Genomic DNA, 69,277 nt, shown 5'->3' on the forward strand with positions numbered 1-69,277 from the left:
GGTGCCTGCTATGAATGGGCCAGGTTTTTCAGCTCAGCTCAGCATCAACATTATTAAACCACTCACGTGAAACACACTGGACCTTGGACTCCATTACAAAAAAGAGAGATGTCAGTTCAACAGCAGCAACTAAAATATTTGTGTGACTTTCCCTGCAAGATTTCAACCTACCTGGCCCCTTCCCACACCCCTGTTTCCAGGAGACCTAGCTTTCAGATCACAATTGGGCAGAAACTCAAAACCACCCAACTCTGAACATGCTACTTTTAAAAGATATTGTTCTGTAGATGATATCCCTTCACTCTTTCACAATACCCAGCCACAATTCAATCACGCATAATTTGATATATCTGAAAGTTTCAGTTGTGGCTCAGTTTGTAGGACTTTCTCCTCCGATTTAGAAAGTTGATTGTGCAAATCCTACTCCAGTGTCTTGAACACAAACTCTAGGCTTGTGCTTCCAGTACAAATGGATGGAGCACTGCATTATTGAAGGTGCTGTGTTCAAATAAAGACATAAGCATTTTTTCCTCTCAAGTGGCATTATTTGACAAAGATCTGGGGGCTTTTCTTCAGTAACTTGGTTAATATTTATCCCTCAATCAATATCATTAAAACATTTCCTAATTATCAGCATAATAATCTTTGTGGCATCTTATAGTGCACAAATTTATTACAGCAATTTTTACAGTAGTGAAGAGTAATTCATTGACCACAAAGTACTTTATGGCATCAAGAGGTGAGAAAGCTTCTATATAATTGCAATGATTTTATGGGTTTTCGTGCTTGACTAATATATATGATTTGATCAAAGCTTTAAATTTATAATTTTAAATTTATAACGTGCTTATAATTTCTTTATAAGCACATGACACAATGCACAGTAAATTGGGGGCATTGCCTTGAATATTACATAATTTGACTCTCTTTTCCCTCTCACAAACCAAGTATCACTGATCTAACCAATCTCAACTGGTGGGGTTAGCTCACTATAGTTCACCTAACTGCTTGGATTAGGGAGAGAAACAATGAACTATTCCTGCTTTCACTGGACATGCTGAAAATGGCCAAGTGTGTGGACATCACGATGCACCCTGCAGAGGAAAAGCTTGCCATAGTTTGCTTGCAGTTGTTCAAACTTAAATGGACATCTGTGTGAGTTATTGAGAACATATAGACTTGGTCTCCACCAAGGAGTCCACACATTCCAGGGAAACAAGTGGGGAAATTTGACAACGAAATACTTTATATATAGTCTTGCAAAGCACTTTTCTTATAAATAACAATTTTGGATTTCTATTTAAACAAGTCTACCTGTGCCTGGGAGCATGATGTTCAGTACTAGGCAGAAGACAGCCATTGACCGGCTCATGTAAGGAATAGCCCCAGTGATCTTGGTCGGCTTCATTTCAGGGTCATCTGCGTCATTCGCTGAATCCTCCTCCTCCTTCTGCAAGACTCCCCGGACCAATGACACTAAATTGCTTCTGGAATCAGTGAGAGACGCTCTCCTGAGATCAAGGTGAGCTACAGACAGCCCATCCCAGAGGTTCACTGGTCGACATCCCAGTTCAGGATTTTGTTTATCACGAGAGGCTGTCTCCGGAATGTGGGAGAGAACAAATGTTGGACACCTCGTGTTCATACTCATATTTTCTTCTATCATTTGTCTTGAAGTAACAGCAAGGATCTCTTCACTGTTGCCAAATCTGCTATATTTAACTTCAACTAGTCTCGGCTCCACATTTCATGTGTCTTCAGTAATTACTTCTCACTTCGAACTAAAACGAAAGCAAAATCAAATTTTCTGAAAACCTTTTATTAACGGTGTCCATCCCAGACAGAGGAGGCATATAGGAATCAAAAGGTGACACCTGCTAACACCAGCTCTTTTATGTTTTCCCCTTTCAGAATGGATGTCGTTTCACTGGAATGATGTTTTAAACTTCAACTCCTGGGTCATGCTGTTTCACAGTTGAGTGTGCCTTTAACCAACCAGATCAGTCACTGTACTAACAGGCCAGTGATCAGAAGGCTGTGATTTATACATATGACCCACAATAGGGAGCATATAGATGCAGGCCAATAATAGTGAGGGGAAGAAATTGTAGTACAGTAACGGGCCAAAATGTACTGTTCCCTCTCACCACAATGATGGATGGTCATGCCTAATACACAGTCTGAAGGCTAGTTGTTAAATAAAAAAAATTGAAAACGTGGAAATGTAGAAAAAGATAAGAAATCGAAGGGCAATGTGAAAGGGATGGCATTGGACCTAAAATTCCACCAGAGATCTTTGAAATGAATGAACACCTTCAGAAATTAAAATTACAAAATATGACCATTTAAAACACTGTGGTAAGTTATTACTGCGTGGATAATAACGTTAGGTGAGTAGAATTGTTCCCAATGCTATTTACCACTAGTTTCTAGCAGGTTAATTGGTTTTGTCAATAGTCCAATTTTTGGCATTAATTACTGCAAGATCACATTTTCCATGTTGAATTTAGCTCCACCCATAACCGATTGGTGCATAAAAGCTCAAACACCAACTTGAATTGCAGTCAAGAGGGGGAACTTGATTAAAATAAACATTTTTTTTAACTTTTCTGAATTCTGTTAAAGCAAATACTCAGTGAGGAACTCCCACATTTTCAAACTGAGAAATACTCAGAAATCTGCCCTATATATTCCGCGACACGGGAGCTTTAATGCAATATACAAGTGTGGAATATATATCAACCAAGATTTTTTTAGCTTTAAAAATATTCAAACACTTCTGACAATAAAGTAGTGTTGCCCTATATTAGAGATAGTAAGAATTGCCGATGCTGGAGTCAGAGATAAACACAGTGTGGAGCTGGAGGAACACAGCAGACCACGCAGCATCAGAGGAGCAGGAAAGTTGATGTTTCGGGTTGGGACCCTTCTTCAGAAATGGGTAGGGGGGAAGGGAGCTCCAAAATAAATCGAGAGGGGAGGGTTGGGGCTGGGGAAGTTCGGTGGGATGGTGATAGGTGAGTGCAGGTAGGCAGTGGTGGGGATTGGTCAGTGAGGTGGGAGCAGCGGATAGGTGGGAGAGAAGATGGACAGGTTGTGTCAGGTCAAGGAGGTGGGGATGAGGGAGGGTTGGTCATGGGATGTGGCTGGGGTGGGGAGATTTTGAAATTGGTAAAATCCACATTTAGGCCATTGGGTTGTAGGCTCCCGAGGAGGAATATGAGGTGCTACTTTACACAACCTTTACGCAAGAAAGGGGCTAGTTTAAATTGTGTAAACTGGCGGCATGGGCAAGTTGGGCTGAACGGCCTGTTTCCATGCTGTAAACCTCTATGGCTCTATGCTTTTTTGTAACCAAAATTCCAATGCCCTATTGGGTGTCTAATCTTGCATCATCTGTAAACTTCAGTTCTTCCAAAACTTTGCTGTCCCTATTGTATTCCTAACCAAATCTCATTCTGTCATTTCCAATGCATTTACTGACTTACATTAGTTCTCAATCCAGCAATACCATAAGATTAGAAATTCCTATCCTTGTGATTATATCCATGTACAAGCTCTGTATCCGCCTTCATCTTGAGAACTGTCTGAGAACTCTGTACTCTTCCACATCTGGCCTCTTGTGTATCCCTGATATTCTTCAACACTTGACAGATGGCTGTGCTTTCAGTTGTCCAGGCTCTAAGACCTGGAACTTCCTTCCTCTCTAGACCTCTCTGTTTCACATTCCTTCTAACATATTCCTTACAATCTGTCTCTTTCAATAAACGTTTTGGTCCCCTGTCCAAACATCTTTTTTTGTGGTGGGTTATAGCAAATTCTGTCTGCTAATTCTCTTATGGAGCACCTTAGGAGGTTTGACCATGTTGAAGGTACCTTATAAATGTATATTGTTGGAGGTGTAAAGAATTGCATTGATAGAGTGACTTCATGAACTCTGCATGACTCACATTGTTTTACAGCCAATGAAGTACAAAACCTAGCCACTATTATAGTACAGGATATGCAACATTTAATTCACAATTGCAAACTGACACAAACAGCAGTGTAACTTTTAGTGATGTTGACTGAGGAATAAGTATTAAAGAGGCCACCAGGGTTAATTCCCCTGTTCTTCTATGAAATTGTGCCATTGACCACTTACAGCCATCTGAGAAAGCAATGGAGTCTCAGACTTGACTTTTGTGTTCAAACCCCAGAACGGGACTTGAACCTGGAAACATGTGATTTGGAGGCAGAGCCAACACTGCCCCTTGCAAGCCTCCTCAACGGTGGGGCCTAGTTCACTCTCCAACTTCCAGGCGTAATTGGTACAAACTGTCAGGGTGTAGATTTAAGTTGAGGGGAAAGATTAAAAAACGGGCCTAAGTGCCAACTTTTTCAACAGAGCGTGGTTCGCATATGGAATGAACTGCCAGAGTAAGTGGTGAAAATTGGTACAATTACTACATTTAAAAGGCATCTGGATGGATATATGAATAGGAAGAGTTTAGAGGGATATGGGCCAAATGCTGGCAGATGGGATTAGATTAATTTAGGATATCTGGTCAGCATGGAGGACTTGGACCAAAGAGTCTGTTTCCATGCTGTACTTCTCCATGACCCTGTGACTCAGGTCTCGCCTACTGTTCTTGACAATCAGCCTTTATGGTAAACAGTGGCATTGGGCTTTTCATGCACCACAATTATTTGACCCACCCTGAACTTTTCTGGCAAACTTTTACCAATTATTTTTAGAATTAATTAGGAGGGTGATGAATTATAAAGCCACAGGCAAATACGATGATTTCATTCTATAGCCAGTCATGTCATTGCACTCTTTTTTGTGTACAGAATGGTACCATGGCAACCACACCTCTTATCAAACTCTGCAAACAATGAGGCCCCACATAGAGTAATACTGTGTGCATATTCCGCAGCCCAGTTTCTTGTTGTAGGAAATGAACTGCCGTTTTGTATCCATGACAACAAAGTTTCGTTCTCCACATCAAAAATGAATATTTCATGTATTTTGTGATATCGTCTGTGATATAGCAGCGTTATTAAATTCCATCAGTTTCAGAATTGTTTCATTGATCATAAATTGTTTTGGATTTCCTGACAATGTGACTGTTATTTATATCCTCTATTTTCTTTCTAGCATGCACAATCCTGGGCTAAAAGTGTTACCTGAAACTCTAAACCCTGACTACTTCAGATCTTTATCTAACTGATTACTACGTTTGCTCAAGGGCCCAATGGCCGGGCGACTGAGCCACACCAATAAAGGCACATGGGCCAGTTTCAATCTCTACTACATGTTGTTAGCTGTTCTCAGCTAGAATAGTGGTACCACTGGTCTCTGTTACTCTGAGCTAGATAGAGAGTGGGAATACAGCTTTGATTCCGATTCTTTGGGAAGTCAGATGAAGACAGGAGTTGGCTCTGATGCTCCCTATGATCAAACAGCTCATCAGTCCACACTAATCAATAATGACCATCTGAGTGATGTAGTACTGGAACTGCAGCTTCACAAAATTGGGCTCCTTATTAATAATTCTGTCAACGGAAACAAAAGTCATTTTAGAAACCCAATAATAACTTGCATTTGTATAGTGCCTCTAACTTGGCATAACACCCAAATCCTTCACAGGAATACTAATATGCATCATCAGCTGTTTTAATTCTGTTCTCATCACTTGAGAACATCAAGTCAACATCATTTGACACTGAGAAAATAGAATGGTTTTGGGATGTCATGATTTTATGTGGGTACAATGAACTAATATAAATTCTTTCTTTCAGTCTGAATGTTGAGAAAACATGGGATTGTATAAATTGCTATAATTAATCTGAGAGATATTAGGAAAGAATAAATAACAAAGAATAAAGAACAGTACAGCACAGCGAACAGACCCTTCAGCTTAACAAATCTGCACCAACACATCACACCTTTCTAAATTGAAAATCCTTTGGCATATCCCTCTATTCTCTCGAAGGTAGCCAAAAGAAGAAATAGGTCAAGGGTCTGGGAGGAAGGAATTCCAGAGTTTAGGACCTAGTTGGTGAAAGGCATAGCTACCAATGGAGCAGCGGTTAAAATCTGGGATGCACAAGATCCTAGAATTGGAGGACAGCAGATATCTCAAATGGTTGCAGGTTTGAAGGTGATTAGAGAGATAGAGGGTTGAAATCAAGAGGAATTTAAAAACAAGGATAAGAAATTGAGAGTTATTGCATGACTAGACCTTGAGCCAATGCTGATCAATGTCATGTGAGCACGTGGTACAGATCAGTGACGGCAGAAATCAAAGTCCCAGTTATATAATTTTAACATTAGATATGTCAGAAAAACAGTCTCTGGATAACCTGAGTGGTTCATGGTTCTGGTGATAATGGGAACTGCAGATGCTGGAGAATCCAAGATAACAAAGTGTGAAGCTGGATGAACACAGCAGGCCAAGCAGCATTTCAGGAGCACAAAAGCTGACGTTTCAGGCCTAGACCCTTCATCAGAGAGGGGGATGGGGAGAGGGAACTGGAATAAATAGGGAGAGAGGGGGAGGCGGACCGAAGATGGGGAGAAAAGAAGATAGGTGGAGAGGAGCGTATAGGTGGGGAGGTAGGGAGGGGATAGGTCAGTCCAGGGAAGACGGACAGTTCAAGGAGGTGGGATGAGGTGGTGGGTAGGAAATGGAGGTGCGGCTTGAGGTGGGAGGAAGGGATAGGTGAGAGGAAGAACAGGTTAGTGAAGCGGAGACAGGCTGGGCTGATTTTGGGATGCAGTGGGGTGAGGGGATGAGCTGGGCTGGTTTTGTGATGCAGTGGGGGAAGGGGAGATTTTGAAACTGGTGAAGTCCACATTGATACCATTGGGCTGCAGGGTTCCCAAGCGGAATATGAGTTGCTGTTCCTGCAACCTTCAGGTGGTGTCATTGTGACACTACAGGAGGCCCATGATGGACATGTTGCCTGACGAATGGGAGGGGGAGTTAGAATGGTTCGCGACTGGGAGGTGCAGTTGTTTATTGCAAACTGATTGGAGATGTTCTGCAAAGCGGTCCCCAAGCCTCCGCTTGGTTTCCCCAATGTAGAGGAAGCCACACCGGGTACAATGGATGCAGTATACCACATTGGCAGATGTGCAGGTGAACCTCTGCTTAATGTGGAATGTCATCTTGGGGCCTGGGATATGGGTGAGGGAGGAGGTGTGGGGGCAAGTGTAGCATTTCCTGCGGTTGCAGGGGAAGGTGCTGGGTGTGGTGGGATTGGAGGGGAGTGTGGAGCGGACAAGGGAGTCACGGAGAGAGTGGTCTCTCTGGAAGGCAGACAAGGGTGGGAATGGAAAAACGGCTTGGGTGGTGGGTGGGGAACTTGGGAACCCTGCAGCCGAATGGTATAATTGTGGACTTCACAAGCTTCAAAATCTCCCCTTCCCCCACTGAATTAAATACTGAGTGCCGAGTTAGTAAATTGCACTGAAACAGCAAATGCTGGAGATCACAGTGGGTCGGACAGCGTCCATGGTGAGCAAGCTATTGCTTCAAGTCTAGATGACATTTCATCAGAGCTGAAGTAAATTGTGGAGGGGACAACATTTATGCAATAGCTGGGTAGATGGTGTTGGGGTGGAGGGTGTAGGTGGTGGTGGAGAAAAGATGTTGATGGTTCAGATTAAGTGGTCAGAATGTGAGAATGGCAGAACAATGGTGTGTCTACCCGGCAGACAGGGAAGAATTAACCGTGCCAGAAGACTGTAATGTGCCTAGTTTTAAAGATGAACTGTTGTTCCTCCTGGTTGCTGTGACTGTTTAGACCCTTGGAAAGTGAACAGAGAGGAGGTGAAAGGGCAAGTGTTGCACCTTCTGTGGTTACATGGGAAGGTGCCGTGGGGGACAGAGGGCATGGTGTTGCTGGTTGTGGAATGGACTGGGGTGCAAGGGGGAAGATGTGTTTGGTGGTAGCATTCTGCTGGAGTTATCTGAAATGGTGGAGAATAATCCTTTGAATGCGGAGGCTGGTGGGATGAAAATTGAGGATAAGGGAACCCAGTCGCACTGCTGTTAGTGATGGGAAGGGGCAAGGGTGATTGGTCAAATGTGATTGCCCTTTCAATCACAGTGGGTGGGAAACCACAGTCGTGGATGAGGCAAGCAATGTCAGCAGCGCTGTTTTGGAATGAGGCATCATCCGAACAGATGCGACATAAGTGAAGGAACTGGGAGAATTAGATGGAGTCCCTGCAGGTCGTGGGGTGCGATGAGCTGTAGTGAAGGTAGCTATGGGAGACAGTGGCTTTTTAGTGGATGGCAGTGGACAGCTTATTCCCCGAAATGGAGATAGAGACATCAAGGAATGTGTCAGAAATTACAGCTGGTCTCAGTGACATATGCCGATTTAGGAGTTAACAGGACAGACCAGGCTCGGGTTAATGGTGGTGGTTCATGCAATCTTGTGGCTGGTCAGAATTTAGAAATGAAAGAAAGACAGAAATTGGAGAATCAGCAGGTATGGCAGCATCTGGGGAGAGAAAGCAGAGTTACTATTTCAAGTACAGTTATCTTTCTTCAGAAGGAAATTGCTTTTTGTTTTGGATCTTCAGCCTCTGCAGTTCCTTGCTTTATGAATGAAAGACCTTGAATTTACATAGCATCCTCACAAACAAATTACTTTCTTGTCAATTATGTACTTTGTGACGTACAGTGATTTGAAAAGTGAATTCAGATGTGGGTTTTACTGACTGGGCCAGCATTTGTAGCCTATCCCTAGTTGCTCTTGAGAAAGTGGTTTTGAACCACTTCAGTGAATTTGGTGCAGGTACAACCAAAATACCATCAAGGAGGTAATTCCATGATTTTGACCCAGTAACAGTGAAGGAAGAGTCTCACATTTTGAAGTCAAGAGAAGTGAGTGCCTTGAACAGGAACTTGTAGGTAGTTCAGTTCCCCTATATCTGCTGCCTTTGTCCTTCTAGATGCTGTTGGTCGTTCATTTGGGAGATGATAACTAAAGTCTGCTTGGTGAATAAAGTTTTTGAGGTTTGTAGCTCGGGTTGTGACTGAGGTTGTTGACATGCTCGCCGATTCGGTGGGCTCAGTTGCAAATGTTTCATCACCGAAGAGATTACATCATCAGTGCACCTCAGTGAAGCATTGGTGTTCTGTCCCCCTTCTTATTTATATGCCTCGGTTTGCTGGGGTGGCTGGTACCACTTCCAGTTCTGTTTCTCAGCGGTTTGTACACAGGGTCTAATTCAATGTGTTTGTTGATGGAATTCCTGTTGGAATACCAGGCCTCCAGGAATTCCATGGTATGTGCCTATTTGGTGTGTGCAATTATGGATGCGTTGACCCAGTCAAATTTGTGTCCCTTATTGTCTGTGTGTGATGAGACAACTGAGAATTGGTCGTGTCTCTTGGTGGCTAGTTGGTGTTCATGTATCTGTATTTGAATATGTATTGTGAATTTTCTTTCAGTTTGGCCTACGTAGTGTTGCTCACAGTCCTTGCATGGTATTTTGTATATTACCCTGGTTTTGGGTATGGGATCCTTTACTTTCATCAGTAGCTGTCACAGGGTAGAGGCTTGTCAGTTCATGGGCTACTCTGATACCCAGGTGTCTGAGCAATCTTGTGGTCATCTCCGAAATATCCTTACGTATGGCAGGGTGATTAGTGAGTCTGGTCATGTTGTGCTTTGTCTCAGAGATACTGGTGGATTGTCCTTTTTGTGTATCCATTCATTCTAATGATTCCGTTTAGGTCTTCCTGTTGTGCTTTGCAAGGTCCTGGGCTGCTGCAATGTGTTTTGATCATGTCCTGATACAGCTTTGCTTGTGAACACTGGTGTGGTTGCTGGTGTAATTGACTCTGGTAGGACCAGGATTTTGATCCATAACATTTAAGGAAGTGACACTCTTCCACTTCAGGAACAGTATGTCACTTTGGGAGGAATTTCAAATGTTGGAAGAAAACACACAAAACAAAAAGTAGTTGAAGACAGCAGAGCAAAGACAGGGTTTCTAGAATTTAGCTTGTGCTGGGATCAAAGCTTCAATGCTGCCTGAAGTCAAATACTGCACACACCACATGTGTGAATATTGATGACCTGAGCAGTTTCAGAAAGGGGGAGGTCACCTGTACAAAGACAGATGGAGAAGGAAATCCCTACCTGGAGAGTCATACAAGCTGTCGTTGAATATATTCAAGACTAAGACACATATCTGTGAACAAGTCCACTGTTGCAGAAAAGAAACAAGAAAGAGGAGTGGAAGTCAGCAGCAAATCAGCCACAATCTTACTGTATGGCTTGCGACACCATGTGGCTTCTTCCCACTAGATATTTCATCATTTAATTTAATCTCTCCCATCTCCCATCCTATCACAGAGCTTCTTTTTCATTCCCTCCTTACACTACCTGTGAATGCACGTGGAACTTGTTACAACCCAACTTTTAACCAGTTGTGATGAAAAGTCAGTAGTTCATTTTAGGTAGATTTCCAACATCAGCAAGATTTTGCTTTTGACAATAATAAAGTGCTCCACATCTCAAAAGGCATGGTTCTGCAAAGCCACATTCAATTAAAACACATTACAGATTATATAATTGCTGCTGCCATTTTGTAGCTTCTGTCAGATTCAAAAGAAAGGTGCTCAACTTTGCTCTAAATTAAGATTTATTATTTTGTGAGAATTCAATTCTTCAACTGTTTAAACAGGGTCAATGAACGATTAGAACATTTTCTCCAGCAATAACGATCAGAATATATTAAACTAGGCAGCTCAGACATGCCTGGCAACAAAGTATCAAAAAATTATTTAAAAAATCCTCATTGCTGTTTCCTGATGAGACTGTTAAGCCAATTAGGGACTGTATTCTGAGGTGATCCAGAGATGACAGAGCAGTTGCCTTGACACTACAAGTTAAATTGTACAGTTCACTTGCCTCTGTCATGCCTATGGAAGGTTCCAAATTCAGGGTTTGGATTACTTGAGCTAGTTTTAAACAAATCAATAGATCCTCTATTGGGAAGCATCTTACAATCAAAATGATAGATTTAAACATCCCAACAACTTCAAGATCAAATTCTGTAACACGTGCTTCAAACACAACTGATTTGTGGTGTGTGGGGTTAAGGGAGGAAAGAGAAGGAAGAGAAGAAATGAAACAAAACAAGCATATATTAAGAATACCAGTTAGGGACAACTGGTTTCTTAGTTGTAACAAGTTAACCACCAATTTTAAGTTCAGTTTTACAGTTTATTATTGCTACTAGAGAATCAAACCACAGGGTAGTTGCAATAATTGTTTAATGAATTAATGAACCACAGCAAGAATCAACATGTGGCAACAAGCTGTAGATATACCAAGTATGGGTATAGTGTTCAAAATCACTACGTTGGCACTTCAGTTTGTAGAATACAAAATTCTCCAGATGACAACTGTTTTAGTTAATAGTAAAACAAACTTGCAAACTACACTTCCCAAAGAATGATAATCCCAGTTTCATCTCACTGGAGAAAAGTGCCTTTAAATTTGTAAATATGCCACAAGCAGATGTTTTTCACCACTTGCATAGTTCTAATGTACAAGGTCACTTGCATAAACATTAAGCTCCATGTACTGGTACACTGACTGGAAAGAAAATTACCTAGGAAAAGGAACACTTAGTTAAATGTCTACTTTTACATTGATACAATTCTGAAAAAAAATTACAATTTGAACAGAACAAAAATGATCTTCCACTTAGTAGGTAGTTGCAAGGTAGTACGCTCTCTCGCAATTTGTAAGTGGCCTGTATATGTCGACTACAAGTGTTAATTCAAAATCTTCTTTAGACTTATTTTGAATCTTCATGCGTGGGACATGGTGGAAAAACAGAGTTTCAAGGTGTAAGGATATGGGCCATCTAAAAATAAAAAAAATCTTGGCTTAATGTCACAAAAACTGAAAAAAAGTTAAAACATACTTTAATAGCATTACCAAGTTTAAAAAAGATATGTAGAATATCCTGCTATTAATTTGCAATTTGGTACTGGAATTAATTTGCTATTTGTTAATTACAATGCCATGTTGAAAAATCCTCAATCCATAAGTGTTATGCAAGATAAACTTTCAGCTGGCAAATCTTACAATAAATAACCATCACATCAGCTACTGCACCAAATTTGTGGGCATACCCCAATTAAAAAACAATCCTATTTTTTGATTAGAAAAAAAAGCCATTTGAATTTGTGTAGCTATTTGAGAACACTGACCCATTATCCAAACTTTTCTTCTAAAAAAAGTCATTTTAATATCATTTCAATCCGTTACCATCTTTGACAAAATTGTCAGCTGAATGGGGCCATTCACAGCTGCACTACCAGAAATCCCTAAAACGTACAATTAGTCCAGAAAGGTGCTTTGATCCATAAATCAACAAGATACACAGGACCAGATGTACAATCAAATATCCCCAACATATGAATCTGTTCAGCAAAACTTTTGTTCAAGTCTAAAGTGAAATAATTTCTGTCTGATAGACATTCTTAGTGATAACATAGTAATGAATCTGATTATTAGTCATATTATTTGTTATCCTCCAAAGGTACCTCAAGTATTGCTGAAAAAAATCGATCCTTTCTGCTCTCCTTATTGATGCAGCACTCTTCTATTCTTAAATATGTGAAATTATGTATGGTGATTTACCCAAATTAACTCTTAAAATATTTGGGTTTTCAGCCCTTTCCTATTGATGTCAGGAGTTGCATTTTTTCCTTTCACTCAAGTGGGTTACCCTTCAACCACACTAACACTTACCAATGTCCTATTTCCCATACAAATAGTATAACAGATGTATTTGAATCTCAAGTCATAAATGCTACAATCTATTAATATGTGCTACATAGAAAAAAGATGTATGGAAAAAATGTCTTAATTGAATGCACACACACCACGTTTATTGTAGCACAGACATTTTTTCCTGTCTTCTCAATTTAAGAGATATAATTGAGCTGCACTGAGTTGCTGGGAGAATTATCCACCTCACCATACCATAATCACTGAGATTTAAAGATGAAAAATGCTGAATAGGTCAGACAGCATCAGCTTCTGTAGAGAGAAATGCAGCGGGAATTAATGTTTCAGGTTCTGACAAAAGGCTACTCACCTGAAACATTATTTTTTCCCCCAACTTCCAGAATTTTTCCAACATTTTCTGGATTCAGATTTCAAGTACGTGCAGTACTTAACTACTGTTTCAGATCGCAGCTACATCATGACACAAATGAGCATGGTTTATGGCTGCTTCACCTTCCTCAAAGGTTAAGGAAATAGTCACAGTAATCACTGCTACCCATCCTGTAGGATTTGCACAGTGAATTAAACAAGTTACGGCTCAAAGCAACAACAGGATAAAACTTCTCACTAATGTTGATGTAAGAATGTAATCTCAACCGCAGTTGTATAGTTATTCCCTCAAGTTCCCCACAATAGCAACCCCATTGACAAATTTAAATTTACAACTGCACAAACATTCCTATCCATTTCTAGCTTAGGCTCTGAGAGGTTAAGATAATCATTCCCTATTACACAAATTGAACCTTTTAAGCTATCACCATCCCATTAAACATAGCACACTTACTGGTGTTTTTCATCTGGTAGTGATTCAGCACAGTCAGTGCTTCCACAGCATCACTTTTCGTCTCCCATTCCAACAGGCCAGATAAACTCCTGTCAGCTAGAAAGTAGACAGATTGCCAAAAGTCATCTAGCCAGTAGACTCAGATTACTGTACATTCAATTAAAAACAATACTAGAAAGAAACATTAGTCTGATGTCAACTCTGTCAGTAGTGACTGTTCACACTCAAACTATGCCATACAGTGGATACAAGGTTATCCTCATGTCTTGTTATTTGAACTCTGCAGTCCGTTGAGCTGGATGAGCCCACCTCCGGTTTCCCTTCGCAATGGAGGGTATATGGGGTCAAGCTGTGTGTTTGTTTATGGATTTCTTCACACATACCGGCAAGTGCAGACAGACCCAACATCACAACAAGGCAACAAGATCTTCAACCTGCTAAAAATATGCAACAGACCAGAAAGACCAACAAAACTGAATTCTTAAGAATGAAACCTGAAGGAATTAACACCCCTGATTCTATGGTCTCCAGAAAGTACACAAACTGAAAGTCCCCTTAGACCCATAGTCTCCCTTCCAGGCACAGCATCACATAGATGAGCCAAAGAGATTAAAGCACATTGTCAACAAGTCACCCCACTCAACCAAAGAGTTCCTCAACTCCAAAGACATAATAGATGATGAGACCATGACATCATTTGACGTCACTGCCCTATTCACATCAATAGACACGCCACTAGCAAGAGAAACAACGACAGCACTACTAAAACAAGACCCCAGTGACACCATCTCCACAGACAACATACTGAAACAACTGGACCTATGCCTCACCACCCACTTCACCTTTAACAGTCAAACATACAAACAGATCAACAGGACACCCACGGGATCACCTATCTCTGGACTAATAGCTGAAGCAGTGATGCAGAGACTTGAAAGTACAGCCCTTCTGCTAATCCAACCAAAACTATGGATAGACTACATAGACAACACCTTTGTCATCGTTAAACAGACCAAACGGAAGGAGACACAAACTAACAAATAACATCCTCATTGGAATCAGATTCACCAAAAAGAACAAACAGCTCCCATTCCTGAACATGACAGTAGAGCACAGGGCAAATGGAGAATTCCTAACAAACGTACACAGGAAAGCCATACATACTGACCAAGTCCTGAATTTCAACAGCAACCATCCTAACACACACAAAATTGCGTGAGAACATTATTTAAGCAGGCAACAATGCACTGCAACAGCACAGAGCTATGCTGAGAAGAAGTGCACCTCTTCCAGATATTCAATGACGATGGATACCTGAAAAAACTGTCAGAAGATTCCTATTACACAAACAACACCAGGAAGATATTACATGCCCTGACAGACTCATCATGCTACCTTACATCAGGAACACATCTATACTGACTACAAGACTGCTATGACCACTGGGCATCACAGTAGTACGCAAACTCACATCAACCCTACGACAACTGCTCACCCGAGCCAAAGACCCACTATGTACAAGATCAATGTCATATACAAAATTCCCTGCAGAGGCTGTGACAAACACTACAATCGGACAAACAGGAAGGAAACTAACAAGGGTGCACGAACATTAACTGGCTGCAAAAAGACACGACCAATACTCACTCATCTCTTTCCACATGGATAAAGAGAACCACCGATTCGACTGGGACAAACAAAGCAGAGACAAAGCAGGAATTCCTAGGAGCCTGGTACTCCAAAAAGAAAGCAGTCAACAAACAAACACAGAGCTCAACCCCATATACACTCCATTGTGAGCAGAAAACCAAAAGTGTGGTAATCCAGCTCAATGGACTCGAGTTCAAATAACAGGTGGGAAAACACAACAGCACTTCATCGGAGGCTGCACTGATGATGTTACCCAGCATGGTAATGAAATGTCTGCACTGAAACAACAAACCAGCTCCATGAGCCAACCAACTACAAGAATTCCCAAACTTTAAAAAAGACACCCATCCCTACTTCACAAACCTCCTTTTCAAACTCTAATCTTGACATTCTCCCAGACGCCATACACAAAAGAAAATCACCAAGCCCACTTCAACATATTTGTCTGTTTCTACTTTTGATTTGTGCTTCTTCAGACTTGCTTTCTAAGAAGCAACGCTGAATGAACTTGTTACATCTCACAGTGCACTAAGTCTCACCTAACCACTACCTCAATTGTTCAGCACAACAGTACACAGATTTTAAGTTCTAGTCCATGAAGCCTTGCCACATCTAAAACCCCTGCCATGCACCTTTAGCTTGCAACTCTCCACTGTCTGGTTTTAAAGATTGTGTTTTCCTCCCACCACACTTGACATTTACACAAGAGTCAGGTATTGACCATCTCCAACAAGTGGGAATCCGATCACCTCCTGTAGTAGCAGCTGCTGTCACACAATCGGCTTCCGCGGGTTCGCCACACCTGAGTCAGGTGTGTGTGTGTGTGTGTGTGTGTGTGTGTGTGTGTGTGTGTGTGTGTGTGTGTGTGTGTGTGTGTGTGTGTGTGTGTGTGTGTGTGTGTGCGCGTGCGTGCGTGCATGCGTATATGGTTATTTACTCACACCATATGCACAGAGACAATAGTATGTCACAAATTCTCCATCTCCTTATTTCTCAAAGCCTGTCCACTGGCTAGCATATACAGGGGTGGAACGTGATGCAACAATTTTCACTTGTCTGATCAAGTGCATCACCGAAACACCATCCAAGAAGCTCGACACCATTCAGAACAAAATAGACCATGCACCCATCTAACACTTTCAACATTCATGCTGTTCACCACTGATGCAGTGGTGCATCAAGATGTGCTATGACAACTCACCCATAAAACATTATAAAACGCTATTAACATCACCTCTACATCTCTGTATCTGGAAGGACAAAAGATGCACATGCACACACCACCTGAAAGTTCTTCAAAGCGACACTTTCTTGACATAAAACAAAATCTCCATTCCTTTACTGTCATGAAATCAAAATACTTAAATTTCTTTCCTAACAGCACTACACGTGTACCTGCATCCCAGGGGTTTCAGTTGTTCATGAAGGAGGCTCCTCATCACTTTCAAAAGTAATTAGACCCACAGCAGTAAGCAAATAAATGAAAAATTGCTAGCTATGGTAATTTTAATTTTACAGTGTCATGCATAAATTATGCAATAGCAAATCAAAAAAAGAATCAAGTGTGGAGGGCATTCCTTAGTGTACCACCTGGCATGCATATATTTCAGCTGACTCTGGAAAGGCCTGGATAGCAAGGAAGCATTGCAAGTAGTAACTGCAGGAACTATGGGAAAGTAAGACTAATCAGATTACTCTTCAAAATAAAGCTGACATAGATACAAATGAGTCAAATGACCTCCTTTGGTGTTATAATATTCTAGGATTCTAAGGCATGATACATGTAAAATAAAGACAAATTGAAGGTGTGATTTGTATAATTGTGGTTTCCCAAACAGTAGACTGAACTCCAGTAGCTACCATGGAACTCCAACTGAGTGCAAACAGCTGTGTGGCTGATTTAAACCTGGCATTTTTAACAGTTGGCCTGGCCTACCTGACTAATCCAGGAGACCTGAAATCTACCCGTTGGCAAGGTAAGCACATTTTATTTTAAAAATTATTCAGTTAAACAATTCTCCACCCTCTCACTTCCAGCCCTAGTCTTGACCCTCTATCTGAATGCTTTTCCCACAGATCTCTCATACCCTCCGCCACATACTCTATCCGTCACTGTCGCCACAGGCCTCTTACTCCTCCCCATTTAGTGTCACAAGCTGGACTCACTACAATTTTCAAGCAGCAAAGCTGGGTAACAATGAGAAATGTTTTGGAAAGCAATGATGTAAAATGTTGAGATTGCAAGTGATGAACAGCTGAAGCTAGATTTTGATTATTCAAAATAGAAATTGCATAAATAACATCAGTTTTGACAAGGTCTCACAATGCTCAAAGTGAATCTCACTCAAAGACAAAGCATGATCAATTCTCAAATCATTTGAAGTGTTTATCACATGTAAATTAAGTTTCCATAAAACAGCAGAGATTAAAATATAGAATTATACAAATCATGACAGGAGTTTCATTGTCCACTTACGCAATCAGACAACTTACATTTTCCAGTAAATGTCTTGAAAGTTCTAAAAGGTTTCAGTTCACAGTCTTCGCACACCTAGGTGAGACACAGGATGGCTGTACATTAAATGCTAAAGAGAGCTTGAATGATATTATAAGAGCAAGGTCATCATCTCAGTGCATTACAACTAACAGTGAAGGCCTCCTAATAGATGTCACTAAACCAAACTACTTGTAAAGGAAACCAGCATGAGGATGCAACTTATTTGAATTTGTCCACATTGCCATTGATATAACAGCACTGGTGATGCATAGTCTCTACAGATAAGATAGAAAGGACACTCCGTGTCACACTGTATGGCAACTGTACAGAAGAGGACTGGCCAGCAATCCAAAAAGCTGGACAGTTATATGGAACCAAGAAATCACCAGGAAGAGTCGCGATCACTGCAAACTGTAATCTCATAAGCAAGCACATCGCTCACCTCCTCCAAAACCATCAAGCCAAGAGCCCAATCCAGCAAATACAGGCCGTCTTGCTGCTAGGAGCTGTACTCTCTAACAATTTCGTTTTTGGAATGGATGGATGCTATTGTGCACTGATGCATAGTTGGCAACAATGTGTGTGCAACTTCTTTCAGGTGCTGTTTGGGCTTACAGCCAAGGACTGAAATGTTACTAAGCTCTTTTAAATAAAATCATTCATGGGTAGCAGCGATATTTGTCTGAATTCTTTCTTTCTGATGGCCCTTAGATGACTTTTCATCATCAATAGTCTGGAGGGCTGGGTCATCACAGATTAGAAGTTAAATTGCACCAGCTAAACAAGTAGGGTAAACAATCAGGTTCTCTCCATTCATCCCCTTTCTACAAAGGCAGATCAGAACTATGACAGAACACTTAGCACTAGCCTGGATAGTGCCTCTAGAATAATAAAAACAGCCCAACATTCACGACAGATTAGCTTGCTTAGTAATTCCCTCAAACTCAATATCCATTCTCTCCACAAAATGAAAACCACAAAAACTGCGGATGCTGTAAATCAGCCACAAAAACAAAGTTGCTGGAAAAGCTCAGCAGGTCTGGCAGCATTTGTGGAGGAGAAAACAGAGTTAATGTTTAAAGAACTGGACCCTCAGAACCCCAGAAGGAGAATGTGCTAGAAAGTTTGAAAAACACGAGGATAGATAAGTCCCCTGGGCCAGGCAGGATGCACTCAAAGTTCCTACGGGAAAAGAAGGAAGAGATTACCATGCCTTTGGCGATGATCTTTGTGTCCTCACTGTCCACTAGTGGTAGCAGATGATTTGAGGGTGGCAAATGTTGTTCCCTTGTTCAAGAAAGGGAATAGGGATAATGCTGGGAATTATAGACTGGTCAGTCTTACTTCTGTTTTGGCAAGTTATTGGAGAGGATTCTAAGAGATAGTATTTATGATTATTAGAAAAAAGCACAGTTTGATTATAAATAGTCAGCATGGCTTTGAGAGAGGCAGGTCATGCCTCACGAGGCTTTCTAAATTCTTTGAGGATATAACAAAACACATTGAAGAAGGTACAGCAGTTGTCGTGGTGTAAATGGATTTTAGCAAGGCATTTGATAAGGTTCCCCACATTAGACTCATTCAGAAAGTAAGGAGGCATGGGATCCAGGGAAATTCAGCTGTCTGGATATGGAATTGACTGTCGAACAGAAGACAGAGGATGGTAGTAGATGGAAAGTATTTAGCCTGGAGCTTGGTGACCAGAAGTCTTCCGCAGAGATCTGTCCTGGGACCTCTGCTCTTTGTGATCTTCACAAATGACTTGGATGAGGAAGTGGAAGGGAGGGTTACTAAGTTTGCCAATGACACGAAGGTTGGTGGAGTTGTGGATAATGTGGAGGCTTGTAAGTTGCTGCGGGACATTGATATGATGCTGAGCTGGGCAAAGAAGTGGCAGGTGGAATTCAACCCAGAAAAGTGTGAAGTGATTCATTTTGGAAGGTCAGATGTGAATGCAGAATACAGGGTTAATGGCAGGATTCTTGGCAGTGTGAAGGACAGAGGGATTTGGGGTCCATTGTCCATAGATCCCTCAAAGTTGCCACCCAAGTTGATAGGATCGTTAAGAAGGTATAACTGTGTTGGCTTTCATTGGCAGGGGGACTGAGTTTAATAGCCACAAGGTTATGCTGCAGCTCTTATAAAACCCTGGTTAGATCAGCATTCAGTTCTGGTCGCCTCATTATAGGAAGGATGTGGAAGCTTTAGAGAAGGTACAGAGAAGATTTACCAGGATACTGCCTGGACTGGAGGGCAGGTCTTAGGAGGAAAGGTTAAGGGAGCTAGGGCTTTTCTCTTTGGAGTGAAGAAGGATGAGAGGTGAAATGGTAGAGGTGTACAAGATGATGAGCGGCATAGATAGAATGGATAGCTAGAGGCTTTTCCCCAGGGCAGAAATGACTATTACTAGGGGGCGTAATTTTAAAGGTGACTGGAGGAAGGTACAGGGGAGATGTCAGAGGTTGGTTCTTTACACAGAGAGAAAGGTGTGTGCGTGGAATGCACTGCCAGCGGTAGTAGTGGAGTCAGATACACTAGAGGCATTTGAGCTATTCTTGGATAAATACATGGATGACAGTAAAACGAAGGGTATGCAGGCTAGTTTGATCTTCAAGTAGGATAATAGGTTGGCATAATATTGTGGGCTAAAGGGCCTGTATTGTGTTGTATTGTTCTATGTTCCCTGAGACACGAAAGAAGGGCGGTACTGGCTGCTCAACATTCTGAGAGGGAGGTGACAGGGTTGCAGGCAGGGGGCAGTGGAAGCACAAGAAAAAAGGCAGGGCACTGTTGTACTGATAAAGGAAATCATCACTGCAGTAATGAGGGAGGATGTCCTAGAAAAGTCATCAAATGATGCACATCGGTACAGCTAACAAATGAAAAATGGATGATTACCTTGCTGCGATAATACTACAGGCTCCCAACTGTCAAAGGGAGATAGAAGAGCAAACATGTAGGCAAATTACAGAAGATGTGAGAGTAACAGGATTATTGTTGTAGGGGATTTCAACTTTGCCAACATTAACTGGAATGACCTTAGTAAAAAAAAAATTAGATGGGGAGAAAGTTAACTGCATCCAGGAGAGCTTTTTGTGCCAGTATGTAGACTATCCTACAGAGGGAGAGGGCAGTGCTAGACTGAATCCAAAAGAATAAAACCAGTCAAACGGTTGAAGTCTCAGTGGGTGAGTATTTCAAGGAACTCTTAAGTTTCAAAGTCATTATTGAAAGGAAGAAGGATAGTGCAGAAATTAAAATGTTTAAATTGGGGAAGGCCGATTTTAATATCATTAGATAGGATTTAGCAAACAGACAGGGAACTGCCTGCAGCTAAGACTATATTTGCAAAGTAAGAGTCTCTAAGAGCAAAGAACAAGGGAAGCCAGTCCAGGGAATCCTGGATGTCAAGGGATATTAGAGAGAGTTTAATAAAAGAAAGAAATATGTGCTAGATACAGCACATTTAAATAGGGGAGACTTCAAAAGTAGAGTGTAGGATGTTGCTGAAAAAGGAAACTTGGAAGGCAAACAGGGGCCATAAAAATATCCTTGGCAGATGGGATCAGGGAAAACCCCAATGCTTCTTTAAAGTACATTAAGAGTAAGAAGATTAACAGGGAAAGGCTGAGAACATTTAACAGGCTAAAGTAGCAACTTGTGCATGAAGCCAGCTGACGTGAGTGATATCTCAAATATTTTTCATTTGTGTTCACAGATGAGAAAGACCTAGCTGCCAGGGATATCAGTTGGAATGAAATTCTAGAAGATGTCAAGGTTAATGTGGAGGATGTATTAGATATTTTAGTGGGCATACAGGTGCATAATTCCCCAGAAGCTGATGAGATATAGCCCAGACTGCTATAGGAAGTAACAGAGGAGATTGCTGGGGCCCTGGCCACAGGTGTTGTGCCAGAAGAGAGTTAATGTGGTTCCTTTGTTCAAGGAGGGCAGCAAGGGCAAGCCAGGTAATTAAAGACCGGTTGGTCTGATGTCAGCGGTAGTGAGTTTATTGGAAAAGGTTCCAAAGAACAGGATTAATCAATACTAGGAAAGGCAGGGATTGATCGAGGATAATCAGCATAGATTGTTTAGGGTTAATATAATTTTATTTCTTAACTTAGTTTTGAAGTAGTGAGGGTGCTGCAGTGGATGTGGTTTACATGGACCTCAGTGAGGTTTTTACAAGGTCGCGTAGGGAAAACCGGTCCAAAAATGAAGGTGTTAGCAAACTGGATTCAAAAATTAGCTTGCTAATAGGAGGCAAACGTTGATGGTGGAGAGTTGCTTTTGTATTTGGAAGGCTGTGATTAGCAGTGTAGCATGGGGATCGTGCTGGGACCCTTGATATTCTGCACATTAATAACTTGAATGTTCACGTAGAAGGTTTAATTAGCAAGTCCGCAAACGTCACAAAAATTGCATGTATAGTTAGTGCAGAGGAAGATGGTTTCAGTTTAATTTGATATTGATCAGCTGGTAAAATTGGGCAGAGCAATGGCAGATGGAATTTAATCCCAACAAGTGCAAGGTGATGCATTTTGGTAGGTTTTAAAAGGGACGGACAAATACAATCAATGGTAGGCCCCTAGGAGTACAGAGGGCAAAAAAAAACTTGATGTACAAGTCCACAGATCCCTGAAGGTGTCAGTACAGGTCGACAGGATGGTGAGGCCAGCATATGAAAGGCTTGCTTTCATTAGGTGGGGCAGGAAATCTCGTTACAAATTTAAAAACTTTCGTTAGGCCACAGATGGAATACTGTGTGAAGTTCTGGTGGCCACACTATAGGAAGGGCACCAGTACACTGGAGAGGGCGCAGAGGATATTCACCAGGATATTGCCTGGAATGAAACGTATCAGTTATGAAGACAGACTGGATCTGCTGGATTTGTTTTCCTTGAAGCAAAGGATGCTGAGGTTTGGGAGGCAGGTGGAAGGGAATCTAACTGAAGTACACAAAATTATGAGAGGCACTGACACAGAGTAGACTATGACAATCTCATCTCCATGGCATATATGTCTAAGACCAGAGGGCATGTTTAAGCTGAGCAGCAGTGGTTTGAGAGAGATCGGAGGGGGGAAAAAAAAAGTCACCCAATGGATGCTCGATATGTGAAACATACTGTCTGAAAGGGTGATGGAGACAGGTACTCTAGTAACACTTAAGCAGCATCTGGGTGAATACTTAAAATGCAGGGGCACAACAGGCAATGGACCAAGTGCAGGTAAATGGGAATGCTGTAGTTTGAAGATTATTGGCAGTTTAGATATGGTGGGGTGAAAGTCTGCTTCTAAGCTCTTAAATCTTCAGTCTTCTGATTTGGGAATAATGGAACTCTTTATTATTTCATTTGCATTAGACATCTTACCTCTTGAAAGATTTCCTCTGTAACACAAGGTGGAGCATTGAAGAAGTGAAGTACATTGGAAGGAGGCTGGATCCTGTTTTTGGCTGCCTGTCCAGGATTAGTGAAGCGGTTATTCCTCGAGTTGGTGAACTCCTTGTAACTATCGGTACCATCTATCAACTCATATGATTGACTTGGCACAATTGATGCCTGTTTAGAGACACTGAGGTGGAACAGTAGTTACAGGGACTGCCCACACGACAAAAACTGAACTGAAAATCCTTTTATTCATAAAAGAAAACTGCTTACCACAAGTTAAGTTTCTTTCCAAACATCTCCACGCCGTTCAGATGAGTGATTGCTCGCTCCACAGAAAATTCATCTCCCATTTCAACCATGGCAGCATCAGGCATGCTCTTCATGAACTTCACCTAAGAATAATATATTGTTTATAGAAAAGACTGAAGTTTTGTTTAAAAGGGCAGCCACATTCTGTAGTAGAGCATCTTACTAACAGTCACTTTTTAGTATTACAAATTAATTTTCTTTCTGCCTGTGCTTCTCACCCCAGCTTGGATGGCTTGGTACCAATATTAGTCAGTCCATAGAAGGAACCAAACCTTGTTTAAACCAGGTTCAGACAGAAAACTGGGTTCTCATACTTTATCCTCTCAAACTAATTACCGACAAATCAAGCCTGGACAGAAGATACTTAGCTTCATGAAGTTAGGGTATAAAAATAAGGAAATCTTTATAGGAAATAATAGTTCTGCTACAGTTGCAATGGTATGTCAATTCCAGACAGACATTGTTCCACAGTGTGCCATCAAGCCTGTACTTTTTGTTTCTAGAGTTCAGATCTCATTGTAAAAAATTCAATTCAAACTAGCTTAAAAGTCAACAATAAAAGTAGATATTATCAATCAGCACTCAAAGACAAGCAGTTGAAGTGTTACCTTTTCAATATTACCATAGAGGCACAGAAGATTGAAGATTTTTTCACAATTCATTTTGTGTGGATTAAGTCCATAAATCATTATGACCTTGCCCTGGGGCACAAATTCAAAGTCAGGAGCAGAGTAGAGATGCATGGGTCTACTGCTGGAAGAGCGTGGATCCATTCTGTGCGCTAATGCCAATGGACTTGTTTGATAGCCTGTTCAAAGATTATTAAAAGTATCTTTTATATCAAATACGTGAAGTAATTATGCATAGACATAATATCAGAAATGAATAATTTTCTTACAAATACATCTTTCATTTAAAGTTAAGATTCATTCAAAAATGTTGAAATGTCAGCATCCTATTGTTATTTGTAACCTGTGAATACACCAAACTACAAAAACAATTGTTTATGTCCATCTGGTCCGAACAGTTCTATCCCAGGAAGGAAATGTCTTATTGCCATCAAGATTTCTTTCCTTTCAAATGTATACATGTAACCACAATTAGAGTAAGTAAGCATTTAAAATGTAAAGTGTAACAGCCGGCTTAATGATTGACTTTCTGCCTTTTCATCTCTTCTTCCTTTTGACTGTAATCTCGACATACCCGTGATGTTGTTTCTCTCTCACTCGTCTTCTCCCCTCCAAAAACTGTGCATACAACCCTATAGCAGCACACCCACGTGGCCCTTATTGGCTTTCATCATGTTAATTCATTAAATGAATTATCAGAATTAATCAGTAAAAGTTTTTCTTTGACAACCAAATTACAAAATTCAATCTGTGAGGTCAGGGTGGTGTTTTTTCTTGAAGGACTGGGAAGCAGTGGAAGCAAGAAAAGGAAAACAGTTAACAAGACTACTGACAGAGATTATGATTGAGAAAGGTGAAGGTCTGTTCTAGATTAAAAAGGTTCTTGATAAACATGTGAACTGTAACACCAGGCAGGATCATTGGATCCAAATGTTTACCGTGACATTTTCTTCACAGACAGTGCCAGACCTGCTGAGCTTTTCCAGCAAATTCTGTTTTTGTTCTACATGCAATATTGCAAGGCAGATTCATGTTCAATAATAAGAGTTTCTGCAATGGCAAATGAAAGTTCGAAAATGCAAAATATTCTCCTGCACTTTCAAGTAAGGGCTCAAAAGGAAGTTAAAGAATCTTCCTCGGTTAACAGAAGACCATGCAAGTGGGAATTTTTTTAATATTTAGGAAGTGAAAATCAGTCTACAGTTACAATTTTTAGATTAGGGAGTATGGAGAGAACATTCCTGAAAGGTTCTATTAGAACTATTGACTACCTCCATATGTTGAAGGATGATCTCCTAGAAGGGCTGGCTGTCCTTGTCGCCTTCTTTCGTCTGGAATTTAAAGAAAGGAATAGAAATTAAGAGTTTTGTAGATACCTGCAAAATCATACAAGTACAATACTGAGATTCAGTACCTCTGCTCCCCCTGTGCAGTATTTACTTACAAACAAAAACTGCACTTTGCATGAACACATTATACAGAAAGTCAAAAACATTTGCATGTCCATTTTACAATTGATTTAAAAAAAAATACAATTTTGAAGAAACAGTACCTGTTCTTTTGTACCATAAGCTTCAAACAGCAAGATACAGCAGTTTCAAAACGGCCTTCTTAATAACTTGCAGGAGGATTCAGCAAAAGCGAGATGCTTCGCCCCTGCATTACAGTTTTATAATCAGTAAATACAGGGTTTTAAAAGGTAAACATACATCAATTTTAAAAAAAAAACTTTACATGTGGTTAAAAAAAAAATCAGAACACAGTTGGTTGGCCAAATCCAATGGCTTTAAAGTTTCACAAATACCTCATTCTATCTAGAAATTTGCTTCAGTCAGCAGACACATTAGGAGTGATTTCTTTGCCTAATTAAATGATAAATAACCAGAACAGAATATTAAACAAATATGTTGGCTTTGAAGATTAAAATAAATGGCTTTATGTATGAACATGGTCAACCAACAAAGCTTGATCACAAATCCAGAAACAATCGAATGTAGTGCAAAAGATGGAGTGAGAGTAAGCCAAAACGGGCGTTCCCAACATTTCGACAAATTTTAAGACCCAAAAAACTCTGCTTTTTGAAATTAACTGTAAGCATCAAACTTACTCAGCAATTGAAAAACAAAAATGGTTTGGCAGATTGTCATTTCCAATGCATTTTATGGCCAGAAATTAGGTTGAAAACACAGCACTGAAAAAGGTCCATCAAACAGAATTACAGTAATCAGTTATATTCTCTAATCAGTTATTGATACAAAGCTTCAATGAGTTTGACCAAGACAGGTATATACACATATGCCACAGTTACAAAGAAAAAAGGGCCAACTTATGATCAGAATGAAGGTAACTTTCTTGCGCTAACAAGGTGGGCAACAAATATCTTTGCTTTCCATTTTAAGCAGAATCCAACACATCTTGCTTTGACATTCAAATATGGAAGCCAGTAGAACACTCAGTTGCAAATACAGTCAGTCAGAGCAGAAAGCATGAGAATGTGAGGGGGCGAGGGCTTAATGGGCATGCACCAATTTACTTTTCAGTACCACAATCTATATATCCACCTCATGTAGGCAGTTGGTACAGTAACTGCCCTCATCAGTTTCTTCTCCTCGTCCCTACTTTACAACCTTACACCAAGGATATTGAAACTGATTTGATCTATGTGTTAAGCATCATTCATAATTCGAGCTAGTTCAATTTTATCAGTACCCACTTACTGAACCTTAATGAACTACACAATTCCTGGCTTTACTAAAACTTGCTTTTTCCTCTAACCTCAAAATTTAGTATTAGCCAACGTTCAAATTGAGCTTAATGGAAGTAAGATTTAATTATTTTTAAAGTGAAGCATTTCCATTATGTAATCATTTGGTGGCGCTTCATAAAGACAACATTTTGTAACGTTGCTAAGTAAACTTGGGATGCCTGAAAATACATTACAGCCAATGATCCACTTTCTGAGATGTAGTGACTTACACAGAAAAACAAGGCAGCAAAATCCCACATTGTCATGTGGAAATGGCAAAATAATCTGTTTCTCAGGATTGAATGATGTAATGAGAATGTCCCTGCACTTAAACTGATAATGAAATAAGTACTTATACATTTTCTGGACAGCGCACGCAAGATCTCAATTAAACATCTCATCTCAAAAACAGCACACCCGACAGTGCAGCATTCTGTTGGTACTGCAGTGAAAATGTCAACCTGCATCATGGACTCAAGTCTCTGCAGTAGGACTTGGAGCACTAATGGCCAACTCACTTAGTCAAGGGTGATAACTAGAGTCATAGAAAGACAGGGGTTTTATTTAGTTGCAAAGCAAGAGAAAACCAACTTTTCAAACCACTTACATCACTGCTATTTTGGGTCTTAAAAAACATGTAGCAGTATTTAAAAAAGGGCATAGGAATGTATCCATTTAAAAATGACAACACCAATGGTCATTATTCCATTGAATGCACTAGACATTTTACTATTAATAGCAAACAACCATTATAAACAAAAAAAACCCCTGATAATTCTTATGGCCCTCCATCTAGCAAGCACACAATGGTTCCTGGATTTGTCAAAAAGCTCATTTCTTCAATCTCGAACTCAGCCTCAGAAGTCTTCATGAGATTAAAAAGCAAATAAACAGTCATTAAGTGGACTTCTTCTCTTCAATAGAAATTTACAAGAGTAGCTTTTTCTTTAATAATTTATTTCACAGCATTAAATGCATTCAGATAGAATTTCCTTTCAGTCTTACGGTGGCACTTTGCAAACATATCCTCTGTGCACCGATGAATGGGGGAAAAAAGAAAAGTGTCCTTCCTGATCAAGTTTCCTGAGGATGTGTTTGCATGCAGTCTGGGTGATCTGAGATTTATTGAAAGTCTGTTCTGTTTCTGAAGGCTGGATTGCTGTCATTTGTAACTGCGAAATGCTGGCATTCGTTGGAGAGGTGCATGAATTGATTAGTTTGCCTGGCTTGCCCCTCTTCTCTCTGTGCTGTCACTTTCGCTGGTGTACCTGAGAAAATGTCTTGCTCCAGGAGGGAGGGGGGGGAGAAAAAGGATCAATATCCTTCCGGCAGTGAAGATATTAATTTGCAGAAGGTGAATGTAGCTTTGAAGATTTAGTATTTCTGTAATTGAAGTCTTGGTTCTCTCTCTTTCCCCTTTGAGTGAAATGTTCTTGAGTATTGCGTGCATCTTTGAAATCTGCGATTTTCTGTGCCGTAGCCTTGTTTGCATGTACAGTTCATGTAGGTGAGTTGCAGCTACAGTGCTATAACAAGTGTTGCAAGTGAACTTCAAAACATCCAGCAGAGGACAGTGCAGGTCAACACAGACAGTTAAACCTGAATAATATTCTTTTCAAACAAATGTTAGACTACCAGCAATTGCTGCAAAAATATACAAACCATCGAGTATCAAAAGTGGTTACAATAATTAGGAAATGATTATGCAACAACAGAAGGACCCATTTTAAAAAACCTATCACTTTGGATCATATCTTCATGACTTATAAAATGAATGCATCAAATTTCACAGCTTGGTAAAAAGCTCAACAATAACTAATTTGTTTGGTATATCTCATATCTCAAGCCTCCCTTAATAAAATAAAAGTTTAAATCTCTTCATTAGTTCAAAATCTGGGTTGGATTACTTGTAAAATTGTAGCTAGAACTTAATTCAAACTAAAGCTGTACTGTGAAAACAAGGCTTTGGTTTTCTTTTTAAAAAAGTTACAGAATCATAATGTGCGAATGCTGCATTGCTAAAAGCTTAAAATGTAAACTCCAACTAATACAGACCCCTCCCCACACCCCCAATTTAAGACACCCCTCATTTTATTTTTAAATACAAACAGCTGGACAACTCAATTTGAAACAAAGAATTGTCCTAACAAGCTGCATCATTCAGGTCACACGTCAGTTGCACTGAAGGACTCCCTACATTTCCAGCTCTCTTCTGAAACCAGTAACTCTCACAAGGTTTTGATTCCACAAGAGACAGAATGACCAGCTTTTACACAAAGACCAATGATTCTATAGTGTCTTTGGCAATCTCAGGATGCCTTAGCTTATATGGCCAATTAAATATTTTTTGAAATACGGTAATTGTTGTAGTAAAAATACCAATGTCGGGCACAAATCAATTAATTCAGAAAGACTATATATTTCATGCTATTAACAGTCTGGTTTCCAATGGGAAGCCATAAATTGGAAGGAACTCAGTCTAAACTGCCCCTTCAGCAGCTCAGAATATCATGAATGATTTGCCATCATCCTTTGTTTACAAACCAATGTTCTCATCTCCATTAGGCAAAAGTACTGCAATTTTCAATGACAGATATGAATCCTCAGCTGCTAATTAAAACAGATAGACATTAGTCCACTTTCTGTGTGCAAACCAACTAAAGTTCGAACATGGCACAAGGTGCCCAATAGATAGTCTGAGGATATCCTGTGTGGCAAATCCTCAGTTTAGCACATGCCCTGTTGCTAAGTTAAGAGATATTTCTGTCAACTATTCCAATCCTGGGCTTGAAGCAAAATGAATGTTTGTTGCTGGAGGTCTAACATGATAACAGGATGCGTCATGTGAAAAAAAAAATCTAAGAACCTACACAAATAATGAGGGTACACCATACCTCGAGCAGTTAAATCGGGATTAGTGTAGTCCCAGGACTCGCTATCATTCTTGAACACGTTCAGTCGAGTAGGCTGGTGAATTAAGAGAACATCTTCTTGATTTAGTATGTGAAAAGCAAGAATTGCATTCTTATTTAGAAAATGAACCATTTTAAGTTTACCTTAGCATACTCAATTTTGAGTGTGCAGCAACCAGAATAAATGTCTGCACCGTTCAGTGAGGCCTTTGCCTTCTGGGCACTTTGGACTGAATCAAATGTACAAAGTGTTAAGGAGCAAACTGCAACTTTAGTAAGTAAATATTAACAAACAACAGTCATGGTCATTCCCATTTCTGTCTCATGAATAAGGGTAAAAGGTTATTTCTCAATTCATTCCCTTCATTTACGGATGGAGGTGGGTTTACAAAAATGTTTCCATTCTCAGGATAGAAGACTTGAACTCAGCATTAGTGGTTGACCTTTCAGTGCTGAGAAAAAATTAATTACTAAAAGGTCTGTGAATCACTGGAATGTGGCTGTCCAGTCATTTAGTCCATTCAATACAAGATCAATAGGATTCTTGGCCCCTAAAGAAATTGAGGTTTACAGGGATAAGGTAGAAAGGTGCAGTGCAGGTAGATGAACAGCCACAATCTCAAATGAACACTGGTGCAGGGTCAAGAAACTGAAAGGCCTACTCATGCCACATTCTTTCTGCAGCTTTCAAAACCTCAGAATATCCAAAATAACTATACATCCATTGAGCACATCAGAATCATTGTCACCTCAGTAATCTAGGAAACTTAATAACTGACCTGCACAAAAACAACAATGAGTCAACAGGTCAAATAAATGGCTTGTGTGATGCTGGTTGAGGGATCTATTTAGTGAACCTTTTTTTCATCTAGTAGCGTCATCAGATGATTTTGGAGACAGGACCTCAGTTTAATACGTCAACCCAAAAGCAAGCACTTTCAGCCTTGTAGCCTCCTTCTCCGTGCTCACACAATTCTGGACCACTTACTCAAATTCTGGTCTAAAACCGTAGAAGGTAAAAACACTGAATGAGATTATTTGGTTAAAGGTCCATGTTCGCTCGCTGCAACAGTGAATCATCCAATCCCACACCCGTGCAGCTCCTCACATTGTCTCTTCTGGTAATTATCCAATTCCCTTTTAAAAGTCACAAATGTTCTGCTGTATTCTCAGGCAGCACAATCCAGACCTTAACCACTCTTGAAAATATTGTTTTCTCTTCTCAAATTTGGTTCTTACATGTTTTTTGTGCATGCTGGTCCAGAAACCTTCGGTCAATGAGAATAGTTGCTTACTAATGTCCTTTGAGGAAGGAAATCGGCTGTCTTTACCTGGTCTGGCCTACAGGCGAGTCCAAACCCATACCAGTGTGGTTGATTTTTGCCTTCTAGACAATAAATGTTGACACGACCAGTGAGGACTACGCTCTACAAGTGAATAAGTAGGGGATCCAGATCTACTCAATCTAGACCCCTCATGATTTTCAGCATCTCCATCAAATTTCTTCTGAAGCTCAGGATCCTTCTTAGAGATATTCATATGCAAATTCCTCAACTTATATTATAACCTTTGATATCTTGTACAATAATCTTCTGTACTGCTTCTTCTCGTTCTTTCTAGCAGAACACATCACTTAAACATACCACCAACACTATAAATACCTCTTAGTTTCTATCATTCTTTTTTGTTGTACTTTCAACTCTTGTGGCATCAGAAAATTTTGAAACTGTGCCCTACATACTCATGGAAAAATAACTTTTAGAACAGGAAACCATATGATCTGAATAAGACTCCTTAGAAACCCCACTATAAATCGTCCCCCAACTCGAAATAAACTGTTTCCCAGTCTGAAAGTCAACTTCTCACCCATACTGCCACTGTCCCTTACTTCAAGTGTTTATGTTTACTGACAAGACAGCTACATGGAACTTTATCAAATGTTTGCTGGAAGGCCAAGTACACCACATCAGCTGCATTATCCTCACTAATCCCATGAGCATACATTTGTGATCATAAGGCTGTTGGTGACTAATAGGGACAACAGTTAATGATGTTCTAAAGCAACTACTTGAACACACCACAGGTTAAAAACCTAAAAACAATCCCTCAGCAAAATAAAAAGCATCTGTGCCCTACAACTTGATATCAGCTGGAAGTAAAAGTGAATCCACGTTGGACATTGGGGCAATGCATTTCCCCTAAAGGAAAAAGATATTCAACGAGAGCCTGTATTCCATTCTTCTTGAAGATGACAATACGCAAGACTGGACCACACGCATTGCAGACAGTATACAGAACATCCTGAAGAAAAAGAGAGACATAGGGATTTACACAGCAGGATTGTACACACAATGAAAATAATAAACAAGACCAAGATACAACAACTTTCAAGGTTTGCCTCTTCTATTAGAATTTGGACTAGACTGCAATTTGTTTATTCTTCTCTTCCATGTAATGAAGATCTGGCATAAGGACAAACATACTCTAAATAAAGGACACAAATCAGGTTGATTTACAAACTGCCAGTCTAGCATATGATGAGTTTCAGTTGATTAAAAACAATTATGACTTTAGCCGTGCAACATTTGAGACAAACTTACCGTTGTGATTGGATACAGAGGATTCTGAATAGATAAGAAGAGAACATTGTTGACATGCTTTGGGTCTTCAGGACCCCCGGGGCGAGTGATCCGTTGACTCGTGGAGAAGTTAAAGAAAGCAGGATGCCCAGCAATATTGACAATCCGCCGTTTAGCATAAGCAACACACTTCTGGGCACTTCGCAAATCTTGAAATTCCACCAGAGCTTGCCGTTTGTTAGGTAACATCATCACATAGCTGTAATGAAAAGCCCAACTATGAAGAACTGTTCTTAGGACTAAAACACTGCTTTAGCCCAAGAAGCCTACAAGATGAAAGGCACTTATTTGAATACCTGAAGGATCTCCACAGCAGAGTGCAAAGTAAGTCACCATTATCACTTCACCTATGCTAATGGGGTAGAAAATTAATCCAGAGATCTCTCTTACCCACCCCATGACAAACTGTACAGTGATTATAAAGAAGTTTACAAAACATTCAATGAAGTATTGGTTATGAGGTTTAGGTGATATCATAGCAGAACATGCCCATCAAATCCAACAATAAATCACTAGGCTTCTGAAAAATTTGTAACATTAAACTTCATAAGCATCTTAAAATAGTCTGGTGGAATAGGCTTGCTCTGTCATCATTGTCTCTAAATAGATGAGATGACTAGACAGTAAACAGGGAGAGTGTTTTCTCTCAGCATAAGGATCACAATCCAGGATACTGATTTAAAGTGAACATCTAAAGAACCAGCTGTAACATGACCAAAAACTTTATTTTTTAAAATTAAAAACACAGCAAGAGGCTAGATTCTAGAATGCGTTGCCCAACACTGTCGGTAACAGATTAAATTGAGAGTTTTTCAAATGGGAAAGGAGTTATGACTGGAAGAGAGAGATCATTTGCAGGGCTACAATGCAAATATAGGGGAGTGGGACTAGTTTATTTTCTTCAGCAGAGAATTGGTACAGAAAAAACAGGCCATAACCATCCAACGATTGGAGAATTCAGTTGCTGGGTTGATACAGTAAACTTTAAGATACAAGTCAACATTAGGTCCAGACACTAATTTTTGCAACATTATTTGAACAAAGGTAAAGAAATAGTAAAAACAAAAATGAAATCTGTATTTAAATCAAAGACCGATTTAGGAGGTCAGAAATAATCTATGCATCCTGCAGATAAAACAGTAATTTGGCTTGGAGGTTTTTGCTTGTCTAGCAAGACATAACACAGACAAACCATTGTTATGTCTAGAGGTCATATGGCTTGAGGAAACCATTCTAAATCAAACAAAACCCTCCAGTCTGTCATAGACAATTGAAAAAAATTTTACAGTGGATCAACCTGTTTGGTTATATTGTAGTTCTGCCTTCTGTGGTCATCAGTTTCAGGAGTAAGACTCAAACCCAGAACCTTTGGCTCAAAAGGAAGATACATTACCCACACCGCAAGACCACTTCATCTCAATGACAAGTTAAAGAACCAATAATTGCAAGTAAAACTCAAGTATACAAATAAAATGAAATTGGAACAGCTGAGACAAATTTAAAAATCTGGGACTGAAATTTAAATTGGATACCATGATCTTAAGCACATTAGGAAGAACTTTAAAGTTGAACAACACTTGGAGGAAGCACTAAGGATGGCAAAGGCACAAAATGTACTCTGGGTGGGACATTTCAATGTCTACCACCAAGTATTACTGAGCAAGCTGGTCAGGTCCTAAAATACACAGTTGCTAGACTGGGTCTGCAGCAGGTGTTGAGGGAATTAACAAGAGGGAAGAGCATAACTGACCTAATCCCTCCCAATCTGCCAGCTGCAGATTCATCGGTCTATGACAGTATCAGTAACAGGAACCAGTGCACAGTCCTTGTGGAGACAAAGTCCTACCTTCACATCGAGAATTGCTTCCATTGTTTTGTGAGGCACTATCACCATGCAAGGTGGGATTGACCAAACAGATCCACCAACTCAAGACTGCATCCAGAAAGGCACTGTGAACCATTCTGCTATTGATGGCCCAATGGAGAGAGCAAGAGGGCATGCCAGGAGCAGCAGCAGTACCTAAAGATGAGGTTTCAACTTGATGAAGCCACCAAAGAGGACTGTTTGCAGACCAAACAGCATAAGCAGCAAATGATTGACAGAGATAATGGGAACTGCAGATGCTGGAGAATCCAAGATAACAAAGTGTTAAGCTGGATGAACACAGCAGACCAAGCAGCATCTGAGGAGCACAAAAGCTGACGTTTTGGGCCTAGACCCTTCATCAGAGAGGGGGATGGGGAGAGGGTTCTGGAATAAATAGGGAGAGAGGGGGAGGCGGACCGAAGATGGAGAGAAAAGAAGACGGATGGAGAGGAGATTATAGGTGGGGAGGTAGGGAGGGGATAGGTCAGTCCAGGGAAGACGGACAGGTCAAGGAGGCGGGATGAGGTAGTGGGTAGGAAATGGAGGGGCAGCTTGAGGAAGAACAGGTTAGGGAGGCAGGGACGAGCTGGGCTGATTTTATGATGCAGTGGGGGGAAGGGGAGATTTTGAAGCTTCTGTAAGTCCACATTGATACCATTGAGCTGCAGGGTTCCCAAGCGGAATATGAGTTGCTGTTCCTGCAACCTTCGGGTGGCGTCATTATGGCACTGCAGGAGGCCCAGGATGGACATATCATCTCAGGAATGGGAGGGGGAGTTAAAATGGTTCGCCACTGGGAGGTGCAGTTGTTTATTGCGAACCGAATGGAGGTGTTCTACAAAGCGGTCCCCACCCACCCTCCTGCAAACATTCCATCCCCCAATTCCTTCGCCTCCACCGCATCTGCTCCCAGGGTGAGGCATTCCACTCCCACACATCCCAATTGTCCGCGTTCTTCAAGGACTGCAACTCCACCCCGCCCCCGCAGTGGTCAAGAATGCCCTCGACCGTGTCTCCCGCATTTCCCGCAACACATCCCTCACACCCCACCCCCGCAATAATCACCCAAAGAGAATCCCCCTCATCCTCACATACCACCCCACCAACCTCCAAATCCAACGCATCATCCTCCAACACTTCCGCCATCTACAATCTGACCCCACCACCCAAGAAATTTTTCCATCCCCACCCTTGTCTGCCTTTCAGAGAGACCACTCTCTCTGGGACTCCCTTGTCCACTCCACACTCCTCTCCAACCCCACCACATCCGGCACCTTCCCCTACAACCACAGGAAGTGCTACACTTGCCCCCACACCTCGTCTCTCATCCCCAGCCCAGGCCCCAAGATGACTTTCCATATCAAGGAGATGTTCACCTGCACATCTGGCAATGTGGTATACTGCATCCACTGTACCCGTTGTAGCTTCCTCTACATTGGGGAAACCAAGTGGAGGCTTGGGGACCGCTTTGCAGAGCACCTCCGCTCGGTTTGCAATAAACAACTGCATCTCCCAGTCGTAACCCATTTTAACTCCCCCCTCCCATTCCTTAGATGACATGTCCATCCTGGGCCTCCTTCAGTGCCATAATGACACCACCCGAAAAGTTGCAGGAACAGCAACTCATATTCTGCTTGGGAACCCTGCCGCCCAAAAGGTATCAATGTGGACTTCAGAAGCTTCAAAATCTCCCCTTCCCCCACTGCATCCCAAAATCAGCCCAGCTCGTCCCCGCCTCCCTAACCTGTTCTTCCTCTCACCTATCCCCTCCTCCCACCTCAAGCCACCCCTCCATTCCTCCTACTAACCTCATCCCGCCTCCTTGACCTGTCCGTCCTCCCCGGACTGACCTATCCCCTCCTCTCCACCTATCTTCTCCTCTATCCATCTTTGGTCCGCCTCCCCCTCTCTCGATGAAGGGTCTCGGCCCGAAACGTCAGGTTTTGTGCTCCTTAGATGCTGCTTGGCCTGCTGTGTTCATCCAGCTTCACACTTTGTTATCTTAAATGATAGACAGAGCTAAGAAATCCCACAACCAATGGATCAGATTGAAGCTCTGCAGTCCTGCCACATCCAATCATAAATGGTGATGGACAATTAAAAAAATACTAACTGGAGGAGAAAGTTCCACAAATATTCCCATCCTCAATGATGGAAGAGCCCAGCACACCAATGCAAAAGATTAGCTGAAACTTTTGCAGCAATCTTCAGCCAGAAGTGCCGAGTGGGTGATCAGTCTCTGCCTCCTCCGGTGGTCCCCAGCATTACAGATACCAGTCTTCAGCCAATTCGATTCACACCATGTGATATCAAGAAATGGTTCAAGGCACTGGATACTGTACACGCTACAGGGCCTGACAACATTTCAGCAATAGCACTGAAGACTTGTGCTCCAGAACTTGCCGTTCCCCTCGTCAAGCTATTCCAATAGTTACAACACTGACACTTACCCGACAATGTGGAAAATTGCCCGCATTTGTCCTCTACACAAAAAGCAGGACAAATCCAATGTGACCAATTACCACTCCATCAGTCTACTCTCGATCATCTGTAAAGCAATGGAAGGTGTCATCAACAGTGCTATCAAGCAGCACCTGCTTGGCAATAACTTGCTCAATGACACCCAGTTTGGGATGTGCCAGGGCCATTCAGCCCCTACCTGATTACAGCTTCAATTCAAACAGACAAAAGAGGTGAATTCCAGAGGAGAGGCAAGAGTAACAGCCCTTGACATCAAGGCTGCTTTCCACCGGTTGGCATCACACAGCCCTAACAACCCGGAATCAATAGGTATTACAGGAAAACCTTCTAGTGGTTAGAGTCATACCTGACAAATAGGAAAACAGTTTAGATTGTTGGAGGTCAGTCATCTCAGCTCTAGGACATCTCTGCAAAAGTTCCTCAGGCTGAAAAGTGGCAAGTGGCATTCACGCCACACATACGGCAGGCTATGACCATCATCAATAAGAGACAATCTAACTGCCACCCCTTGACATTCAATAGTGTTACCATCACTGAATCCCCCACAATCACATCTTGGGGGTCTTCATCGATCAGAAACTCAGTTGGACTCACCACATTAATGCAGTGGCTAGGAATTCTGTGGCAAGTAACTCCTAACTCCCCAGAGCCTGTCCAAAATCTACAAGGCACAAGTCAGCAGTGTGATGGAATACTCCCCCACCTGCCCGGATGAACGCAGCCCCAAAAACATTCAAGAAGCTTGATACCATCCAAGATAAAGCAGCCCACTTGAGCGGCACAACATCCACAAGCATCCACTCCCTTCACCGCTGACACTCAATAGCAGCAGTGCATACCAGCTACAAGATACACTGTAGAAATGCACCTACCAAATCCACAACCACTTCTACCTAGAATGACAAGGGTAACAGATACATAGGAACATCACCACCTTCAAGTTTGCCTCCAAGCCACTCACCATCCTGACTTAGAAATATAGTGAAAGAACGGTGATGTCGCTGGGTCAAAATCCTGGAATTCCCTTCCTAATGGCATTGTAGGTCAACCCACAGCAGGTGGACTGCAGTGATTCAAGAAGGCAGCTCACCAACACCTTCTTAAAAGACAACTCGGACAGGGCAATAAGTGCTGGCCAGCCAGCGATGCCCATACCCTGCAAAATGAATAAATTTTAAAAAACGTTTGAAGTAATTAAATCAGATAGGCAAAAGTACCAGGATATAGAGATAATAAATGTCGTAATGGACAGTTAGGAAAGTGGGGGATCTTGGCAGGTCAGTAAGATCTTTATGATCCCTCACTCTCTACAATGACATTATTAATCTCATGGATGTGTCACATTATTCTGGTGGTTAAATATTCTTATCTGGTTGGGACAAAGCAACCTTTGAATTTGTAGAAACATTAGCTTTCCTTTTGTTTACCGCATGTTGAACTACAGTTTCAATGGAATCAAATCACCAAAACTGATGTGGCCTTGTAGGAGCACATTACTGCAGATGCTAGAATCTGTACTGAAAACAAAGTGCTAGAAATCACAGCAGGTAAGGCAGCATCCATGGACAGCCAGCAAGGTGAAGTTTCGGTCATCTCAATTCGAAACGTTAGCCTGCTCTCTCCATGGAAGCTGCCTGACCCACTGATTTCCAGCACTTTTTTGTTTTCAGTAAAGAATGGGACCTAGCTGGATTACGAGATATGCATGGTGGATGTTGTTCCAATGTGACCTTTATGAAACTCACCACCACTGTTTCAAAGGCAAACAGACTGATCTTGTCAGTGATGGCCACACATCAGAAATCAATGAAGCCACAATGCCAACAAAAACAAAGCTACAGTGACACTTGAAAATACCCAAGAACTGCAGATGCTGGTTTCAGAGTCAACAGAGTGCACTGCTGGAGGAACACAGGAGGTCAGGTAGCATCGTGAGTTCTGAAGTAGGGTCCCAATCTGATATGTCAACTTTCCTACTCCTCTGATGCTGCCTGACCCTCTGTGCTCCTCCAGCACCATACTGGTTAAAATTGTGCGTACTACAGATAAACACACAATCATACATCAATATGAAAATATGTTTTAAACTGCTTTGCAAATCTTGTTATTTATTTGCTCATGTAGGTTGCAGCCAAACTTTTCACACCCCATGAAGACAATAAAGTTCCTCCTCCTACCCACATAATGTAATCAGCTCATCTCTTCCACTCCATCACATAACTGTCTTCCAAAGCAACCTCCACTTCCCCAACACACTTATGCTCAGCCTGAAGTTATTCATTCCACCCCTGCCCCAAACTTAACATTTCTCCACCTCGCCTGGATGGACCAAAATCTCAGGCCTTGAAGAGGAAGGTGGGTTGCAAGTGGAAAGCCTGACATCTATTTTAGGCCTTGTTTTACAAATTCCTTTGTGACTGAATACAAGACGCTCCATAAATAAATGAAGACTGCAGGCTACTTTCAAATGATCCACTGTGGGCCTCACTGTGAGCTGCACTGCAATCATATACTGATTTGACCATGATCCAATTTCTAGACCAGTTTTTCTAGTCCCGCCTCATAACTTAGACTCCTAAGATCAAGGACCAGCAATGTAACTCTTTTTCAATACCTGGCCCAGTTTTTGATGCTCTCTTGTTTCTTGATTTCAAAGTTGAACTTTATCCCAGCTAGCACCTGACTAGTATAAAATTTGATTACCACCTTTATACTATGGACCATGAAGTTTAACATCTTATGGTACTCATTGATTACTGCTCCAGATTCATTTAGCATCAAGTCTAAGATCCTCAGGCCCAGTCATTTCAAAATTATTCATAAAGTGTACATTTCTCTATTTTGCCCTTACACGCAGCGCATTGAACTAAATTTCAACAGTTGTTTTCCCGTTATCATTGCTCGTCGGAGTTAAACTGAGAAGGTACATCTCAGCTTCTGAGGGGTATACACTAAGGTTGTAAGTTTTAAATTCTTGCTGTAATTCAAGATTTGCACAAATTTTAAAAATAACAGCAAAATGGAAGCGTTTGAACCTCAGGCACAATATACATTTTGAACGTCAATCAAATAACTTCAAGCGTAATCCTAAAGGTGCAGAGAAAAATCAGAAGCTGTTGCAAGATATTTCATCTTGGGAATTTTAAATGCAATATGGTGATGAAGTGCATTAACATAAAATTAGTGAATGTGCAAGCATATTATACAGTTAAACTACAAAGGGCCATTAGTGAGCCCCCACCCAAAAACTCTTGGTGACTCCACTCCTCCCACTTGCACCAGCCCTGTTTTTGGCCTCCTCCTCCTATACTGAAAGGAAAAGGTACATAAACGTCAGTGAAAATTCTAAATCAGCTACCATGAGCCAATTAGGTGAGTCACTTACCTTATGAGTCCAAATCGATCAACACCTTTCACCAGGTCAGCTTCGATCACGGAGTCGCACAAAGCACGGACATGAACCACAGGAGATGGGGCAGTTTTGTGTTGGCTTCTCGGTCGATCATGATCTCGATCCCTGTCTCTATCTCTATCGCGATCTCGATCTCTATCACGATCCTAAAAAGGGAAAAGTTTTTTTTACTGCAAACAAACTGTCTTCAAGACTATTCTATTGTAATACTTTACCCCTGCGTAGGTCATTGCTTCAAATCAAAATACTCTGAATCTAACCAGTGCTAATACTCTGATTTGAATCACTGGGCAGTAAAAAGTAACTTCGAACAAGTCTCGAGTAACGAGCCAGAGGTATTTTAACTGTTGTTAAATTGATCCCCAGTAATTTAACTGTGGTTGAGCAGGCAATGCACACTTCTTGAATCAAGTTCCAATTCAGAGAGTTGAAACCCAGACAGACATTCAATACAGCATTCCTTAGTATTGTGACACTAATGAGGCAGGGTCACCCTCAAGATGAAAAGGGCAAATCTTCTCAGGTGGATGCAAAAGACCCTGTTGCAATATTCTGCAGAGTAGAGGAATTGCCTGGGATTTCTGTCTGCAAATTGATGATGTCTCCCATATTACAATGGCGATTAAACTGCATGAAAACTTATCTGGCCGTGAAACATTTTAGGATGAAGTTTGTGAAAGGTATTTTGTAATGAGAGCGCTTTCTTTCAATTTAAATACACAATTACCTGCTGTTATGTCTTAATTAACCTAGCTCTGTCACATCAGAATTAACGCATAGATTTGAATTTCTAGTTCGTAAGCAAACAGCTGGAGAAACACAAGCAAAACAGTAGAACAATCTCAACAAGGGTACGTAAAAACAACTGAAGGGAGGGAAAAGAAACATTTCAAGAATTGAGCATATGTAATAAAGAGGTCAAAAAATAAATTGTGGATGGGTGGTCATGTGCCTGAATCAGGTAGACAGGGATTAAAAAAAATTTCCCTCTTTGGAAGGAGGCCCAGTGATAGAATATGCAGTTTGCACAAGATTCCAGTTGCCAATGCAAATGGATGTTTACAATTTTGATTCAAAGGTAAGTTGATTAGGTTGAAATTAGGGGTTCTACTATATCTAAAATGGTACAGTTTGTTACAAACAGATTTTAAAATAAAGCACCTCCTTCCCATCCCCGCACCCCCAGTGTTCTTACTTCTTCTTAAAAGGTAAAATTCTAACTCAGAAGAACAAGCAAGGCATAAGATCACCCTAATCAGGTTTTGACAATCCACATTTGAAAGTCAGTTCTTCACTTATTGTGATATGATCCAGTGAAAATTAACTAGCTCTAGTCCCTTGCCATTATTTTCAAAACTGGTAGATAAAATCCTGTCTACAGAGTTTAATGGAACTAAAAATTTTATAGTATAAAAACTGGCCATACGGCCCAACATTCTGCTCATATTTCAAATTTCCATATAGGAAGTGCTGGGAAAACTCAGCAGGTTTGGCAGCATCCATGAAGAGAGAAATAGAATGAGCACAACTCTCAGCAGATGCTATCAAATTTTCTTTTACTCCTTTCTCCTACATGTAATTTTAGCTTCCCCTTAAATGAAGGCAGAGACTTGGCTTCATACACCTTGTTAACGAAACAGAACAAGATGTCTTGTCAAAAGCAGCACAATCTGCTTCTATGATGCTACCAGAACTCCCGCATACTACAGAAATGGCAGGAAGATCATTTGCCTGTAAGCAACAGCTTACTTCTTCTGCTCCCTCCAAACATGAACTAAGGAAACAAAGGAGGGATGGGGATGAAGTGGAAAAGCCACCGGGCCAGTAACCCAGAAATCCATGCTAATGCTCAGGAAAAATAGATGATGGTGGTGATAATAACAGCAACAACAACCTGAAATTGAAAGCAGATCTCTAATGATGATCATGAAATTTTACAGAAGAAACCCTGGCTGCTAATGCCCATTAGGGAATATGACAAATTCAACTTGGTGACAGCACTGAGCAGAAAACACGTTGACTTAAACGTTGTAGGCAACAGTGAAACAAAGGCATTCACAACTGATCATGTGAAAAACAATTTCACCCTAACTTACATCCTTTCCCGTGACTTTCCCCTCCATCAAGCCATTTCCAACACTGTGTGGGAAATAGAGCTGAAGGAAGGAAAGCAAAGAAATGCCAGAAGAGAAGGAGTGTATTCACATTCGAGTTAGAGGGCTGTCCAAATAATTTGTAGACAATCACTTATATGATAAGTCAGCATGAGCCTGAGGCACAACATAACTTCAAGCATGCGTGGACATCCAGAAGTGCCACTGCAACCCTCACTAGCAGCAAGCTCTGCTTCGGTGTTATGTGGGCTTTTGAAAATTAATGGCACACTCAGATTTTTGCTAGTCAACACCTTTTATAGATGCACCATAGAATTCAATCTGGGAGCATAACGGCCTGGTATGGCAGCTGCTCTGCCCAAGACCATGAGAAACTAAAAAAGTTATGTACGCAGCCCAGATCATCACGAAAGCCAACCTCCCATCCATGGATTCCAACTGACTGCCACAGAAAAGCTACCAAAGACCCTTCCAACCCAGTAATACTCTTGTCCAACCTCTTCATCAAGCAGAAGATACAGAAGCTTAAACACGCATACCGAGAGGTTCAAGAAGAGCTACTTCCTGGATATTATTAGACTGCTGAATAGACCTTTCAAAATCTAAATTTACTGTTGATCTTGCTTTTGTGCACCTCCTGTGCTGCCACAACCTTGTATGCCTCGTTCTGTCTAAACTCCCTACGATCTGTATGTCCTTGCATGTTATGATTTGCTTATACTGCTTGCAAAGTACAAAACTTTTTCACTATATAAATTATTGCAATGCTGGAATCTTTACTGAAAACAACCATTGCTGGAGATCACAGCAGGTCAGGTAGCATCCATGGAGAGAGAGCGCAAACTTATATGTTTCAAGTCTAGATGACTCTTCAGAGGTGAAATGGAATGTCAAGAGGACAGCATTTATGCTTATAGTTTGGGGAGGAGGGTGTAGAATTAGTGGGTGTAGGGCGCTGGTGGAGAAAAGAATTTGATAGTTGAGATTAAGTGATCATAAGTGTGAGAATGGCAGAACAATGGTGCATCTCCCGGCAGACTTGAAAGAAAATTAACTGGGATGGGGTTAGGGGGGTGGTGGTGGGGAAGAAAGAATACGATACAGGAAAGTAATGGTTCACAATTTGAAAAAAAAGTGTTGAGCTCAATATTAAAGAGCACAAGGCCATAAAGTGCCTAGCCTAAAGATGAGATGTTGTTTCTCCAATTTATGCTGTGATTCACTGGAACAGTGCAGCTTGCCGAGGACAGATATGTGGGCATGCGAGCAGGACACTTAAAATGACCAGCTACAGGAATTTCAGGATTCTACTGTGCACAAACTGGATGGGTTCTGCAAAATGGTCACCCAGTCTGCATTTGGTTTCTCCAATGTAGAGTAGGCCACATTGGGTGCAACTAATGCAAAACACAAGATTGGAGGGGGTACAGGTGAAATGCTGCTTCACCTGGAAAGACTGTTTTTACTCTTGGATAGTGAGCAGGGCAGGTGATGCAGCTTCGGTGGTTACATGTGAAGATGCTGGGGGAGGGCAGTGGTTTTGGAATGGGTTAGGTTGTCTCAGAGGGAATGATTCTTGCATTATGCAGGTGGGGGATGAGGGGGAAAAGAGGTGTTTGGTGGTGGCATTCTGCTGAAGTTGTCTGAAATGGCAGAGAATAATTCTTTGAATGGGAGGCTGGTGGAATGAAAAGTGAGGACAAGGGGAACTCAATCACGCTGTTGAGAGGGATGGGAAGGGGCAAGGGCAGAAGCGCGGGCGATAGGTTGGATGCGGTTGAGTATTCACTCTACTTGGGTACATGTAACAAGAAAAGTCTTGTTAAAAAGAAAATCAGAAGTCCTGCATTTTGCCAAGTCACAAACAAGTCAATTTAAGGGAACTGGCCCATCATGACACTAACATGACTGAAGTAACACAAGCTGTAGAGCAACCAAATGCAATTTCACACAAAATATTTAGCAAAACATTGAGGAAGAAATTTTTAATACAAATGAACATTTTCAACTCCCCATCATAGGAAGGAGGCTGTGAAACTTCAAAGGGTCCAGAAAAGATTTAAGAATGTTGCCAGGTCTGGCACCTGATGAAGGAGCAGCAGTCCAAAGGCTTGTGATTTCAAGTAAACCTGTTGGACTATAACCTATGTAGTGACTTCTGAACTTGCCCACCGCAATCCAACACTGGCAGCTCCCTAGTAGGACTGGAGAGTCTGAGCTGTCGGGAGTGGCTGAATAGGTCGGAGCTATTTTTACTCGAGCTTCAGGGGCTTGGGGTGACCTTGTAGAAATTTATAGGATGAATCGCCAGGGTGGGGGGGTGTCCAAAACTAGATGGCATAGATTTCAGGTGAAAAAGAGAAAGATTTAAAAGAAACCAAAAAAGGGGCAAAAGGAGAAGGTGGTGTGTGTATGGAATGGGCTGCCAGAGGAACTGGTTGAAACTGATACAATTACAACATTTAAAAGACATCTGGGTGGGTATATGAATAGGAAGAGTTTAAGAGGGATAATGAGCCAAATGCTGGCAAATAGTACTAGATTAATTTTGGACACCTGGTCAGCATGGATGAGTTGAACCAAAGGGTCAGTTTCCATGCTGTACAGCTCAACGACTAAAAATTTACTGCCCATGGAAACAGACTCAATATCAACTAAAATCAATATCAACATTCTTAGAAAAGAAAGAAAAAATTGTACGGCTAAGGGAAAAACAGCACCAAAGTGAGACAAATAATACCTTTTCCAAATGGCTTACGACTGCACAAGAGGCTAAAATCGGCCTTTTCTTGCATATAGAGATTCAATAAAGTATGTGAACGGAGCTGCTCAAACAGGCAGAAAAATCATTACAGAATTTCGGCATTACACAACCTACAAGTTCACAATTTTCAAAATGCACAGAATTCCACAATACAATTACACAATGCATGATCAAAACATTCAAGGTAACTGCCCAGCCTTCAGAGCAAAACACCAGATTCCTTCTAGCTTTTATTTAATGAAAACAAAACAAACCTAAGGCAGTGATAGTAGGAAATGCCGATGCTGGAGAATCTGAGATAACAAGAAGTAGGGCTAGATGAACACAGGCCAAGAGGCATCAGAGGAGCAGGAAAGCTGACATTTTGGGTCTGGACCCTTCAGAAATTTCTGTAGGGTCCAGACTCAAAACGTCAGTTTTCCTGCTCCTCTGATGCCACTTGGCCTGCTGTGTTAATCCAGCTCTACACCTTGTTATCCTTAAACCTAAGACAGTGCAATGACGACGGTGGTAATTATGTACATTTGCAAATGATAACCCTTATTACAGAGAAAAGAACCTGCATTTAATGTACCTATCATGAATGCACGATAGTTCAAAGAATAACACAGCCGATGGTTACTGATGTAAAATAGGAATTCTGGTTGCCAATTTGCACGTAGTACTGTTGTAGGGACCTGGCCGTGATAGGTAGAAATGAATATTTCAACTGAACATACTGACAAGCACAGCACTCCTTAGTACTACTCTGGAACGTCAGCTAAGATCAAGTGTTCAAGTGAAACCTGAGGCTACAAATTTTTTGACCAAAAGTAAGAATACTACCAATGAGCCAAGGATAAAAATCTTAGGAAACAGTTGAGGCTGTTGAAAAGTTATAATTTTAAAAATATTCCAGAACATTTTCCAAAAACTAAAAAAAAAATGCCCAGCTAAGATAAAAACATGATCCTGTTAGTCTTTGTTAAACATTACAATGTAAAACTATTTAATTAATTGAAGATTCATATATTTTTGCTGGACAAATGCATTGTGGAGGTACAAGACAAAGACAGCAAGATAACAGTCAAAGCACAGACTGATCGTGACCTAAGGGAATAGCAGAACAAGCTCTAAGTGCTGATTTTTTTTTTTGGGGGGGGGGGGGAGCAGGTGGCAGGGTGGTGTATACCAGAAGTAGACCAAAAATGATCAAATTATTGTATAATGACTTGAAAAAAAAAACAAAATTGTCTTATTTTTCAAGAGTGGGGAAAGAGCGGATGTAACTAACTAACCTTGTTCCAGGTATTAGAAATAAAGTGCATCTGGTTGAAGAAAACACAGTCAGCTATTAATTTAAAAAAGGTGCAAAATAGTTGTTGCATTCAAAGTACATAACACTAATTCTCCAAACTACAAATGCTTAAAAGTTTTAAATTTATGTTGATCAGTACCAACAACTCACATGTACCAAATTAACTGCATTGTTTCTTAGCTATAAATAGCAAGAACACCGAAATGCCTTTTCAAAGAAAGTCAGATTTCAGAGTACGTTAAAATGATCCTTCTCTCAGCTGACAAACCTGATCAGGGAATCACATTCCCCAAATTTCTAACTGCACTCCTACATTGAAGGTGAAGGTTTTTAAAACTCGGGTGTTTTACATTATACCAAAAATCTGGAAATAAGTTATCGGCAAACCACAGAACCCAAAGTCTCACAGCACATAACTATGAAGATGGATGGTGAAAAATGATAACAGCAGAATGCAGAAACTGTAAAATTAAGAGATTCATTACAACTATTGAGACTAAATCAAGTAATTGTCAAGAAGAAAAAAAATCAGCTGGGGACTCCTCTCTCTGGAAAAACTTCTTAAAATTAGATTGGGATCCCATAAAACAGTGGGGCAACACAGTGTCAGAGTGGTTAACAGGGACCCCAGGTTTGATTCCAGCCTTGGGCAACTGTCTGCCTAGTGTTTGCACATTCTCCCCGTCTGCGTGTGCTTCCACCAGGTGCTCCAGTTTCATCCCACAGTCCACAAAACATGCAGGTTAGGTGGGTTAGCCATGGCAAAAGCAGGGTTATAGGGATATGAAGGGTGGGTGAGATGCTCTTAAGAGGGTTGGTGCAAGCTTGATGGGCCAAATGACTTCTATCTGCACTGTTGGGATTCTAAGATTTGTAAAAGGAAACATGTTGTATGCCAGTCAATAGCAAGCTAAATAAAAATTGATCCTTAATCAGAGAAAAACTTGGCAATCGATGCCTTGCTCATGAGTATATCTGCCAAACAACTCTACAAAATGCAAAGTTCTTCTTAGTCTCTACTGTGTCTACAGCAAAATCAATCAACATCAAGTACTTGATAAGAATGGATCATGTAGTTTGGAAGAGATAGCAGGAACTGCAGATGCCGGAGAATCTTAGATAACAAGGTGCAGAGCTGGATGAACATTTCAGGCCACGCAGCATCAGAGGAGCAGGGAGGCTGATGTTTCGGCCGAGACCCTTGTACTGAAAAAGGGCCTGAAGGAGGGTCTAGTCCGAAATGTCAGCCTTCCTGCTCGGCCTGCTGTGTTCATCCAGCTCTGCACCTTGTTATCTCTTATCTAGTTTGGAAGTCTACTTTTGAAGGGGGTGTCAAAATATCAGACAGTAACAATTTGGGAGGAACTGCACGAAACCAAGCTCTCAAAATGGGAAACAGTTATGAACAGAGCTCAACATAATAGGAAATATTACTCAACTTGCATCAAGTTGCCATAATCCTGCATAGGGCTGTTGTCATTAGATAAATAACTGAAAAAAAATTAATCTTGTAGGTAGCACAAAAAGACATTACTTCCATTATTTGTAATATGAGGGATTCAGTTACAGGAACTTAAATTGCACGTCAAAGACTTGCAATTCACATTTGAAAAATAAATTAATAACCCTAATGGAGGGGAGGGAATAAAACCCAATGTTCATTCCCTTCACTGGTTTATAAGCAGAACAAAAACACGCCGACATTCGCTCGTCGGCATACTGCACTAAAGCGATTGACATCTCCATTACTCAGTTCTGTTTCAGGACACCGGAATAGCGTTACTCCTTTAAAAATTGCAAGTATTATATTTTGGATCATACTGCAGAAAAAAAACGTACAATAGGTGTTCCCCAAACCTCTATAATAAATCACACATTCAACTTGGATAGCATATTTATCCAATAAACGGCAATATATATTTATTTAAACTTTAAACATCAACCAGTATTTTTGGGTCTGAGAAACGGAGCTGAAACATCAGTATTGTACTGTTAACAGGTTACACTCAGCAACATAAAAATCACCCACACAGCATTTGATTGAATCTTTATTTCAATTTCTGTAGAAATCAGATTTTGTTTGATTAGTTAAAATGGAATGGATGTCATAGATTTACGTCTTCCCTTGTAGTGGTTTCAGTTATCTAACCGGTAAACATGGCAACATTTTTATTTGAGGGCAAGCAGAGGGAATACCGACGCTGGACAGACATCTCCAAAAGCCTCCGCCTAATCGAGGTAGTTATCGCAATAAGAAGCTAGTAGACTAGCAGGCAGTGATGTAAACCGAAGACTTTTTTAAACATAATATGCAAATATAAGGTCGCAACTGCAGATTGAGGCCTCCCCCAATCCACACTTCAACCCCCACTCAACCAAGAAATGATGGCATCCACGTTAAACACAGGTCAGCACCCGCACTTCAGCTGGAGTGCGCAAAATAAAAGTGTCACGCTGGCACATTTGGTGCAGTGCGAAAAGGCAGAATTAGGGATCAACGAAACAAACGGACCAACGAAGCTAGGGCTTGAAAAAAAACCTTTAACATGCGCGTATTCTCGTCCATATTATCAATGTTGCCATGAAATTTGCTGAGTGCGGAACATTCGCCCCCCCCCCCATTGTTACATAACATTCCGAACGTTCACCACCTCGCCCCTCCCCCACCCATCCAAACGCCCCTCCCACCAACTCCACCTGCCCCGCCCTTCTCAACCGTCTGCCCTGGCTCCCACTCCCTCCCCATCCCCCTCGCCCTCCCAACCGTCTGCCTTGACTCCCATTCTCTCCCCCCCAGCCCCCCCGGCAGAATACCCCAGCATCCGAGCCGCCGACATCGCGTCCTTCATCCTCCTCGCTGTCGAAATCGGTGTCGCTTTCGTCGACCTTGAGCCTCTTAGATGGGTGCCGGGAAGACTCGTAATATTCGTCCAGATAGTCCGTCGATTCGTAATAGTCCGCTGAAGACATTTCTCCACAGAGAATTTTCACCCAAAATAAATATGATGCAGAGAAAGAGAGGAAACTCGAGGCCGCAGCTGTTATGTAACTTTTTTTTAAAAAGCTAGACGATTCGAAAAGGGGCCAGTTTGCTAGTCACCACTCAATGTCGGAAAATCTTGCCAAATGGAAAGATCCCAGTTCAGCCAGCTTCCTCTCCCTCTTATCGCAGCCAACGTGCCGCTTCACTCTTTTGTCCACGATCCCGAAAATGCGATCGATCGTCGGGGCTCGACTCGGTCCGCGCGGGTCCCCTCCCCCAGACTCTCGCCGGTTGGGCGTCGGGACAGCCGGCGGTCGACCCTGATTGGACACCGGAACAAAGAGGCAAGACGCTGGTCGCGTCTTCTGAGTTTCTATTGGCTGTTGGGACGTCAGTTATCCGACATCGATTCCCGCCCCCTACGTTACAGCGGAGCAGCTGCAGGGCTGGAAATGTGGAGGGGAGTGAGATCTCGAAGTCTTCCACCATTTAGTGGGATTGTGGTCGATCTGTATACGATCCAGCTCGGCTCCACATCCTTGCTCAGCGGAAATGCGTTGGATCTCCTGTTTCAAAGGATACTTTATCAAACATCTGCTGCATTTTGGGAAAGGTTATTTTCTTGTGGAGCATAGATTGTCACGCGACACAGTTTCTCAGTCAAATCTACCCTCACGCTTGATCTTGCGAGAGGGCTATGAAATTTCAGGATTTTTTTGCCGCTGACATCTTAGGGATCAGAACTGAATTGTTCACTTTGCCGATTGTCAACTCTGTTCGAAAGAGCAGCTCTACTAAGACCTGAAGCTACCCTAGTTTTATTTCACTGAACACCAAACCTCTTTCCACAAAACAATATTTATTACCTTTGAAGTATACGTTCACCACATTTTTTGAAAGATTAGCCCCCTCGATTCCGTTCTCGCCAGCCTACCTTGAAAACAAAACATCCAAAAGACTTATTAACAAATTGCATTTCACTTCGCATCCGTTTTGCCCTCCCCAGGGTAACGCATTTTGAGGCATGCCCCGTCTAAAAAATACCCTGAAATTCAAAGTTCTTGTTGGTACAAAAGGATGTGGTCAAGCAACACAGGCCTAAAATTGGACATTCTAAAATTGACTCGTGGCTGGACAAATCGAGTCTGAGAGAAAATTGGCCAAAATAAATTAAACAACAGCCAACAGCTATGGGCTACAGAGAACAGTGGAAACCAAGGTCAAACAGGTCATTGAGGTTTGGGGGGAACCAGTTACAACCAGCCAGAGGATTGTGCTTTGGAAAAGTATTCATCAGACTTTCTGTCACCTTGACTTCCAGCCAATGCCTGCGGGTACGCATTTACACCTCCCCAGGATGACAACAGTGGTGTGTTCGGTAACCTTGTTGGATGCTCTGAACCCTGTTTATGACCTCATTGGCTGAAAGCCACAGAAAAATCGGGAAGGTCCGGGTTGAGGAGGATAAAAACACACACCTCGAAGCCACCCCTCCCCCAGTCCCCAGAAAGACTTGTCACGGAAGACCATATTGCACCCTAAGAAGATCTGCCCTGTCTTGTGAGATCCATCTTCATAGAAGGGACCCAGACAGGAGGAAGGAGATTAAAACTCAAACATGTGGATTATTGCAGGTAATATCCTTTCTCGGATAGATAGAGTGAGATAGAGAGTAAATATTGTGGGAATTTAGGAAATGCTCATGTGTTTTTAATAAGGAATGTTTTGTTAATAAAATCAAATTGAACTGCAAACCAAATTCTGTGTCCCTTTGTCCACCTCATTGACAAGAATGCTGAGTAAAATGTTTTAAATCCATAAATTGGTTGAAGCATCCAAATAGTGGACCACAAGGAACCGTCCAACTGTACTATCATTTATTGTTACTCTATATGGCCTTGTTCTTTTTTATTGAATATTTTCAAGCAAATGAAGGTCATGATTAAAACCAATAATTGAAATTGACAGTTGAAATCTTCATACTTTGTGGGTGGAGAACATATACGGGATACTTAAGACACTGCAATTGTGTGGCAAAAGAGTGGATGAATCAAGAGGTCTTTATTTGTTAATTATTGTTATTCAATAATATCCTCCTCTATCACATTTTAACTATCTCAAATTTATAGCTGATGGTAGTTACTTTATTGTAGATAAATATATTCCACTTATTGCTTCTGAGGCTTTATAAAGCTCTAGTTAGGCCCCATCTAGAATACTGTGTCCAATTTTGCGCCCCACACCTCAGGAAGGACATACTAGCCCTGGAGCGTGTCCAGCGGAGATTCACATGGATGATCCCTGGAATGGTAGGTTTAACGTATGATGAATGGCTAAGGATCCTGGGATTGTACTCATTAGAGTTTAGAAGGTTGAGGGGAGATCTAATAGAAACTTACAAGATAATGTATCGCTTAGAAGGGGTGGACGCTGGGAAGTTGTTTCCGTTAGGCGGGGAGACTAGGACCCGTGGGCACAGCCTTAGAATTAGAGGGGGTAAATTTAAAACGGAAATGAGATGACATTTCTTCAGCCAGAGAGTGGTGGGCTTGTGGAATTCATTGCCACAGAGTGCAGTGGAGGCCGGGACGTTGGATGCCTCCAAGGCAGAGATCGATAAATTCTTGATCTCACAAGGAATCAAGGGCTATGGGAAGAGTGCAGAGAAGTGGAGTTGAAATGCCCATCAGCCATGATTAAATGGCAGAGTGGACTTGATGGGCTGAATGGCCTGACTTCCACTCCTATGTCTTATGGTCTTATATTAATGCTTTACACTGAGACACGGTTTAGGTTTCAGCCAATAGTGACTGTGTTGGGGATGTAAATTCCTTAACACATTAGGGAGTGGAGTTTTTAATGAGATTTTTTCTAAAGCATGTGAAGATGCTTTTAGTTTCTGTAAAGAACTCTGGCCTAGGAGATTAAATACCTCAGGTTAAAAATTAATAGTCAATTTAAGAAGACCCCAAAGACCTGCGGTTGCTGGAAATCGGAAACAAAAGTAGAAATTGCTGGGAAAACTCAGCAAGTCTGGTAGCATTGGAAGAGAGAAAGCAAAGCTAATGTTTTGAGTTTAGTGACCCTTCTTTAGAACTTCAATTCTGATGTTCAGATTAAGAGTTAGTGGACTCAAAATGTTAACTCTGCTTTTTCTCCACAGATGCTGTGGTAGGGTCACACGTAGCGCGACATGAGCCCAAGATCACGTTTGAGGCCATCATCATGATAAAGGAACTTGGCTATCAGTTTCTGCTCAGTGATTCTGTGTTGTTGTGTATCTTGAAGTCCACCTTGGAAGACGCTTACCTGAAAATCAGAGGCTGAATGCCCTTGACCAATGAAGTGTTCCCCCACTGGGAGGGAACATTCCTGTCTGGCAATTGTTACGTGGTGTCCATTCATCCATTGACATAGAGTCTGCTTGGTCTCGCCAATATATCGTGCCTGGGGCATCCTTGCCTGCAGTGTATCAGGTAGACAACATTGGCTGAGTCACATGAGTATCAGCTGTGTATGTGCTGGGTAGTGTTCCCATGTGTGATGGTAGTGCCCTTGTCAATGATCTGACATGTCTTGCAGAGATTGCCATGGCAGAGTTATGTGCTGTTATGGTCGATGTTGTCCTGAAAGCTGGGTAGTTTGATGCGAACAATGGTCTGTTTGGCAGATGTTCGAAGGCGAGAAGTGGAGGTATAGCGAAGATCTTGGGGTAGCGAAGATCTTGGCGAGATGCTCATTGTCATCAATGACATATTGAAGGCTGTGAAGGATACGGTTTAGTTTCTCCTCTCTGGGGAAATACTGGATGACAAAGGGTACTCTATCGGTCATATCCTGTGTGTGTTTTCTGAGGAGGTCATTGCAGATTACTGCTGTGGCACGTTGGATCTGGCAATCAATGAGAACCGTTCTTATGAGGGCATCCTTCGAAACCTTCAGGTGTCTTTTGCGTTCCTCTGCTTGTTTCAGTGATTCCTTGCTATGAGTCATCAGTGTACCTAATGTATAGCATTGGTCATATGTCCTGTGCAGCTAAGAAGTCTTGCTCAAACTTGTGCATGAAAATATTTGCATATTAGGATGCAAGTTTGATCCCCATTGCTGTTCCGTGTATCTGGATGGAGAACTGGTTGTCAAAGATGAAGACATTGTGGTCGATGATGAAGCAGATGAGTTCTAGGATGGCGTCTGGAAATTAGCAGCTGTTAGTATTGAGTACTGAGGCTGTTGCAGTGATGCAGTTGTCATGGGGGATACAGGTGTAAAGTGCCGAAATGTCCATTGTGAGGAGAATGTTCCTGGTTCGACTGGTCCATGTATGCTGAGTTTCTGTAAGAAATCTGTAGTGTTGTGACAGAAGCTGGGGGTTCCTTGTACAGTGGATTTCAAAATGCCCTGGACATAGCCAGAGGGGTTCTCACACAGGATCCCATTGCCTAATACGATGGGACGGTCAGGTGCGCTGCTTTTGTGTATCTTCAGAAGCTGTAAGAATCTCCTACGCGAGACATAAATTAAGCAGATGCTGATAGCCAAGTTCTGTTCCTATGAAGACAGCGTCAACTGTGATCTTGGGTTCACGTCGTGCTACATGTGACCCCACCCCCACACCGTTCTCTATCTGTAAAATGTTCCTTACTGTCCTTTATAGATAGCATCACCTTGATAGATTATTATGATCTCTCTGCCTTAATAAGCTTGTACAATTTTAAATTAAATATTACTTTCATTAGACCCTCAGTATGCAACTGTTATACCTATCATGTTATTCCAGTCATTTGGTTTGTCTCCAGCACCACCTTACTTTTAACTTTTTGTAAATATCTCTCTGCCTAATGTAATCAGATTATATGACATCCCTTTGCTTGTTATTCAGCTGTTGACACTTTTCCGACCACCTAAAACTCTTGGTCACCTGCAAAGACTTTTTACTTACACTCCACTCACACCAGTTGCATGGTCTTTTGATCTCTCTGCCTAAAAACTTTGTGTCTGCGTGCTCTTCTCTCTCACTGCACCTGATGAAGGGGCTGCACTCTGAAAGCTTGTGATTTCAAATAAACCTGTTGGGCTATAACCTGGTGTTGTGTGACTTCTGACTTTTAACATGGAAAAACAGGTTAATTGTTAAAGTGAGGTACTATCTACTTTCTCTGGTGGACAAAAATGCCATTAGGATGCTACTTCAAAGAAGACTAAGGGGAGTTATTTTTGGAGTTCTGGCCAATATTCATCCCTCCATCAACATAACTGAAATAAACCTAATCATTATTCTATTGTTGTCTGTATAAGATTAACACCAGCAATATTTCCTACTTTACAACAGTGACTATCCAACCAAGAAAGTACTTTTGAAGTGTAGTGTTTAAGGATGTTCTAAAGTGGTGAAAGATCATGTAACAATACGTATATTATTTCAACCAAAAAGATACATGAAACCAAAGAAGAAGAAGATATTAGGTGATGGGTAGGAATGACCAAATGCTTGGTCAGAGGTCGATTTTAAAAGGGGCCTTAAAAGATAAGCGGTGAATTACAAAACATGATGCCCAGTGGAATGTTAAACCAATACCTGTCTGCCTTCTGCAGATAAATGTAAGAGATCACCCAGCTTTTCTTGAAAAGCAGCAGCAGACTTATGCCTTGGAGTTCTGGTCAATATTTATCTTCAGTCAATATCTTTAAAAGAAATAATCTTTTCCCCATCACATTGCTAATTGTGGGAATTCACTGTGAGAAAACTAGCTGTTTTATTCCCTACATTATAACAATCACTACTAAGTCTGGAGAAAGATGCAGTGGTTTTTGCTGAGTTCATTGCAAGCAGCTCCGTGATGCGGGTCTCTGTGCTGTATGGTCTGTTCCCCAGGACGCACACACAGACAAACATCAACTGCACCTGGAGGACCATCAACTTGGTGAAAGACATTCTATGGTGTGCCTGAAACTTGTTGGTCTTCTAGAATAAGGAGTCGATCTTGAACCAGTGTTGTGGAATGGCGGTTTCCAAGGTCCAGGACTATGTGTTGAATGATACACTAAAGCTTGGGACAGCTGCTGCCCAGGTGCAGTGGGCAAAGACCACTTTCTGGGGTCTTTCCGCTGAAGTTAAATGGGAGTCTATTCAGTTATTGGACACCCTCAACTTCTTGTAAATATAGTCTTGTACAGGTAGGAGATGACTTTGGTTTGTTTGGTTAGAGTCAAACTCCAAACGGTGTGAAGCTGGATGAACACAGCAGACCAAGCAGCATCAGAGGAGCGGGAAAGTTGATGCTTCAGGTCGAAACCCTTCTTCAGTTTGTTTGTTTCCTTGATATGCTACTGTGTAGAATCAAACTGTGTTTGTGACTATGTAAGTATAAAGATATTTTCAGGAATAAAATATATATTTGAAATAAAACAAGTCACTAACTTTCAAAAGAACTTAATTAGCTGATAAGTGCTTTGGGACATATAATGATCATGAAAGGTGTAATATAGATGGTTGAAGGCAATGATGAAATTACAAAAGAAGAATGTACAAGATGCTGTACAGAATGTTTAAGACCAAAACATATAAATTAGGAGTAAAAGTAGGCCATTTGGTCCCTCAAGCCTGTTACTGCATCCAAGAAGGTAATTGCTGATTGTTTTATGTTCCAAGTTCCACATTTCCAACTAACCCCTTTGATTCCCTCACCTAACAAGAATCTACTTATTTACAATATACAATGGTCCCACCTCCACCACTTTCTGAGGCAGCAAGCTATAAAGCATTTAGACTTTTAATTCTCTGAAGCTCTATGTTACTTCTAAACATCTTCTGGAAGTGACAGAGATAATGGGAACTGCAGATGCTGGAGATTCCAAGATAATAAAATGTGAGGCTGGATGAACACAGCAGGCCAAGCAGCATCTCAGGAGCACAAAAGCTTTTGTGCTCCTGAGATGCTGCTTGGCCTGCTGTGTTCATCCAGCCTCACATTTTATTATTCTGGAAGTGACCTCCAGTTTTGCAGATGCAGCAGCACTATTTTGTCATGGATTAGCATTGTCTGTGCTGTGTTGTTCCACAGCACTAATACTGACTCCTGGTATCTGCTGTTTGACTTACTGTTCGTGTATGCCTCTTTAGACTTTTTGGATGCTATCAAGTGAATAGGGGCTATTGCTCTCTTGAGTTAGTGTTGTTCCCCTCTCAGGATCTATCTGAGTCTGTTTTGTTCTTGTTTTCAGTACAATTTCAGTAGTTTTCTCCAAAGTTACATTTTCCTTAAACTGGAAGAAATCTGACAAAGACTCACGAATAATTAACAACTCTTATTAATTTTGATGTCAGAGTTCAATTGTCACATTTTTCCACTAATCTGCCAAGGTCATTTTTGAAATTATCTACAGATTCACTTGGAAACTAATTTCTTTTGTTGAATCTTGCTCATTCAAGAATTTTACTTGTTAGAACATAAGAACTAGGAGCAGGAGTAGGTCACCTGGCTCCTCGAGCCTGCCCGCCATTTAATAAGATCATGGCTGATCTTTTTGAGACTCAGCTCCACTTACCCACCCACTCACCATAACCCTTAATTCCTTTACTGTTCAAAAATTTATCTAGCCTTGCCTTAAAAACATTCAGCGAGGTAGCTTCAAACACTTCACTGAGCAGGGCATTCCACAGATTCACAATCCTTTGGGTGAAGAAGTTCCTCCTGACCTCAGTCTTACATCTGCTTCCCTTTGTTTTGAGGCTCTGCCCCCTACCCCTAGTTTCACCTGCTAGCAGAAACAACCTCCCTGCCTCCACCTTATCTAATCCCTCCATAATCTTACATGTTTCTATAAGATCTCCCCTCATTCTTCCGAATTCCAATGAGAATAATCCCAGTCTACTCAGTGTCTCCTCATAAGCCAACCCTCTCAACTCTGGAATCAACTGAGTGAATCTCCTCTGCACCCCCTCCAGTGCTTGTATATCCCAAATCAAGTAAGGAGACCAAAACTGCACACAGTACTCCAGGTGTGGCCTCACCAGGACCCTATACAGCCGCAGCATAGCCTCCCTGTTTTTAAACTCCATCCCTCTAGCAATGGCAGAAAAAATTCAATTTGGCTTTTTAATTACCTGCTGTACCTACAATCCCACTTTTAGCAATTCATGCACAAGGACACCAACTCCCTCTGCACAGCAGCGTGCTGCAATTATTTATCATTTAAGACATAATCCATTTTGCTGTTATTCCTATCAAAATGGATGACCTCACACTTGTCAACACTATACTCCATCTGTCAGACCTTTGCCCATTCACTTAGACTGTCTATATCCCTCTGCACACTTTGTGTCATCTGCACATTTTGCTTTACCACTCACCTTAGTGTCATCTGCAAATATTGACACATCATACTTAGTCCCCAACTCCAAATCATCTATGTAAATTGTAAACAATTGCTGTCCCAACACTGATCCCTGAGGCACACCACTAGCCATTGGCCGCCAACCAGAAAAACACCCATTTACCTCCACTGTTTATTTTCTACTAGTCAACCAATCCTCTATCCATGCCAATACATTACCTATAATACCGTGCAACTTTATCTTATGTAGCAGCCTTTGGTGTGGCACGTTGTCAAATGCCTTCTGAAAATCTAGATACCCCACATTCACACGTTCCCCATTGTCCACCATGCAAGTAATGTTCTCAAAGAATCCTTGTTCTCGGACTGAAGTCATTATCAAAGGCATTTAAAACTTTGCCAAAAGTAGCTGTATTTTTAAAATATGTTTTGGTGATTTACACCACCATCTGCTGTAGGATTCATTGAATACATTACTAATAAGTTAGCTTCAAACTTGGTGTTTAACATTGAAGCAGTTTTGTATCTTAAGAACTTTTTCTCCAAGGTGTCTAATCCTGTGTTCTATTTGTCCATATACATATATAAAGTGTAAATCCTATCTTGACTCAATTATTTTTCTCCCCTTGTACAGTCCCTTCTCACTTATGTCTGTGATTCTTCCAATTTTTTATGTCAGTTTCAGAATTTCCAGTCTGTGGGGTCCCGTTGCCTCCTCTTTACCATGGACGTGCAATCTCCTATCAGGACGGTCTCAGGTTTCTCTGTCCCTTCCCGGAAAAAAGCCCTGAACCATCCCCATCAACCACCACTCTCGTCCGCATAACTGAACTCGTGCTCACCTTGAACAACTTCTCCTATAACTCCTCTTCCTTCAGCTCAAAGAATTGGCCATGGATATTTGCATGGACCCCAGTTATGTCAGTCTTTTTGTGGGGTGTGTGGAATATTCCTTGTTCCAGTCCTACTCTGGCCCCCGCCCACAACTCTTTCTCTAGTATGTTGATGACACCATCAGTCCTGCTTCCCTTTCTCAACTGGAGATGGAAAAGTTTGTCTATTTCACATCCAATTTTCAACCCACTCTCAAGTTCACACGGTCTATCACTGACTGCTCCCTTCCCTTTCTCAACATCACTGTTTCAATTACTGGACACGGGCTGGCCACTAATGTCCATTACAAACCCACTGACTCCCACAGTTATCTTGACTATACATCCTCACACCCTGCTTCCTGTAAGGTTCTATTCCATTCACCCAGTTCCTCCATCTCCATCGCATCCATTCTGATGATGACAACACTGACAAGGAGGCCTTAAAAATGTCTATCTTCTTCTCTAACCAAGGACTTCCCAGGTGCCTGGTCTGCAGGGTGCTCAGCCAGGTCCAAGCCATCTCCAACACTTCGACCCTAACACCCCCCTTCTCTCTCACAACAGTGATAAGGTTGCCCTTGTCTTCACCTACCATTCCACCAGCACCCACAACAACAGGCTTAGTAGTTTCCATTTCTACCACCTCCAGTGAGATGCCACCTCCAGGCACATAATCCCCTCCCTAGCCTTGTCAGTCTTCTCCAGGACACCCTGGTCTACTCCTCCTTCATTCCCAACACGTCCCCAGAGCAACAAAGCACCTTCACTGCAATCGCAGAAGGTACAACACCTGCCTGTTGACTTCCTCCCTCCTCAGTATCCAAAGCCCAAAAACACCTTCCAGGTGAAGCAGCACTTTACCTGCACTTCACTCAATCCAGTCTATTGCATTCACTGCTCACAATGTGATCTCGTCTACATTGGAGAAAATGAAGCAGAGACCGGATGACTACTTCACAGAACACCCACATTCTATTCATAAGAAAGCCCCTGAGCTTGACGTTTCAACAGACCACCTTGTTCGCCAGCCAACATTTCTATCTCAGGCTTGCTGCAGTGCTCCAGCAAAGCTCTGCGCAAGCTAAAGAACAGTGCCTCATTTTCTGCTTGGGAGCCCTGCAGCCTTCTGGATTTATTGTCAAGTTCAACAATTTTAAGTAACAAGGTTTAGAGCTGGATGAACACAGCAGGCCAAGCAGCATCTTAGGAGCAGGAAAGCTGACGTTTCGGGCCTAGACTCTTAATCAGAAGTGGAGGAGGGTAAGGGGGTTCTGAAATAAATAGGGAGAGAGGGGGAGGTGGATCGAATTTGGATAGAGGAGAAGATAGGTGGAGAGGAGACAGACAAGTTATAGAGGTGGGGATGGAGCCAGTAAAGATGAGTGTAGGTGGGGAGGTAGGGAGGGAATAGGTCAGTCTAGGGAGGATGGACAGTTCAATGGGGTGGGATGAGGTTAGTAGGTAGGAAATGGGGGTGTGGCTTGAGGTAGGAGGAGGGGATAAGTGAGAGGAAGAACACATTAGGGAGTTGGGGACAAGCTGGGCTGGTTTTGGGGTGCAGTGGGGGGAGGGGAGATTTTGAAGTTTGTGAAATCCACATTGATACCATTGGGCTGCAGGGTTCCCAAGTGGAATATGAGTTGCTGTTCCTGCAACCTTCGGGTGGCATTGTTGTGGCACTGCAGGAGGCCCAGGATGGACATGTCGTCTGAGGAGTGGGAGGGGGAGTTGAAACTGTTCGTGACTGAGAGGTGCAGTTGTTTATTGCGAACCGAGCACAGGTGTTCTGCAAAGCAGTTTCCCCGATGTAGAAGAGGCCACAATGGGTACAGCGGATGCAGTATACCAAATTAGCAGATGTGCAGCTGAACATCTGCTTGATGTGTAAAGTCTTCTTGGGGCCTGGGATGTGGGTGAGGTAGGAGATGTGGGGGCAGGTGTAGCACTTCCTGTGATTCCAGGGAAAAGTGCCAGGTGTAGTGGGGCAGGCGGGGAGTGTGGAGCGGACAAGGGAGTCACAGAGAGAGTGGTCCCTCCGGAAAGCAGACAAGGGTGGGGATGGAAAAATGTCTTTGGAGGTGGGGTCGGATTGCAGATGGCGGAAGTGTTGGAGGTTGATGCGTTGGATTTGGAGCTTGGTGGGGTGGTACCTGAGGACGAGGAGGATTCTCTTTTGGTGGTTATTGCGTGGACGGGGTGTGAGGGATGAGTTGCGGGAAATGTGGGAGACACGGTTGAGGCTGTTCTCAACCACTGCGGGGGAAGGGGGGGGGTTCAACTATTTTAGGGTTGCTTTCCCCAAGCTTTCCCTCATCCCCGCATACCAAGCCTTGTCATCAGTGGGCTGCTACCACACACAACCCATTGTCAGCTACTTAGAGTCCCCACTAGTAGCTATTAATTCTCCTAGGGTGGTCTTTATCTACTCTTTTGTTCGTTCAACTGTTTTTCTCTTTAGGCTCCATCTCCCCCCATTGTTTACTCTCTCCATCCCCCAATCCTATCATCTGCATAAAAATCAACTTCTTCCTGGCTACCGTTGGTTCTGAACAGGTTACTGAACCCAGAAAATCAACTCTGATTTCTTGCCACAGATGCTGCCAGACCTGATGATATTTTCCAGCAATTTGTTTTTGTTTCAAATTTCTAGCATTCACAGTTCTTTCGTTTTTTTTGTCTAGTAATTAATCTCAGAGGCTTGCTAAGAAAGCACAAGCGAACTTGCTAGACCTTGGAATGAAAAATCCTTCCAAAATATTTAATGAAACTTGGACTTAGCTAAAACATGTACAATGCAGCCTACGATTTTTCTCTTTTCGCAGATACTGCCAGATCTGCTGACTTTCTCTGACTTTTGTTTTGTTTGGTTCTGATTTCCACTGTCTGCAGTGTTTTGGTTCTGTATGACTGGTATGCCTTGCATCAGTCTTCATGGTGGATGACACCAGCAGCATACCGGCACTTCAAGAGAGTCAGCAAGCTGAGTTGAGAGACATATCAGCCATGATTGAATGGCAGTACAGACTTGATGGGTCAAATGGCCTAATTCCACTCCTATATTCCTATATCTCATGGTCTTAGTCCCTGTTATCTGCAGGGCACAGCTGCACCTACCTCCTGTAGATAGCTGGAAAATAAGGATACTGCTATAATAGAAATCCTCGACCTACCGTGAAGCATGCATGATCCATTGGGATGTCAATGGAGAAAAAATTTAAGTTTAGGGCCAACTTCATGAATATGTAGATCTGTGTGCACATGGGTCTGCAAATACGCAGATCTATAAGTATATGAATCTGTGTGTATACAGATCCACAGGTAACAAGAAGTGTATATTACATTTGTCTCCTATGGGAGCTCATTCAAGAATGATTGGGTCTCCACTCAAGACAACATGACATCATCAGGTTGGACGGATCTAATACAATTTCAATACGTTAATTCTATCAGAATTATTGCCTGGTAGAACAGTGATGAGGCAACTCAGTTGTTGCCCATTTTGAAAGGTAAAGTAAGCAACCATTGAGAAAGGTGAATAACTTTTTTCCAAATGTCTGAATCCTTTTCGGCTAATAGTTTGTGAAATGGAAAGTTGATATGAAAGGTATTAAATTTTCTGAATAAAGTGTTCCTTTTGTTATGTATCATAATTGTGTTTTATGGTAAAAAGAATTAAGCTTGGCTCATGTTCGTTTCAGTGTCATGATAATCCACAATTGCACACATATCATTGCCAAATACCAAACCTTACTTCACTGTGATAGGTCTAATATAAAAATCCTTTTTACGAGATTAGGAAGTCCCTATTTATATCATAAGGTTTCATTTAATCTTTCTCCAACAAATCTGTAATGTCTTATTGTCAATGTCTTTCTTTGTCATTTGTTCACAATTGCACACATCATACTGATAAATGAGGAAGTGTGTCATACTAAGTCATGGGAAATGGGGAAGAGGAGTTTTGGTTATGAAGCCAGACTTTCATTATCTCCTTGTTTAGTATCTAAACAAGGCTCTTGAGTTAATAGTTTGAAATAAGTGGAAGTTAATATTTTGCAGATAGAGTCATACACCCTTCAGTCCAACTCATCCATGCTGACTAGATATTCTAAACTGATCTCATTCCATTTGCCAACATTTGGCCCATATCCCTCTAAACCCTTCCCATTCATGTATCCACTCAGATGCCTTTTAAATGTCATAATTTACCCATCTCCACCACTTCCTCGGGAAGCTCGTTCCATACATGCACCACTCTCTGCATGAAAGAGTTGCCGCTCAGGTCCCCTTTAAACTTACGCCCTCTAGTTTTGGACTCTCCTACCTTGGAAAAAAGACCTTGACTATTCACCCTATCCATGTCCCTCATGATTTTAAAAACCTCTATAAGCTTAACCCTCAGCCTCTGGTGCTCCAGCAAAAAAGCCCCAGCCTATTCAGCCTCTCCCTATAGCTTAACACTCCAATCTGGTAACATCCTTGAAAATCTTTTCTGAACCCTTTCAGGTTTAACAACATTTTTCGTAAAATAGGGAGACCAGAAGAATGATCTTTAAAACATCGGACAGCTATTGCCTCAGTTGCATTTGTTTTTAATCATTAACTTATCGGTAAAACTGAAAGCTAGCTATCCCTCTTGACAGCTTCAACTACAGAACCCAAGCAAATTGAAAATCAACCCTTTACAATGTGAAGTAATGAAAAAAATTGACATAGCACACAACAACAACAACAAAAAGTCACAGTAACAACAGTTACATCCAACACAGAGACAATCTTGAACACAGTGTCACTATGCAGCCAATACGTCAGTGATAATTCAGTAGGCCTGGGGAAACAAAAGCTGGAAAAAAATTATGATATTGAAGAAAAGTGGCCTATTACTTGCATTTATAATCACTTCTTCAAAACAAATCTTGAGGCCCTGTCATAGAACATAGAATATTACAGCACAGTACAGGCCCTTCAGCCCTCGATGTTGTGCCGACCTGTCATACCGATCTCAAGCCCATCTAACCTACACTATTCCATGTACGTCCATATGCTTGTCCAATGACGACTTAAATGTACATATGGATGATTGCCGTTGATAAAGCTTGTCAAGCGGTTTAATTTTTTAATTCATTCATGGGGAGCAGCACAGTATTTACTACCATCCAAATTAGCCTTTGAAAAGGTGAACCATCTTCTTCAAATGTTACAGTCATTGAGGTGTAGCCAAGCAAGAGCTGCTTCACACCACCACTGATGACCTATTACTTTACTGAAGATTGAGGGCAGACCAGTGAGGTAAGCAATTACCAAGTTGAATTTGTGTACACAGGACATACCAGGGGAAGTAGTTACATTGTTCGGAAGACGTCAGTATTGAACTAAATATCAATGCACATCAACTGGTCATTAAATAACCACACACAGTACTTATAAGTGTTTGAAATTACCATGACAGCATTTCACAAGAAAATTCTTAAGCCTTTTTGTTGAGGTTGTTTTTCACTTTTCATCATCCAGGTCAATTTGATGGTAAAATAGAATTTATCAGAACTGATGTGATAAGCTCATAGACAATTCTGGATTGAACAAACCATTTCAAATCTAGTTTAGAGAATTTCACCTTGGAATAGGAAGATGTCAGGTGCTGAAATGGAAGGGTTTGCAGAATAAGAAACCATCGCTAAGACCAAACATCTAGCCACTGCTGCTTACCAAGGTGAACAAAAAGTTGTTGATATAATTCATATATTGAGAGTTGAATGAAGAATTCTTTTCAAATTTAGATTTGACTTAAAGGATCTCTTCTTAAGCATGCCTAACCATTATTTTATGAAAAGTTCTTATTTTCGTCAAACACAATAGCATTTGATTTATTCTTAAGATGCCAATGATATATATTTTCAATAATGTTTTGAATTAGTTTTCCCAAATCAATTCCTCTTTCAATTTTTATAATAGAGAAAACACCACATAAAGTGTTAAAGTCGCCCGCTGGTATAGACAGTGTAGAATATCAGTGCTGAAAATCTGTTTTGAAGGAAGTTACTGGTCCTGAAATAATGACTTTGCATTTTCTCCACTGATGCTGCCAGACCTGTTAAGTTTCTCCTGTAATTTGTTTTTGTTTCAGATTTCCAGCATCCACTATTCTTTGGTTTTTGTTTGGAATAATAGCTTTCCGTCTTTCATCAAACAGTGTATGGCTGCATTTCATACTTTGATCTTGTAAATGATTGATTATTAATTAATTTGGCCGGCAAGGTGGCTCAGTGGTTAGCCCTGCTGCCTCATAGCACCAGGGATTGGGTTTGATTCCACCCTTGGGCAACTGTTTGTGTGGAGTTTGCACATTCTCGCCCTGTCTGCAAGGGTTTCTGCCAGATGCTCTGGTTCCTTCCCACAGTCCAAAGATATGCATATTTGGTGGATTGGCCATGCTAAATTGCCCATAGTGTCCAAGGATGTGCAGGTTTGGTGGATTAGCCATGGGAAAATACAGATTTACAGGATTTAAAAAAAACTCTTTACTTATTTATGAGGTGTGGGCATTGTTGGCTAGCCGGCATTTATTGCTTGTCCCTAGTTGCCCTTGAGTAGGCGGTGGTGAACTGCTGCAGTCCACTAGCTGTGGGTTGATCCACAATGCCACTGGGGAGGGAATTCCAGGATTTTGACCAGGTGACAGTGAAGGAATGGCAATATATTTCCAAGTCAGGATGGTGAGTGGCTGGAACTTGAAAGGTGGTGGTGTTCGCATGTATCTGCTGCCCTTGTCATTTTAGGTGGAAGTTGTTGTGGGTTTGGAAGGTGCTATTTAAGAATCTTTGATGAATTTATGCAGTGCATCTTATAGATTGTACATTTTGCTGCTACTGAGCATTGCTGATGGAGGAAGTGAATGCTTGTGGATGTAGTGCCAATCAAGCGGGCTGCTTTGTCCTGGATGGTGTCAAGCTTCTTGAGTGTTGTTGGTATTGCATTTACCCAGGAAAGTGTGGAGTATTCCATCACATTCCTGACTTGTGTATTGTAGATGGTGGACAGGCTTTGAGGAGTCTGGAGACAAGTTACTCGCTGCAGCATTCCTAGCCTTTTACCTGCTCTTGTAGCCACTATGTTTAGGTGGTGAGTCCAAGTTGAGTTTCTGGTCAATGATAACCCCCCAGGATGTTGGTAGTGGGGGATTCAGTGATGGTAACATTATTGAATGTCAACAGGCAGTGGTTAGATTATCTTTTATTGGTGATGGTCACATGGAGTGAATTGAATTGACTGAAGACTGGTATCTGTAATGCTGGGGACCACTGGGGGAGGCCAAGATGGATCATCGATTTGGCACTTCTGGCCGAAGATTGCTGCAAAAGCTTCAGTCTTATCTTTTAGAGATAGGATAGGAGGATTGGTTTGACTGGGATGCCGTTCCGAGTGTCAGTGTAAACTCGATGGGCCAAAAGGCCTGCTTCCACCCATTAGGGATTCTATAATTATTAGAAAGTTGTTTTTGCTGGAACTGTTTGTTTTAAAGATAGTAATTGTCTGAACGGTGGTATGAATACACAAAAGAAAACCTGCTTGGTATTGCATAGGTTCCTTCCAAAAAAATGTGCAGTCAGTCATGTTTTTAGTCATTTGTTACAGTAAGTTTTAACACATAAAATCTTGTTTTGTTATACTTTTGTTCAAAGTTAAAATTTCTTTAAAGAAGTAATGTGACTTTAAAAGGGATCATTAAAAAAATCCTCAGTTACACCTCACAAAAAACTCCAATGAAATTAATCAAACATAATTTACCATTGAATTTGTGCTGGCTTTCCTTAATAATCCACATTTATTCCACAAAGTTTGTCCCCCAGTTATCCTTTTTAAAAGTGTTCCCACAGAGGTTTAACTGGCCTGGATTTGCTGTGTTTTTGAACAAAGGTTGAATTTTCCAGTCCTCTGGCATCACCCCTGTATTGACAGAAAATTGGGAATTTATAAGCCTGAGCTTTCACAATGTCTGCTTTCAATTGCCTCAATATCATATTTCTGTCAACACAACAAGGGAAGCAATATATGAGTAATAAGCTCACTTGATTGGTGATGAACACAAGGTCATTGCATTGATTGGATAGTTACTGTCTTCCTCAAGGTGGGCAGTCTTCAGTCAGGTAAGTGCCCTCTTGCTGCAGTCTGCTTGCTTCTATAAAGGAAGTTTAGAGAGTTCTCTCTCAACAAGCTGATCGATAATCTAGGCACAAAGCAAACAAATTCAGCTAAAAAAAAACTAACCAGTCTTTCGCATTGCAAATTGGAATGTAAAGACAGGTGTTTTGGCCTTATTGGTGACCTTCTGCAGATAGATACAGACTTGTGAGCGATAAAGAACTTACAGAGCTCTATATGGTTATAGGTGGGCAGTAAAAAAGGGGTTCACTCAAAGTGAATCTCTTGGAAAGAAATCCATGTTTTTTTTCTGACAGGGGAAAACCCCAGAGGCAGTGTGTGAGAATGGTGCGGATATCACACCAAGAAAAAACTCTGCTTATGATTGAAGCCTCCCCATAGAAGATGGAGAGAAACTGGTTTGCTGGTCAACTTAATGTACAGCAACGTCCCAACATTCAACTCCATTTTAGATATCGAGGATCAATTCTATGAGCTATTTGATGTTGCCGTGAGCAGACTTCCCCACATTGAGGAACTGCGCCTTCTTGGAGACCTCAATACAAGGTTGGCTGCATATTACACAGCTTGATCAACATGCATAATGCACTGAGCAATTTGCATGATGAGTGAAAATGAACAGAGGCTTCTGGAACTACGCTGTTAACAGGGACTTGGTGTCAAACAGCCAATTCCAAACCAGGTTATGCTACAAGTTGAGCTGGAGACACTGACATTTGCACTACGGCCCCAGATGTTGCTCGAGAAAATTGATAAAGCTCTTTTGGATAACTATACCCAAGGTCAAGAAGCAATGCAAAGTGGGATCATCTGCACCCACAGCTGACTGGTATGTGATTGATTGGGTGGAAATGGAGCCAGCGATTGAAACCAAGATGAGAGTTCCAATAATCTACAAGTAGGTCCCCAGCAAACAAAATCTAGATGCTTTCAAAGTCACATCTCAACAGATTGTACAGCACTGAGCCAATCAGAAACAACAACAGAAATTGCTGGAAAAGCTCAGCAGGTCTGGCAGCATCTGTGGAGAGAAATCAGACTTAAGATTTTGGGTCCAGTCACCCTTCCTCAGAACTGATGGCAGTTAGGAAAATGTTGGTTTTTATGCAGTACAGTGTGGGCAAGAAGTCTAGCACCACATTTTCTGCAGTGGGAACTCAACAGCCTTCAGGATTCAATATCCGGTTCAACAATTTTAGAGCTTAAGGCGCCTTCTCCCATGTCCTTACCTCAACGCCCACACTCCAGGCCTTGTTATCACATATGTTCTGCTGTTACACACATCCTATTGTTAGCCACTAACAATCACCACTAGCAGCTATCAACCTCCTAGCCTGATTATTATCCACCCCAACTGTCATGTTCTCTATTTGGGCTCTATCTACATATATCCTTTACATCTTACCTCCTTTCCCACCCTATCTTCTGCATAACAACCAACATTTTCCTAACTGTCATCAGTTCTGAGGAAGAGTCACTGGACCCACAACGGTAACACTGATTTCTCTCCACAGATGCTGCCAGACTTGCTGAGATTTTCCAGCAATTTCTTGTTTCTGATGTCCAGCATCTGCAGTTTTTTCGGTGTTTTCTTACTGTGCCAAATCAGTATTGTTTAAAACTCTGCAACAGGACACGATCTGCCACTAGATCAGGGATGCTAGAGAGATGTATGAAAGAGTCAAGAAAGCAACAGGTCCAGCAGCCACTAAATCAGCCCACTTGAGGATAAAGATTGGGAGAATTGTTACTAAATCGAGCAGACAAATGGGAAGGCAGGTGAGGCACTAGGTTGAACTCTACATGATAGGGAACACTTTCATTGATGAAGCTCTCAGTGCCATTCCACACTTTACTGTCAAGGACAAGCGGGACAGTGAGCCCACCACAATAGAGTCCAACCCTTTACCATTGTTAGTGATAACGGCCCAGAAAATGTTGGAATTCAAACTGAAATGAACAAAATTGGAAAACCGTCAGCTGTTAGACCTCACTGAACTTTTGTCTTTCAGCTGTGTGATGCAAAATAGTCTTCATGTATACAAAATCAAAAGGAATCAGTGACTGCAACAATTACCGAGATGTTATCTCTTTAAGTACAGTTGTGAAGTTCTTTGCTCGCGTTGCTGTGACCAGATTACAGACCCAGCATCACACATCTCCCTGTGTCTCTGTACGCTTTCAGGGCTGGCAGATCAACAGTTTGACATGACTTTCTCAATTAAAGTTGCAACCAACTTCAGCCAAAAATGCCTAGTGGACAATCTATCTCAGCCTTCTCCTGTGGTCCCCAGCAACACAGGTGCCAGTCTTCAACCAACTCAATTCACTCCATGTGATAGCAAGAAATGGAAAAGTATCAGGTATGGCAAAGGCTATGGAGCTTGAGAACAATCCAGCAAAGTAATGAAGCCAAGCTGTTCTGGTACACTACAAGACTGGCATCTAGGTGGCAATGTGAAAATTTGTATTGGTATGTCCTCTCCACAAAAGGCAGAACAAATTCACCCAGCCAATTAATGCTCCATCAGTCTGCTCTTGATCAGCAAAGCAATGGAAAGTGTTGTCGACATTGCTATCGAGTGATACTTGCTTGGCGATAATCTCATCACAAA

General features: G+C 41.5%; 2 protein-coding genes across 3 annotated transcripts in view; both read right to left on the reverse strand.

Annotated features, from left to right (window-relative positions):
• The window catches only part of LOC125455003 (uncharacterized), an 8,703-nt gene extending 4,120 nt beyond the window's left edge, over positions 1-4,583 (reverse strand). Inside the window, exon 1 of one of the 2 annotated variants that reach the window (XM_048536461.2) lies at positions 1,315-4,583. In XM_048536461.2, the coding sequence (XP_048392418.1) occupies positions 1,315-1,666 (352 nt within the window). In that variant the 5' untranslated portion in view covers positions 1,667-4,583. Of the gene's footprint in view, positions 1,090-1,314 lie in introns of those variants that run through there. The other variant, XM_048536462.2, reaches the window with a different exon arrangement.
• Positions 4,584-11,271: 6,688 nt separating this feature from the next.
• LOC125454823 (heterogeneous nuclear ribonucleoprotein L-like) lies at positions 11,272-49,585 on the reverse strand. Its single transcript, XM_059648396.1, has 13 exons — positions 49,125-49,585; positions 40,109-40,281; positions 32,337-32,574; positions 31,950-32,037; positions 29,881-29,975; positions 29,719-29,791; positions 25,350-25,409; positions 24,058-24,257; positions 23,411-23,532; positions 23,123-23,324; positions 17,747-17,804; positions 13,604-13,699; positions 11,272-11,887 (listed from the first exon to the last, which is right to left on the reverse strand). The coding sequence occupies exons 1-13, from the start codon at positions 49,278-49,280 to the stop codon at positions 11,832-11,834; spliced, it is 1,617 nt and encodes a 538-aa protein (XP_059504379.1). The 5' UTR covers positions 49,281-49,585; the 3' UTR covers positions 11,272-11,831.
• Between the last annotated feature and the right edge of the window lie 19,692 nt (positions 49,586-69,277).

This window comes from Stegostoma tigrinum, chromosome 9 (genome assembly GCF_030684315.1).
Source record: "Stegostoma tigrinum isolate sSteTig4 chromosome 9, sSteTig4.hap1, whole genome shotgun sequence".
Taxonomy (NCBI): domain Eukaryota; kingdom Metazoa; phylum Chordata; class Chondrichthyes; order Orectolobiformes; family Stegostomatidae; genus Stegostoma; species Stegostoma tigrinum.

What these genes read in the sequence shown, in the direction of transcription:
- LOC125454823 (XM_059648396.1), bottom strand. Translation starts at nt 49,280, where the DNA reads ATGTCTTCAGCGGACTATTACGAATCGACGGACTATCTGGACGAATAT. An exon ending in GATCGATTTGGACTCATAAG is followed by an intron (nt 32,575 to 40,108) that starts GTAAGTGACTCA and finishes TTTTCATTACAG; the next exon opens with CTATGTGATGATGTTACCTA. An exon ending in TCATCCTTCAACATATGGAG is followed by an intron (nt 24,258 to 25,349) that starts GTAGTCAATAGT and finishes ATCTTTGAACAG; the next exon opens with GCTATCAAACAAGTCCATTG.